Genomic DNA, 72089 nt, shown 5'->3' with positions numbered 1-72089 from the left:
ACAAATTTGCGCTAAGCGGCGAAATTTTGCAAAAACTAAAACTTGATTTACGGACGATAGACTAATTCTAAAAATTAATGTAACATAATAAATAAGATGTACTTTTTATCGTGGTTCCGATGGTGTACTTAGTTCCGTCGAGGGATGTGTGTATCAAAATTTGTAACCTTAGCTGGTGAGATTGGTTGACGTCCGAGCCTATATAAGCGAGCGGCCATTTTGGCCAGGAGGCAGCCGTTGGTCAGTCGTTTTGGAGGGTGGGTGGCGAGCAAGCCCCACTTGGGGGTGGCCCATGTGGTGGTTTGAGAATTCTTTTTCGCGCCGATTTATTTAGACAAAGTGTATTGTTTAATAGTGCAAGTGTGCAAGCATATATTTGGTGAACTGTAAGTGCTACGATTATTTGTGTGATTACGATTTGCGAGGTATACATCGTCATAAGTGAACATGTGGCGAACTTTGATTTCGGCCAAAACTGTTAGAACAAAGAGGACAGTGGGACTTGTGGTTCCGCTCGAATTGAATGAGTAATTTTCGTTAATAGCAACCTACATTACTGCTATTGGGGGCTCGGAGTAAATTATTATTAAAGTAAAACTGTAAAACCGTCTCACCAGTGCTAATTTCATTGTCAAAGAAAAGGACAACGCCAATACATAGTGATTGAACTGTGTCGTGAAAAACTGATTTTGTTGCCTGGCATAAACTGTACTCATGTTTGAGTGAATAATTAATTCAAAAACTGTATCAAATGCGCGGGTGTGGAACAGTGTACTAATGCACCAAGTGTGGAAATCATCCCCTGAGACTTACGTGAGAGCCAAAATTTGCAATAACATTTTAACCAACATTTGTAAATGCACATTCGTGTGAACTCTGTGTGGTGTCACCGCCAGACACCACACTTGCTAGGTGGTAGCTTTTAAATCGGCCGCGGTCCGCTAGTATACGACGGACCCGCGTGTCGCCACTGTCAGTAATTTCAGACCGAGCGCCACCACACGGCAAGTCTAGAGAGACGTACTAGCACTCGCCCCAGTTGTACAGCCGACGTCGCTAGCCGTGGTTCACTGAGAATTACGCTCTCATTTGCCGAGACGATATTTAGCATAGCCTTCAGCTACATTTGCTACGACCTAGCAAGGCGCCATAGCATTTGATAATTATTATTGTGAAGCCAGTTGTACAGTAACGAGAGATGTTCTACAAATGTGGATTAAAGTTAAGTATTCCAGAAGCTACGTACTTTTCTTTATAGCATTCATTACGTATCCTGTTTCAGACGTCACGCCAGTCAGCGTGTAATTAAACGCGTGCAAATCGGCCTTCTCTAGCTATACAACACTCTGCAACCGCACGTCTTCTTTACTATTTACCGCTCCGTCGCAACCACCTGCTCTGTTTTACCAGTGTGGCCAGCCTACGACGTGCGACATCTGTGACGAGGGGTAGCCGCCAAACCCAACGACGTCTGGACATGGTTTCACCTTGGTTTCGCCACGTGTTGAAGACACTCACCACAGCACTGCTCGGACGACTGACAAGTAGTGCAGTTTCCGAAATGCTCTTGGCGAGCCTCCGGGCCATCACAATCTGCCGTAGGTCACATTCAGACGGACCGCACACCTTCCCCAGTCTACACACGGACAGCACGCTCGCTGATACTACAGGCACCGTGTGTGTGTCCGACTAGCAGTCATTCCTCGCCAGGTGACGTTGCTGTCGCCTGTACGGGTTTCTATCGACAGTAGGTCAGTTGTCATAACGTTCTAGCTGATCAGTATATTTATCTTCTGTACTCAGCCCCGGACCAGTAAAGACAAGAGACAAGCAAGACAGCAAACATTTCTACAATGCTTAGGTTCTAGCATTCTTTTTCCTCTCTAATCTTGCTACAGCTTTACATCGCGTGCTTTCCTTTCCGCGAAAGAATGTATTAAATGGTTCAAATGGCTCTGAGCTCTATGGGACTTAACATTTGAGATCACCAGTCCCCTAGAACTTAGAACTACTTAAACCTAACTAACCTAAGGACATCACACACACCCATGCCCGAGGCAGGTTTCGAACCTGCGACCGTAGCAGTAGCGCGGTTTCGGACTGAAGCGCCTAGAACCGCTCGGGCACAGCGGACGCCAAAGAATCTATTACCTCATCAAAGTTCGTCAAATGTTTTGCTACATGAAAGATCAAAATGTCGTTGTATAATATTGATAAAGCTGTTAATACGTATACTGCTGTGGATTCTGGATTTTATTACGTGTATTTTGTCACTGTCTGCTAGATAAAACGAAGTAGGCCTTTCTGATATTGCAGCTATTGTAACACACGCCAAATAAGCGAGATTGTTTTGATACAAATGTACTTCATTTATATAAACAACACGAGACAACATAATTCATGAAGTACCAATATGAAATGCCTTATAGGCATACCACAAGGAAAAAGTTTTACGTTAGGAAGTACTTTCACATTTCATTCACATACTCCAGTTTCTCAAGCAAGGGAAAGTAGTAGTACGAAACTTTGATATAAATTTGGAATCGTCCTATACGTCCATATGATTTGTGTTATGTCCCCGTTTCTCCTCCTTGCTCGATCTAACAAACAATCTTGTCATTGCGAATTCTGCAATTATTCCTGCCATTGTCGAAACTTATTCTCCGGTTAACTATAATAACCCTGCCAGAATCACCCTCCTTTATTCTCCGGTTAGGTATTATTACGTTTTCGTACAACGCGTTTTCCGCACTATTCCGAGAATAGAACTTAAAGCGGCTGCTAACGGGGGACTTTACAACTGGTAGTTTAGCGATGTGACAAGAATTTTCTGTCAAAATTTCATTTTCTAGGATACGCCGAGAATATGTAATCTTTTTTATCTGTTATTCGTGTTAGTCGTTTATTGGTAGTCCGAATCTAAGGATTTCGCTAGCAATTATACCAACGCTGATCACTTGCACACCCAGTCAACCACAGCGATTGGCATTGACCCGTTATTCGGCTCAGCTCGTATAGTCCGTCCCCTTTTGTCTGTGGGAAAGTTTTTTATTTGTAGATTGGACAGGGTTCTCCTGGCAGAGACATCACGTACAATATGCACACATTCAAAAATCAACTTATGATTAGTTCAAATTGCCTCCCGCAGCATATACCCCGGTCTCGCCCCCCCCCCCCCCCCCCCAATCCGGGCCTGACTATATTATCTAGATTCGGCTTTTTATGACATTAATAAGCAAAGCAGTATATTCACATTGACTCTACACATATTCAAATCGTTTTTGTATCTTTTATTAAATCCCTACATGTCGTCCCATCGTCTGTCATCTGCAACTTATAAGTTTAGCTGTGAGAATTACGACGCATAAATGATGCGACCTACCACTATAGACTATCTGTTTTGCGTCCACGCGTCTACACTGGAATACCTGACCAGTCGCCCAGGGGAAAGTAAGCGTTAATTGCTCTCTCTTCCCACATGTACTTGGAGCTTCTACACAACCTAAAAACAGGCGACTGCTAATAGCTTCAATTATTAGTCGGAAAAAGACCTAAACACTAATTCAATGTTGTTCGATGCACTGTCCTCAGTCACTAACTCAAATATCTGCATTACACCTGTTATAACCTGTATAATGACTTGTGAATTAAAGCCCACTTTTATCGCAGTTTCTATCTGATACAATATACACTGCTGTACTGATACATATTCACCTTTTTCGAGACGTTGTCTAACAAGTCTGAGCAAGAACGTACTCTTTCTCGCCGCTATCTTTATCTGGAAAGTTCTATCGATTTTACTAAGAATTTAAATCGCAGTTTTTGTGAATCATTACCATCGTTTATAATGTTGTGTTATTGTTATGGTCGTCTGTCCGACGACTGGTCTGTTGGAGCTCTCGGCGCTAGTCGGTCTTGGCGGAACTACGACGAACTACAACCATTTGCATCTCCTTACTGTAGTCAATCCTTGACCTCAATGGATTTTCAGGATTTGATGCTCCACAGTTCCTAGATATTTCAAAACGTCATGATTACCACATGCAGCTGCTGATAAAATCTTTACTTAAACAACCAGTTTCGGTCGACTGAACTTCGTAAGATCCTTAAACGTATTTACAGCACCAAATGGCTGTACCACACATATTTACACATTGACAATGTAATTTATATTACACGAAGTTTTAAACATGGCTGCCAGGTTCGGTGACCGTTTATAAATTAACGTTGAAACAAATCAGCCCTCTGTCACAATTTTTAATCTTATTAACCAGGTTTCAACACTTCTAAGAGTGCCTTCATCAGAATTTAAATGTTTAAAGTGGCCTATAACAAACTTACAAATTTATGTGGAGAAGAAAATTTTTCATATAAAATTGTAAGTACTGACTAACAATACAAGACCGAGACAGTAATTACATGTCACGTATAAAATAAATAACAGGCCGTGACTAAAGCCCTTCTGGCCTGTTATTTATTTTATACGTGACATGTAAGTACTGTTTCTGTCTTGCATTGTTAGTCAGTACTTACACTTTTGTATAAAAATTTTCTTTTCCCCATAAATTTGTAATTATGTTATAGGCAACTTTAAACACTTAAATTCTGATGAAATCACTCTTAGAAGTGTTGAAAGATGATTAAGAAGACTAAAAATTGTGACCGAGGGCTCATTTATTTCAACTTTAATTTATATTACGATATGACATCAGAAACAAATTCATGGTTTTATTATTTGACAAGAATGATTTTATATTTTTCTAATATGGTGCTGTATATGCTTTTAAGAGTCTGTCGATAGTCAATCTATCGAACCTGGCTCTTTAAATAAGGATTTTATCAGCAGCTCAAGACGGTAATAATCACATTTCTCAAACCCTTGGTCTCTCGCTACAGTTGCTACCCCAACACTTCCTGACCATCCCTTTGTACCTTAGGAGGTATGCTATCAACTAATACCTTCTTTTAGTCAAGTTGTACCGTAAATTTTTCTCCCGGGTTCGATTCAGTGCCGCTTCACAAAATTAACAGGTATTCCAATTCAATCTTTATCTTTTTTCTGTTGTAGCACACTGAGAGCCTATTATTTTCTTGCCGTATTGCGTAACGGCAATGTCCACTTCCACTTTAAGCTGCAGAAACGAGAGCGGGTAGGGGTGGGGGGGACGGAAGGGGGTAAGGGAGGTGGCAGTACCATCACGGAAATACACCCTCCTTCCTCTAAAAACAGGGGAAACAGAGAGAGATTCTTTCCATCATAGCTTTCATACGTAAGCCTCGAAAATTTTCTCGCCGTTTTAGTTAGTATTTTAATAGATTAAGAAAACATCTTCGTTTACTCTAGAGAATTTGAAGTCGGTACGGTGACACAAAATTTCCATGACCTCAACCCTCCCCAGACCAAAGTCCTGGTCGTGACTCTGGCTATAGTTGTAACTTTTTTGTTTGGTATAAATGTCTCCTATTCTTAATTTCCGTGTGTGTACGTTCAACTGAACAATGCAAGTGGTATGCTACCAAAAACGTTATCTGATGAAATGAGTCGTCAAATCCATCTGAAGTTGTATAACTGTATTCCAATTAATTCTTACTAAAAATAATTAGAAAACCTAAAACTGTATGCTAGAGAAGCAATCCTGTGAAACTGTGTATTGTGTAGTGTAGTGAACATTGGTATAGTACGTGACGTCGCAGTACGTATCTTGGAGTTCCAACACACAAAACTAACAGAGTAAAAATCCTGCATTAATTCACAAACATAACTTTGAAAGACTAAACGCTCGGAACGCTTTTGTTAAAATGCCCTAGAAATTTACGTACCCCGAAAAAGTAAAATTCCGAGCATTAAATGAGACACACGCGAACATGTAGCACTACACGATAAGAGTAAAAATGTCTAACAAGGAAATGAGATTTGAATTCAACTGTAACTGGAATGACGCAGACGATAATTTTGAAATGCAGTGCTTGACTATAAATCATCTTGCTGTGACCTAACAGTGGTGTTAAATTGGCCCTAAGAAACTCGTAAATTACCTTGTGGCAACGGAAACTGGGTACTACTCGAAAGTCGTGAATGTTAAAATGCAGTGCAGCAGCAAACCAGATAAGGAAAACCTTGTCCAAGTGCAACGCAAAGAAAAGCAACTGTGCTAAGAACAACATATTATAAGCTTTAAGTAAATGTCTTCCTCTGAGTGCAGTGTGGAGGCCCACGATTACAAAATAAAACTTTACTACGTAGGGGACGGTGAAAGAAACTGAACCTGGCTGATATAGGCAGACTATCATTTAAAAACTGTATTACGAAATAGATTTTTGACGATTTCAACAATCCTTATAAAATTCACTTCTTATTAAAAATATAACTTTGCGCCCAAGCCATGTGAGTAGATAATGTTGCTTAATTTCGTCTTGACAGTCAAAATAACTGACCCGAATCAATAAAGAAAAATCATACTGAAAATTTAGCTTTCTAAAACTCATAAATTATATGCGAGTAAGCAAAGTAGTGACAACATTGCGCGAATATCTCCACACTTCTAAAATCAATATTTACAAAACCATGTTACCAAAAATCAAGGTGCTCTGCGTTTGCACCTCTGTGTTCTGTTGCTTATTCCAAGGCCGCTCAGCAGTGTGACCAATACCAGACACACTATAGACTTACTAAATAAAAACTAGACCGCGCATTGGCGCTGGCGTCGCGTCCTCACATTGAACGTGATAGAAGCCGCCATTTGCAGGGAAACAGTGCGTAAACATGGTTCGTTCGTGTGCTGCTTTTAATCGTAACAGTAAGAATGGAAGCAAAGACGAAGACAGAAACAATGTTACATTTCACAGGTCAGTCATTTCTGGTTGTTTGTTACTTTCTATTACTTGTATATAGTATTTTCATGGAGAAATAATACATCATGAGCGTTTGTTTTTGTTTAGATTTCCCCTTACAAACGATTTTCTAAATCGGAAATGGATTGTTGCTACTCGGAGAGAGAACTTCCAACCGACAGCAAATCATTTGCTGTGCTCTCTTCATTTTGAAGAGAATTGTTACATGGAAAATTATGTACATAGACGTCAACTGAAGGACGATGCTATACCGACAGTATTTGGATTTACAACTCATTTGAATAAGGTGTAGTGTTTGAAAAGCCAATTAATGCAAATGCTAAATGTAGGTGACAGCAGATTGTTCTATAGCCTAACCTGATGTCTATATTTACACCTTATACTGTATCTAATAAACTTTCTGCTACAAAAATTGCAAGCTACATAGGGAAAAAGTTGCAGTGTTAGATTGCAGATAAAGATACTTTGTTGCATGTCAAGTACTTATATTGTATTTGCATATAAATTACTAAAAATACTAACAGGGTTAATGTACTAAGTTGAACTGAATGAAGAACTAGGCACATGATAGGTATTTAAATTTTTAATCAAATATATATTAAGTATGAATCAGAGGTAGGTCGAATAATTGCGTTTAGATACTTGACATGTGTTGTCAGATGGTGATTATACTTCGTAAATGGTCAAATATTTGATCAAATGTTGCAAACTCAACCACTTTCAGAGGTGCTATCAGTGTTAAAAACTAATGTGCAAATGAAATTCCTACGGTATTTAAAGTGATATGGGTTATTAAAATTAATCATACCAATATTCGAGTGTAGACAATACTGTGCTAAACAAAAGCAAGCGTGCAAAATGTACACAGTAGTCAGCAAAAAGCAAACAGGACCTTACACGAAAATTATGTGAATTAAATAATAATCGTACTGTCTGCTACTTTAAAAGTTTCATGTAATTATCTAATGCAAATAGCTCGATGTAAACTCGCTCCACCTTGTCAAGAATGAGCCTTACATTCTTAAATTTCGCGTCTCTATGCAGACGTATTTCTGAAATTAGGAAACTTCTATCATTTAAGCATATTTTTAAAATAGACTCGAATACTCAGTATGTTTTTTAAACAAACATGTGTTTAATTTGTGCTTCAAATTGCTCTTGCTGCGTCTCATATACTTCAAATCACAACCCCAGTACTAGGATTCAAACCTGCAAATGGCGGCGATCGGCTGCTTCAGTTGGGGGACAGTTGCCTCGCTTCTCCGCTACGGCGTGGTAGGGGCTTGAGATACACACACTGAATGCTATCGAATGTTACAATGGTAACGACAATACTGTTGACAACCAGAGATAACACTGCTTGTACTCAGAACCTTTGTGGCGTAACATATCGACTACAGTATCACATTACAGTCGCAACAATCCGTCTCATCTTTGTTACCCCCCCCCCCCCCCCAGCAATAGCAGCCCACCAAGCGGCCAGCAAGCGAAACTTCTTAATGCGATATGGGATCAGTGGGAATACTGGCGCTTATATTGATTTGTAGCATATTTCTTACAACAGGGAATGTATGCAGGGCCATAAAAATCTACAATGACTAAAAATTACACCACATTTCAGACTATTTAGTGTCCTAAGGAATCTAGGAGATACGAAACCGTGCATTAAGGACATTTTATTTACGATTCTCTTATAACATACAGAAATTTACTGAGTAATGTCGTTTTTCTTTCATTACAAAAAATTGATAATAAGCGCCAGAAGTCGTTGTCTGATTTAATATAGCAATTAAGCCACCACACCTCTGCTTTAAAGGAAATCACGTAGCTGTAATGACAAATCGTTGAAAGCAATAAAACTCTTTCGCAACACAAAAAAATCAATTCCACACTACATCTGAACTACAAGCCGAAGAATCTTCAACACATCCGCTTTTGAAGCAAAGGCCATGACATTTACAAAAATATCTGTATATTAGAAAGTCGATTGAAATGTAAAAATGGCGAATCATAAGATTCCACAAAAATTTTAAGTGTCAAGTAAAGTGCCCATAATAATAATAACAAACAAAAATAGAAATATATACTTTTAATGCATGAGATACGTGTTTATATTCTCTTGCTTTCAGCGCCGTAAGCTGCAAGTATGCACATATCCGAAAATATATCGTCATGAATAAGTTGTAGCTTTTCTCATTGAATCAGTGTGACTCGGCTGTTTATATATATATTTCGTGACAACTGACATCTCTTGATAATTTACTAACGCACAGAACTGAAAAATATGTAAACTATTTCGTTACTCAAGTAGAAAATAATTGAAAAGAAGCATTATGCTTATTACGAATATGACTGTCTGCTTTCTCACCGTTTGGAGCGCTAGTGTCGCTCCAGCTCTCAAACGGTAACAACTTTCGCACCAGAGAGTGTCGTGACTGTATGCAACAGACTGTGATATCGACTAGTAAAGACTTCAGTCTCAAAAATATCCAGTGTGTAAGTATGAAGTATGACTCATCGAATAGAAGGAGAGCTTACATCGTTCTCATCGATTACCAAAAATAAGCTAGAAATCTTGCATAGTCAAGTCAAACACTTTCAGGTAATATTGTGTAACCCTTCAGTTTTTTTCCCATGTTAACATATTTGTCATTTTTTTAGAAAATCGTTTCATGCTCTTCATTCTCTCTCCTCCTACTGCCGCTTTACTTCGCCATCATCAGTTATTTTTCTCTCCAAACAACAAAACTCGTCTACCACTTTCAGTGTTTCATTTTCTATTACAATTTCCTCAGCATCACCTGCTTTTATTCGAGTAAACCCCATTACACTTGTATTATTTTTGTTATTATTCCTTTGTTTCCATTATTGCTTGATCAATGTACAGATTGAATAACTTCGGCAAAAGGCTACACCTCTGTCTCACTCCGATCTCAACTACCGCTTCCGTTCCATATCTTTCGACTCTTATGACAGTAGTTTGGTTTCTGTACAAATTGTAGATAATCTTATCTACCGGCATTTTATGCCTACAGAAAACGAATGAGTGAATTTCTGTTAATAATGCCGACAACTATTTCTAAATCTTAATTTCCTGCAACAATAAAGAAACTGGGCTAGATTACGTACAAGCGCGTTTTCCATGTACAGGTTTATTAAATTCGTTGTTACTTTGTGAGTAGTTTAACTTCTCGTATCAGCTTAGTTCAGCAGGACATCGGCAGTCCCAATTTGTGCTTGATTTATTGAGAAATTTAAATGTTAACCCTACCGGGAACACACATTGATAAGCCAGAACATTACGACGACTGCCCACTGCGAGGTTGCGGGCACGTGACGCAGTTAGGAAAGAATGTAAGCGGAAGGGAGACACTGGACTCGCATTCGGGAGGACGACGGTTCAATCCCGTCTCCAGCCATCCTGATTTAGGTTTTCCGTGATTTCCCTAAATCGTTTCAGGCAAATGCCGGGATGGTTCCTTTGAAAGGGCACGGCCGATTTCCTTCCCAATCCTTCCCTAACCCGAGCTTGCGCTCCGTCTCTAATGACCCCGTTGTCGACGGGACGTTAAACACTACCCACCACCACCACGAATGGGCAGTCATTATAGCGAAGATACGGACCGCAATGCGGAAATCCACTGATATAGGCAGTTTTGACAAGGGGTACATTGTTGTGGCGTTGTGGCTGGAAACGAGAATCTCTGAAACGGGAAGCTGGTCGCCTGTTGGCGTACTACTGTCGTTAGCACCTATGGAAAGTGCTTGAAGGTTGGTGAAATAATGGGTAGGCCGTATGGTATAGTGGATGATCACGTCTCATCACGAAACGTAGAAGTCGGAGGATCCCCCACTGTGCAGTCCAGGACAGGTAGCGATGTGTGGCAGATCTGACGACCCGAGTGCAATGCTGGTGCAGGCACGAGTGTTTCGGAGTACACCATTGAAAAGCCATTGTTGGACGCGGAGAGCCACATCACACGACTCCTACGTGTTGCTGTGTTGACACAACGACATCGACACTTATATTTGCAGCAGGCATTGCATCACTGAGTTTTCACCGTGGATCAACAGAAACGTGTCGCCTGTTGAATAGATCGCATTTATTGTTACAACAGGTTGGTGGTTGCACGATACACGCTCTGCGCCACACATGCAAGTCAGCGAGGGCAGAATTATGCTGTGGGATACATTGACTACGACTTCCATGGGATCTGTGACGCTAATCGAAGGCATCATGACAGCAATAAATTACGTGAACATTATTGCGGACCATTTGCATCGCTTCATGCTTGAAGTCTCCCCCTACGGCGATGACATCTTCCAGCAGGATAACTGTCTGTGTTGCAAGGTCAGAATCGTGCTACAGTGGTTCGGGGGGCACTATAGTGAACTCTTACTGATGTCTCAGTCAGAAAATGTGCCTAATCTGTATCCGTTGGAACACATATCGGACAACAGCTACGTGCACATAAAAAAGCGTACACATCTGGCGCCACATACTTCCGGAATCGTGTCAGTGACTTGTAGAATCACAGCAAAGCAGAATCTCTGTTGTACTGTCTCCCAAAAGTGGAACAACACGCTACAAAACAGGAGGTCATTGGCGTATTGGTGTAAGAAGGATTAGTAGACCGACAGACCTGTTACAGCACGAGATTTTCTCATAAACTTACTCTTTAAGCTACGAGAAGTTTCTCGACTTTTAAAAACATCACATGCTCACAAAATGATGATGATCATGATGATATGTCGGTATGGGCGCACAACAGCAGTGTCTTTAAGTTCGGTACTAAAATTTTATACGAGAGTGGATAAAAGTCGTAGAATAATAAAAATTCAGCTATAAGGAAACGTAAAACGTAAACGCCGAAAACATGCGCACACTCATACAGAAGTACGAAGACCATGGGTTTTGTCAGATATAAAATTTGTAATAAAACCGGAATAGGCAGTGGGAAAATTTAATACTTTATGTATAGCAGATATCTGTGAACAGTTGCTCGCTGGGATATAAAGGATTAGCCAGACACTCTGCAACACACTAAAATCTCCAGCCTAAAAGTTAAAGCTATTGTTGAGACACTACACAAAATTTTAGAAGCTTTACCACACTCGTCATCGCCTAAAACAGAGGACAAATCACCACCTTAATTTATTTCTGTCCTAAGTGCACTCAAAAAATGGTTCAAATGGCTCTGAGCACTATGGGACAACATCTGAGGTCATCAGTCCCCTAGAACTTAGAACTACTTAAACCTAACTAACCTAAGGACATCACACACATCCATGCTCGAGGCAGGATTCGAACCTGACCGTAGCGGTCGCGCGGTTCCAGACTGAAGCGCCTAGAACAGCTCGGCCACACCAGCTGGCCTAAGTGCAATTAATTAAGATGTGGCACATAATGATTTGCACGTTGAGCGTGGTAAAATTTGCTGTTTTGAAGAGCGCGCCGCAGCGCGTTGTGTGAGGCAGTCGCCCTCCGTTTCTGGCAGTGGCGCCGCTGTGGCAGTCGCAGCTTTGGTGTCTCCCACTAGTGCAAAAGGGGAAAAGTTGCCTGTTCACGTGTATTTAAGGGGCGCTATGAGCTCGGCAGTGGCACGACTGCATTACCTACCGCCACCTCAAACACTGCCCTCCCTCCTTCCTTTCAGTCCTTGCCAACCTCTACAATGCCATCCTTGCCACTGGCTTCTATCCCGACCTGTGGAAAACCTCCCGTATCCTGATGTTCTCCAAACCCAACAAGCCTCCATCTGATACCTCCTCCTATCGTCCTATCTGCCTCACATCGGTGTTCAGCAAGCTCTTGGAATCCATCCTTTCCTGGCGCATCCATCACCACCTCCGCCAAAACCACCTCCTCCCCGACACACAATGTGGCTTTCGACCTTCCTTCTCTGCCAATGACCAACTCCTCCGCCTCACTCATCTCCTCTCCCTCCAGCTTAACTCCCGTCGCTCTGCCATTTTCGTCTCCCTCGACCTCGAAAAGGCCTACGACCATGTCTGGCATCCCGGTCTCCTGTTTAAACTCCAAACCTACGCCCTTCCTGCCAACTACATCTATGATAGCCTCCTTCCTCTCCCGCCGCCCCTCCTATGTTACCATCCACAATGCCAATTCCCACACCTTCTACCCCTCTGCAGGTGTTCCCCAGGGCTCTGTCCTCTCCCCTCTCCTCTACCTCCTGTACACGGCCGACATGCCCCAACCCCAACCCCTCCCCTCCAGCACACCTCTTGCAATATGCCAATGACACTGCATTCCTCGCCCTCGCTCCTACCTTCCAACGGTCCCAACGCCTTCTCCAGAATCACCTTGACCTTTTTGCCGCTTGGTGTAACCAGTGACTCCTGAAAATCAATCCTTCCAAGACCCAGGCAATCATCGTAGGTCGTACCACTCGCTCCTTCCGGCTCCTGGATTTCTCCCTTACCGTCTGTGCCCGTCCTGTCTGCCTCACACCCACCCTCACCTACCTTGGCCCCACCATTGCCCGTCACCTCACCTGGATCCCTTAACTCCACTCCATCCAATCCAAAGCCCACAACCGCCTCTGACTCCTCAAACTCCTCTCTGGCCAGACATGGGGGTTGCACCCTTCTACCATCCTCCACACCTAAAAATCCTTAATCCGTCCCATCCTCTGTTAGGCCAGTCCCGTCTGGTTATCTGCCCCCCCCCCCCCCAAATTCTGTAAGTCCCTCCAGATCCTTGAGCATCATGCACTCCGCATTGCCTTCCGTATATGCCTCCCGTCCCCCATGCGGATCCTCTATGACCTCATTCCTTTCCCCCTTCTGCTCTTACTCCTCGAACATGTCCGCATCCTCTACACCTCCCGCCGCCTTGATCCCCCTCACCCCCTGGTTGCTCGTCTCCTCTCCCATCCCCGCCGCCTGCCATGTCTTCACTGTTGTGTCCCCTCTACCCTCCATCTCTACACCCTTCAACTCCTTTCCCAAAGTGGCTTCCATCAACTCCCCCTCCCAGATGATGCCCTCTCTCCCTCCATTTATCCCACCTATCAACTCTGATCCTCACTCCCTCTCCTTTCCTCTGTCCTTTTCCCGGGCTCCCTCTCCCCCCCCTTCCATCCTCTTTTTTCCCCACCTCCCCTCTCTCTGCTCCCTTCTCTCCCCCGAGTCCTTTTGCATTTCCCTCCTCTGTCTTTTCCCATTCCCTCTCGTGTCTGCTCTGCCCCTCTCCCCTTTTATGAGTCCTCTCCCTCCTTGGTTCCCCCCCACTTTTCGTTTTTTGTTCTTCCCCTCCTCCCTCGTTGTTTTCCCCCTCCTCCAGGTCCCCCCCCCCCATCTGCCCTTGGCTAGGGAGTGTCATCTTTGTGCCGACATTTTCGTGCAGTGTTTTACAGTGAGTGTTTTCAGTTAGTGTTCCGTGTTGTGTGCCTTTTGGGAAGTGTTGCGAACGGCCATCATCCTGTCGCTGGGTGTGATTTTTTATCTCTTGCGAACACAAACCAGACTTTCGCCATGTTTTTTAATTGTGTGTGTACTACGTTACTTGTCTGATTCCTGCGTATTTTATTAACGTTGCCAACCCCTTTGCTTTCTGTTTTAACTTTCCGCTAAATTTCCGCCATTTTACACTTTAAGTCACCGTTTTATCGCCTGTTTTTCTTGTTTCCTTTCTTCTTCCTTTTTTTACAAAAGTCTGTAGGCTGTAGAGCAGCGTACTAAGCTGCTGCCAGCCCGCCCCCTTCGGGGGGAATTGAAATTCAATAAAGGAAAAAAAAACTCGGCAGTGGGTCAGTCCGAGTCGGGTAGTCTGAGCAGTCTGTCAGTCTCGGCGAGTCTAGTCAGTTGGTCAGGCGGAGTGAGTCTGGGTCAGTCACTTGTCACCGGTTGGTGGCCTGTCTCTCGTTCGCATTTGTGCGGCAGTCAGTGTCTGTTTGTTGTCCGGAGTGCTAGTATGTGTTAGGCCGCCACTCTGCTCGAGTTTGTTCAGGCAATGGGCATTGGCGGTTGGATCGATCGATTGGTGGGTCGCACACTGGGACACAAGATGACTTGCCCGTCTTGGGCGTCGGCGCATGTGAGGTCGCCACGTCAGTCCAGTGGGCCGCGCCGTATAGCGAGGGGTAGTGGCTTCGCGGCCGACACGAGAGCATCAGGAGTGAACCCACGACATCGGTCTGTCTGGCGCGAGCTGCGACGCCGTGAGACGGGAGATCGGCGCGCCTTCCTGCGTCCGTTGAAACGACTGGCAGCGGACGGTTCGGGAGAGCGTTTTGGGGGTGCTGCGCCAGGTCTTCGCCAGACATCGCAGTTTATTAGACGTTAAGTGGTTCGTGATGTGTTGTATCGTTTACTTGTTAAATTCTACTTGTGTTCTTGGTCAGTCTCTCGTCTCCAGTTTGCTCGTCTGTCTCTCGTCCGCATTTGTTAGGCAGTTAGTGTCTGTCTGTCGGTCTGCCGTACGTTCATAGCTGCCTCTGTCATGTTTGCCGGATTTGGTGTTAACGAATTTATTGCTTAAAGGCTGAATTCTTGAAATATGATTTTATCTTGCCTGTCATCTTGCGAGGTGGTAGATGTGTAATGTAGAGCATGTTGTACATTTTATGTAAGTCTGCATTTTATGGGTTTTATTTAAATAGTCATTTTAGGTTATAAGCTTGCCACCCTTCCACGGTAAGAGTCCTTAAAAAATGCAGTTTCGGTGCCAAATAATTTGAGAGTTGTACCATTTCCATTCCTCTTACGGGCTGCACAGTTACATGTTTGTATGAGTTGTTAAATTTTTTTTGTTTAAAGTAATTTGGTGTGTTTCAGAGGTTGTTGTGAACGGTCATGACTACGGCCGTGTTGAAATGGAGCAGGCAAGCTTCTCAGCCCGAAGGCTCCTACTGTTAATATTGTTCTTGCCTCTAAATAAAACTGTAATTTGATATTTCGAGGGTGCTTATAATTTTAAATCTGATTTGAAAAGGCTTTTAGAAATAAAATTCACATTTGTTAAATTGTGACTTGATATTTCGAGTGTGCTTTTCTGCTTAAGATTTTAAATCTGTTTTGAAAAGGCTTTTAGGAATAAATTCACATTTGTCAAAGCTAATTTTCCATCAGTTACTTCCACGCTCACCTAGTGTGATTAAATGTGTTAATGTTCTTGGTGCATCGCTATAGTAAATTCTTTAAGAAAAGATTTTGAAAGTCTAAATTCACGGTTCACACGTGACAAGCATTAGTGTAGGGAGTCGTGAGGAAGCATCTTCTCTCGCCAAAGTGTGTATCCATAGATTAAGGGACAGTGCCCCACACAGAGGCAGATCAGGGTCCCATCATCCCACTGGAGTGACTGGTATGAGGTACGCCAAGACCAAATAGTTTGTTTCACAGACCTCAGTCTACTATCCCTCAGTGCCAGCCACTCGAAATCACGTATCCGGACGGCTCTGTGACTCACCGCAGATACGTGTATGACAGCCTACAGGGGAGTGGCACACTGTGTCACATGTTCCCTGCTGTTCTCTTTCATACCTTGATCTTCTTGCTCGTTTCCCCAGATTCCCACGTGCCGTGGTACTCAGTAGAATAATGCATGCTTCCCTTTTTACGGAAGAATGGGTCAGTTTTCCTGCCTTGTTTGTATAATTTTCTCTGCTGTGTACACCGATTGCAATACTTGTACGCCACTACGGAAATCAGTGCAGACGAGAAATTTTTTTGTTCTGAGGATGCCGCTGCTCCAGTTCCTTCACGATCACATGGAGCTCTGCACTAAATACATTTATCTCATGCTGAAGACACGGTTGTGGAACACTACTGAGCAGCCATCGAAGTCCTGTTACCCTGAACTATCAATACACACTATTTTAAAACCGTGGTGCCTATGTAAAATGTTATAAAACAAAGTACGAAATGTTAAATACGGAGTGCAATCTTTCTTAAAATTAGTTTCCTCTTTGTTGTACCGGGCGAAAGTAGAATCGTAGATGCAACTGTGAGTTCTTTACTTTTCTCTAGGGGGAGACAGAGTAGATACTATAACTCATAAAATATTAGTTCACTTTATTATAACACAGATAAGCAGAATTACTTAACTTTGTATAACCCATTTCCACAGGAATGTCATGAGTATTTACGTCTAAATGGATACTCTGTAAACCACACTTATGTGCCTGGCAGAGGGCTCATCGAACCACCTTCACAATAATTCTCCAATGCTCCACTCTCCAAGAGCACTCGGAAAAAACGAACACCTATATCTTTCCGTGCGAGCTCTGATTTCCCTTATTTTATTGTGATGATCGTTTCTCCCTACTTAGGTCGGCGTCAACTAAATACTTTTCTCATTCGGAGGGGAAAGTTGGTGATAGAAATTTCGTAAGAACCTGCCGCTGGAATGAGAAACGCCTTTGTTTTAATAATGCCCATCCCAAATACTGTATCATGTCCGTGACATTCTCTGCCCTATTTCTCGGCAATACAAACCGCGGTGCTCTTCTTTGAACGTTCTCGATATACTCCGTTAATCCTATCTTGTAAAGATCCCAGACTACCCAGCAGTACTCCAATATGCGTAGTGTAGGAAGTGTCTTTAGTAGACGTGTTGCATGTTCTAAGTGTTCTGCCAATAAAACGCAGTCTTTGGTTTCCTTTCCCCACCTAATTTTTCATGGTTTTTTTTTTTCAATTTCAGTTGTTTGTAATTCCTGCGTATGTAGTTGAATTTACGGCCTTTAGATTTGATCGATTTATCGTCTCACAGATTCCTTTTAGCACTGATGTAGATGACCTCATACTTTTCATTATTTAGGGTCAACTGCCAATTTTCGCACCATACAAATATCTTTTCTAAATCGTTTTGCAAATTGGTTTTGAACTTCTGATTACTTTACTAGACGATAAACGACAGCATCATCTGCAGACAACCTAAGACAGCTGCTCTGATTGTATTCCAAATCGTTAGTGTAGATAAGGAACACCATAGGGCCCACAACACTACCTTAGGAAACGCCAGAAATCACTTCTGTTCTACTCGATGACTTTACGACAGTTACAACGAACTGTGACGCCTCTGACAGGAAATCACGAATCCAGTCGTATAACTTATATTCGATAAGCACACAATTTACTACCGTCTCACTTGATACAGACAAAATATAAGTCTTTCACTCAGAGTAGACCTTATAAAAAACATTAGCGTAGAGTTCTGCCTAATATATTGATCACACTCCTGGACTACAAGAAGAGAAAGATATCGTCTTACTCGGTGATCGCGGTCTGGACGGAGCGCTCCTGGGCTAGGTCGCAAGTTGAAGATCGGTTGATGCGGCATAGTGAAACGTCTTTGGGTGGGGTTACGCCGGTGTCGCTGATTCGTCGATGCGGCTTGCTGCCATTATCTTCTCTTGTGGTCACGCTGCGAAATACCAACCTTGGTTTGGCACATCGCTCTTCGAACATCATCACATTCAACGTAAAACACAGAGCGTCCGTACTAGCCCCTTTGCGATGGTGGCTACAAAGTTGAATGTTAGGTTATGTGGTATCAACGTTCGATACCACACTTGTTAGGGGTTGCAGTTATCGACCGCGATCCGTATTAGTATCGTTGGACCCGCGAGTCGCGACCAGCGCCGCTCCGCGGCTTGCATGAAGTTTCTAGCGAGCTCTCGTCCACTCTTGCTCAGGACATCAAGTAGTAAAGTAGAATAGCCTTCAGCTGATAGGAAGCAACCTCTAACAAGGCGCTTAGTAACGTATGGCCTAAGTGAGGCCTCAATAGCTATCTGTTTATAATTATATGTATGGAGCCAAGAAGAATCCTGTACAACCAGTGAAGTACAATGTATATTATTTTTTACCAACGACTTGTAATTATTTTAGTAGTTGCAGATCCAGACCATGCAGCCAGCACCTTATCGACGTTACTGACAAACCTGCTGTGATTTACATGTTTCTATTTATCATTGGCCACTAGTCAACATTGCCGACGACTCGTTCGTCGTCATCATAACAGGTTACAATTCTACAGATTCAGTGTTCAGTCCCTCCTTGCATTCATTCTCATTCTCGCATAGTACTTTCAGCGAAAAAAGCCGAGGTATTCTGTGCTTCGGACGCCACGTTAAAATCTTAAGCCACAGTGCAATCGGCTCGTTGAGGTCGTTCGTGGTTTTAAGGAAACAGAACTGTGCCTATTAGAACACTTCAGTCTTACCAGTGCCTTGGGCTTGATGACTGTTTTGCTTCAGGTAATATCTCGTTTACCTGGAACAAAAACGAAACTTTACTCCCTTCTGCGAAGAAGAGTGGCTCGCCGTCATCTGAAAAGAAGTTGCAAGGCTGCTAAAACAGCGGAATCATAAGTCCTGAATCATATGACATTGAAAGTCATAGAGCTGCTACTGAACAGACATTTAGTGAAGGTGAAGACAAATGACGTGTTCAAAAATGGTTCAAATGACTCTGAGCATTATGGGACTTAACATTTGAGGTCATCAGTCGCCTAGAACTTAGAACTACTTAAACCTAACTAACCTAAGGACACCACACACCTCCATGCCCGAGGCAGGATTCCAACCTGCGACCGTAGTAGCAGCGCGGTTCCGTACTGAAGCGCCTAGAACTGCTCGGTTACAGCGGCCGGCACAAATGACATGTCTCTTGTCAGCTGTATTCACTTCTGTCGAATTCCCGTGTCGACCATTCGACGCTGATTCGTAGCTATAAGAATATTGCTTATCAAATGCCTGTAGCTTGGTTCAAATGCCTCTGAGCACCATGGGACTTAACATCTGAGGTCATCAGTCCCCTAGAACTTAGAACTACTTAAACCTAACCAATCTAAGAACATCACACATATCCATGCCCGAGGCAGGATACGTACCTGCGACCGTAACGGTCGCACGGTTCCACACTGATGCGCCTAGAACCGCTCGGCCAATGCGGCCGGCCCTGTAGCTTGTTGTGGTACGTTGTGATGTACTGCAGAAATGCAAATTTTGAATAAATATTCATTTAACATTAAAAGAAAGGAGCAACAAAAATAATGAACATAGTTACCAACCAATGGAGGATCATGAAGGAACATTTTTAAACGATTTAAAATTTTGAGTCTTCCATGATTGTATATATTTGAAAGTTTGTGTCACCTTAAATCACATCGGGAATTTTCAGCATCAGACAGCAGAGATTCACAATTATGGAACTCGATATTTTTCATGACGATTTTCATGGAGAAACATATAGTAAGGCCATACATCAGAGAAATTTTATATATGAATGTAAAGCAATCTTCACCCTTGCACTGCCCGTAGAAACAATTTAGTACCGTCAAGTATATTTAAGACAGAGTTAAAAGAGATGATAGTAAGCAATTGTTCTTATAGCATTGAGGAATACATAAATTATTCACATTGGCAAAGGTTTTGCTCAAGAATACGTGTGATGTGTTTTGCTTTGTAATTCAGATAATGAATATTTCTGCAGTTCGTTCTCTGTTTTGGTTGTTTCAAGCAGCCTGGCACCCAGAAAGCGCCTGAAATTAACCTGGCGGTGAACGGTTGTAACTGCGTGAGTGAAATTATGTGTGTGCCATGTTGTGAGCGGGCGATGTCAATCTACGAAATCAGGAAGAGTTTTTCCTTCTTCTATGCTGCAATATTATTATTATTAGCGTAAAGCATATCCTAATCACTGGCTGCAGGCAAAACGTCGTATCGCATCCAGGAGACGTGACGGTGTTTTATACTGGGCTACGCTGAGTGACCGCGCATTTTGAGGCGCCAAGTCACGGACTTCGAGGCCGACTCCTCCCTCCGCCATGGGTGTATGTGCTGTTCTTAGCATAAGTTAGATTAAGTTAGTTTAACCAGTGCGTAAGTCTCGGCACCGATGACCTCACCATTTTGGTCCCTTAGAAATTCACACACATCTAAACATCTTTTATACTGGTTCTGTCCCTTACTGTTACTTGTGCATTGTCTGATTTAATCTTTCATAGTAGCTTGGTCATAAATGAGTCTGTGATATCAGTATCTTGAATGTCACCTGGGGTTATGACACCTCTATCCTGGAATTTGGTTAGTGTCCTAGAACTAGCTACGGCCGGCCGCCGTGGCTGAGCGGTTCTAGGCGCTTCAGTCCGGAACCGCACTGCTGCTACGGTCACAGGTTCGAATCCTGCCTCGGGCATGAATGTGTGTGATGTCCTTAGGTTAGTTAGGTTTAAGTAGTTCTAAGTTCTAGGGGACTGATGACCTCAGATGTTAAGTCCCATAGTGCTCAGAGCCATTTGATCTGAAGTAGCTATGAACTACGGGAAATACTTCCCAGAGAAGCAGTGTCGCTGCTTATTCATAACTCTAACAGTAATTCATTATCACCAAACAATATGAAATTCTTAGAGAATGTATCATTTAAAGTACATATAAGGTACCACAGTTCAAATAAAGATGAGGTAAGTTAACTTAAGACTGATTTCCTTACAAATTTTAATAAGAATTTTAACAGTGAAATCTATGTTTCGTCGCTTTCTTTGCATTTGCTGTTTTTTTTTTGTTTTTTTTTTTAAGAATTTCAAGAAAACCCCTGCCGAAGAATGACAATAATATATTGTGCAGCTGATAATTAGACCATGAAATTTCGTTGTTTCTCATTTCTCACCTAATAGGATACAAAAAATAGAAAACATACAGAAAGACACATTTTCAAGTTCAGCTCTTGATAAAAATGAAGAACAGCAGACTTCCTTAGAATATCAGAGAATTTATAGTGAATTATTTCGCTGATAGCGTAAACAACAATTTTGGTCAGATTTTTACATAAATATTCCGCCTTCTGTTCTAAAGCATAATTTTTAATTTCAGCTACAAAAAGAACATTGTTTTATTTAATTACATTTGTGTGCTCCACGTGCTGTTTTGAAGAATTCTGTGAATAGTGACTACAAACTATAATACCGATTACGAGCAATGACATCCACTTTTACTGAACGGGAACTTCAGAAAGTACGAGATAAAGTACTCGTCCGCAAGTTACACCATTCTACGCAAGTACTTTAGTAGTTGATCGCTGCATTACGTCCTGCCACAGCGTGAACTGCTATCTCAATCGAAGACAGGTATGCGGCGAGACGTGCTAAGTGTCGAAGTCAGATATGTGGGAGTGTTCGTTCGTTTCAACAGCAGGCAAGCGACAACTTTACTCCGGTACAGTGCCGCCGAAAGAATGCGAATCACTCGTTTTGACCGTACGTGCTGCTAAAGGAGACCGCATTGTTTCACTGCTGGAGAAATGTATCTGTTCTCTGAAGGGAGCGGCAGAAAATCCCAGGTGATAGTAATGCGGTTCTTCGCCTAGACACGAGACTATGCTCGTTCCAGTTGAGTGTGAGATTTCCCCTTCAGATAACTGCACTTGCAGCCAGTCAGCGTGGAGCCGTATCTTAACTGCGCTGTCCGCCACGAACGCCAATAGCAAATACGAGACACAGGCTCTTCTAGTGCTGTGGACATCGTATTGGAGAACTACAAGTATACGTCAGGCATTTTCTCTGAGTGATTTGTCAGTTCTTGGAGGTCAAACACTGATTCACCGATAATTCCAGTTCTTTTTCTCATACTGCTTCTAACGATTCCAAGAACAACCTTTTTCATCTGTGGAGTCTCTACATGTGCGTGTTCGCACCTACACACACACACACACACACACACACACACACACACACACACACACACAGAGAGAGAGAGAGAGAGAGAGAGAGAGAGAGAGAGGGAGAGAGAGAGAGAGAGAAATTGTTCAAATGGCTCTAAGAACTATGGGACTTAAAATCTGAGGTCATCAGTCCCCTAGACTTAGAACTACTTAAACCTAACTAACCTACGAATATCACACACATCCATGCCCGAGGCAGGATTCGAATCTACGACCGTAGCAGCAGCGCCGTTCCGGACTGAAGTGCCTAGAACCTCTCGGTCACAGAGGCCGGCATACAGAGAGAGAGAGAGAGGGAGAGAGAGGGCGGGAGGGAGTGAGACAGAGAGACAGCTGTGGTGTGCATAAAAGTGTGTTGTGTAAGACATAAGAAATGTATAGTGCTGCAGAACATCTAAAAATTAGACCAAAATTATCAGTGACTAACAGAGAAAAACGACGATGTGCTAGCAGATGGCATTTACCGATGTAAGTGAGAAATCAACCGAAAAGTCACCACCAGTGAAGATGCTTTACCTCAATAAATAGAAACGACTCTGGTGAAAAAATCACGCATTTTTGTAGTTGAAACGACAGAACAAAAATACACTCAAGAATTACAAAGCAGCTACGGACGCCATGGCCACAAAAATGAAGAATTATCTACTCAGTCCCCTCTAAAAGTCCTAAAAGTTTGTAACAGCAATTGCCGAACACCCCCCCCCCCCCCCCCACAAGGCGCACATTGTGCCAATATATTCCCTTTAAACTAATCGTTCGTAAGTGTTTTCTGATAATAAGATAGGTTTGATGGTGATGCCCTTTTCTTCAATATCTTTGGACGTCGGAGACGAACAACTTTCACTTATTGAAAATTAGAAATTTGTGGTAAGTTCCTATGGGACCAAACTGCTGAGGTCATCGATCCCTACGCTTACGAACTACTTAATCTAACTTAAACTAATTTACGCAAAGGATAACACACACACCCATGCCCGAGGGAGGACTCGAACCTCCGACGGGGAGAGGCCCTAGACCACGCTGCCACCCCGCGTGGCTGCAGTTATTGATATTGCTGATAAGCAGAGATTCTTAGGTTGTTAAACAATAATGTGCAGCTGATATTTCCAAAGGTAACAGAACCCGTAAAATATTGTTCGTTATGTTGTGACATAGTGAAAATAGGAGCTCAGAGTTCGCAATCCAGACAGGTGTTACTACCAAATGATTTCTCCCCTGTTGTTGCACATTTGCATAAACTTGCTCGCACTGTGCCTTCAAATAGCGTTATTCTCAAATTGTTTCTTCTATTTCGTGGCATACACGCATTTATGAATACGTTAGTTCGTAAGAGACGGGGAAGTTTACAATCGTAATACGTCTACTGGACACTGCACTCCGAGAATTAATGCATGTTGTTAGTTTTGAACAACATGATCATATATTTTTGTCATTTCTGTCTCCATTCTATTAATAAAATATTTAATTGATCTAATTTTAATAAAAAATATAAAAACGATATAATACAATATACACTCCTGGAAATGGAAAAAAGAACACATTGACACCGGTATGTCAGACCCACCATACTTGCTCCGGACACTGCGAGAGGGCTGTACAAGCAATGATCACACGCACGGCACAGCGGACACACCAGGAACCGCGGTGTTGGCCGTCGAATGGCGCTAGCTGCGCAGCATTTGTGCACCGCCGCCGTCAGTGTCAGCCAGTTTGCCGTGGCATACGGAGCTCCATCGCAGTCTTTAACACTGGTAGCATGCCGCGACAGCGTGGACGTGAACCGTATGTGCAGTTGACGGACTTTGAGCGAGGGCGTATAGTGGGCATGCGGGAGGCCGGGTGGACGTACCGCCGAATTGCTCAACACGTGGGGCGTGAGGTCTCCACAGTACATCGATGTTGTCGCCAGTGGTCGGCGGAAGGTGCACGTGCCCGTCGACCTGGGACCGGACCGCAGCGACGCACGGATGCACGCCAAGACCGTAGGATCCTACGCAGTGCCGTAGGGGACCGCACCGCCACTTCCCAGCAAATTAGGGACACTGTTGCTCCTGGGGTATCGGCGAGGACCATTCGCAGCCGTCTCCATGAAGCTGGGCTACGGTCCTGCACACCGTTAGGCCGTCTTCCGCTCACGCCCCAACATCGTGCAGCCCGCCTCCAGTGGTGTCGCGACAGGCGTGAATGGAGGGACGAATGGAGACGTGTCGTCTTCAGCGATGAGAGTCGCTTCTGCCTTGGTGCCAATGATGGTCGTATGCGTGTTTGGCGCCGTGCAGGTGAGCGCCACAATCAGGACTGCATACGACCGAGGCACACAGGGCCAACACCCGGCATCATGGTGTGGGGAGCGATCTCCTACACTGGCCGTACACCACTGGTGATCGTCAAGGGGACACTGAATAGTGCACGGTACATCCAAACCGTCATCGAACCCATCGTTCTACCATTCCTAGACCGGCAAGGGAACTTGCTGTTCCAACAGGACAATGCACGTCCGCATGTATCCCGTGCCACCCAACGTGCTCTAGAAGGTGTAAGTCAACTACCCTGGCCAGCAAGATCTCCGGATCTGTCCCCCATTGAGCATGTTTGGGACTGGATGAAGCGTCGTCTCACGCGGTCTGCACGTCCAGCACGAACGCTGGTCCAACTGAGGCGCCAGATGGAAATGGCATGGCAAGCCGTTCCACAGGACTACATCCAGCATCTCTACGATCGTCTCCATGGGAGAATAGCAGCCTGCATTGCTGCGAAAGGTGGATATACACTGTACTAGTGCCGACATTGTGCATGTTCTGTTGCCTGTGTCTATGTGCCTGTGGTTCTGTCAGTGTGATCATGTGATGTATCTGACCCCAGGAATGTGTCAATAAAGTTTCCCCTTCCTGGGACAATGAATTCACGGTGTTCTTATTTCAATTTCCAGGAGTGTATATAGTGTATTATATATTATACATCATGATAAATTAATAATCCTAACAAAAGTTTATATTTAATGAAGATAATAAAGAAGTATTTATTAAATTCAATAAAGTTCTGAGCAGTTTCTCAATTCCTTCACATGAAACGTTAAGACAAGAGTGTCTGAATATGTCATGGTCAGTTAACTATTCATGCCAGTCCGGGACTCGATCCCTAGATTTCGTGCTTTGCACCAATAGCTTTTGCCCTAATCATTACACTACTGAACGCGCCTCTATAGCTGAATGAAACTTTCGTTGTCACTGATATTTCTACTACTATTTACGAACACTACATTCCCACTCGTCACGTCCTACTCATTACACTGCAGGTTCAGCATACCTGATCGGTTTGCATTGACACCAATTCATGTCATTTTATCTTCATTGATGTCACTCTCATTGACTACATTTCATTTCAGTGCCTTTCATTCATTTGTGAAAAATCACGAAAAGTTTTATTTGGGGTATACCTCTGCATGATTATAAATGAAGACATAAATGAAACAACTATAACTCAATATACTGTAGAAAATAAGATAGATTCGTGAAATAGGGCCTGAAGTCGTGCAACGAGTCAACCAAAAAAAATTTATGATCAAAGTGAATTGAAGAGATAGAATTGCTGAGCACACATTACAACATGTGTCGTTGCTAAAAACTGTAGCTGAAGGGATGATGGAAGGAAAGAATGGCAAATCTTTTTGACTGGTGATCTTAAAAAGATTGTGTAGCCACAAGACTTAAAGCGCCTGTATTATTTCCAGGTCTGGGCACTTCTACTCCTTTCGCTGTGGACGGCGCCCGTTTTGTTACGATAGCCTTTTCCCGTTTCATAGGTCTGCAACACGCACAGTGTTAGTCACTTGACGGCAGCAGAAAAGTCGATCTGCGCGTCGACTTGTACGCTCACGCGACGCACTTTTCTATGCAGGGATCTCTTAATGTGAAGCCTAAGACTGACAGAAGTCGATCAGTGGGAATGCAAGGTGCGAGTATGTTCGGTTGGGTCCAGAATTCTGTTCGAATCACAAAGGATTCGACACATCTCGTCTTCTCTTCCACCGGAGTTGCACGCTGGTAACCAGCATTAATTAAAACATTTGTTTTGTATAAAAGATGGAAGCTTCCGACCAGCACACGTCGATGTAAATGGTGAAATGCATACAGCTGTTCGCAATGCAGTTGGTTACATACGGATGAGCTTCATAATACTACAGGGTTCTGACAAAGTTGTCACTCTTTCGTGTTGTTATTTATGTGAAAATTATCGAACTATCAGTTTCATAAGTCATGGCTGCAGAATACTAACACGATTTTTTACAGAAGATTGGAAAAGCTGGTAAAAGCCGACTTCGGGAAAGATCACTTTGGATTTCGCAGGGCCTGTATTCGCTAGGCAATACAGGCCCTATGATTTATCTTAGAAGATGGTTCAAGAAAAGGCAAACCAACATTTATACCATTTTTAAACTTAGAGAAATCTTTTGACAATATTAACTAGGAAACTCTCTTTGAAATTGTCAAGGTAGCAGGGATGAAATACAGGTAGGCAATGGCTGTTTACATCTTGTAATGAAACCAGACAGCTGTTATAACAATCGAAGGTTAGGAGTGGTTGAGAAAGGAGTGAGGCAGGATTGCAGCCTGTCCCCGATGTTATTCGGTCTGTACACTGAGCAAGCAATAAAGGAAGTCAAAGAGATATTTGAGGTAGGAATTACAGTTCAGAGTGCAGGAACTTCGAAGTTTGGCAAGGACATTCTGTCAGAGGCAGCATAAGACTTGTAAGAGCAGTTGAACGGAATGAAGATTGCCTTGAAAGGGTGATATAAGATGAACATCAACAAAAGCAGGGCAAGGATAATGGAATATACTGAAAAGCAATCAGACGAGGCTGACGGAATTAGATTCGGAAACGGGAACTTACAGTACAACTGGAGTTTTGCTACTTGGGCAGCAAAATAACTGATGAAGGCGAAGTAGAGAGCATATAAAATGTAGACTGACAATAGCAAGAAAAGCGTTTCTGAAGAAGAGAAATTTGTTAAGTGGAATATAGCGGTAAGTGTTAGGAAACCTTTTCTGAAGGTATTTATCTGGATGTGGCCATGTGAGGAAGGAAACATGGACGACAAGCAGTTTAAACAAGAAGAGAATAGAAAGTTTTGAAATGTGATGCTACAGAAGAATGCTAAAGATTAGATGAGTCGATCACGTAACGAATGATGAAGCCCTAAATAGAATTGAGAAGAGAAGAAATTTGTGCCATAATTTGACCAAAAGAAGGGATCGGTTGATAAGATACATCCTGAGACACCAAGGGATCATCAGTTTGGAACTGAAGGGAAGTATAAAGTGTAAGAATCGTAGAGGGAGACCAAGAGATTCATGCAGTAAACAGACTGAGGAGGATTCAGGTAGCAGAGGTTATTCGGAGATGAAGAGGCTTGCACAGGATGGAGAGCTGCAGCAAAATATTCTCTGGACTGAATACCACAACAACATTCGTACGGAAATAAGGTGTGCTAAATGTGGGTTTTTGTTCACCATCATATTTGCTTTATAACGCGTGATAATCCGAATGTATTTCAGTGATAGGGCCTTTAATCACAAGTGACCTACAGGCAGCTCTTTCAACTTTAAATGACATTTCTTGCGCTGGAGAGAGCTAATTTTGTGCCACGGTTCTAAGATACTACACCGAAGGGATTTATGGATAGCCCCTTTCGGCAGTGTGCTCAAAGCCAACCAAGACTGAATTGCAAACTTAACTTCTTTGTCAAATGGTACTTAACTGCAATGTTTCAATGGAAATTCATTATAAATGATTTTCAGTAGTTAAGATAAACTTTATGCTGATGCAGCCCTTCGAGATCATCCGACGGTGGAGAGGAGAAATTAGCAATTAACAACTTTAGTCACTAGGAATTACACTCTCAACTTATTGGGCGGAGACAGGTGATCACAGGTGACTGTTGGTAAGGTACACTGGAGCTAGTTGTACGAACATTGGAGCGGGAAATTAGCTGGTGTAGTCATATGTATTCAAATACAGAGATATGTAAACAGACAGAATACGGTGCTGCGGTCGGCAACGCCTATATAAGACAACAAGTGTTTGGCGCACTAGTTAGGTCGGTTACTGCTGCTACAACGGCAGATGATCCAGATTTAAATGAGTTTGAACGTTGTGTTGCAGCCGGCTTACTAGCTTTGGGACACGGCACCCAATGCAGCGCTGAATTGGGGATTTTCCTGTACGACCATTTCACAGGTGCACCGTGAATATCAGGGATCCGGTAAAACATCAAATCTCCGACATCGCTTCAGCCGGACCAACAACGACTGACGAGAATCATTCAGCGTCACGGAGATGCAACCCTTCCACAAAATGCTGCAGATTTCAGTGCTGGGCCAACAACAAGTGTCAGGTGCGAACCATTCAACGAAACATCAATTTCGGCTTTAGGAATCGAAGGCCCACTCTTGTACCCTTGATGACTGCGCGACACAAAGCCTTACAACTCGCCTGGGCCCGTCAACATCGACATTGGACTGCTGATGATAAACATGTTACCTGATCGGACGAGTCTCGTTTCAAATTGCATCGAGCGGATGGGCGCGTACGGCTGTGGAGGCAACCTCATGAAGCCATGGACCCTGGATTCAGCATGGGACTGTTCAAGCTGCTGGAGACTCTGTAATGGTATGGAGCATGTGGAGGGATATGGGACCCCTGATGCGTGTAGATACGACTCTGACAGGTGCCACATACGTATCCCCTCTGATCACTTGCACCCATCATATCTATTATGCATTCCGACAGACGTCGCCAATTCCAGCAGGCCAATGTGATAACCCGCATGTCCAAAATTCCTACAGAGTGGCTCCAGGAACACTCTTCTGAGTTTAAACACTTCTGCTGGCCACCAAACTCCCCAGACATTAACATTATTGAGAATATCTGGGCTGCCTTGCAACGAGCTGTTCAGAAGAGATCTCCAGATCTCCATCCCCTCGTACTCCTGCGTATTTATGGACAGCCCTGCAGGCCTCATGGCGTCAATTCCCTCCAGCACTACTTCAGTCGAGTCCATGCCACGTCGTGTAGCGGCACTTCTGCGTGCTCACGTTGGACCTACACACTATTAGACAGATGTAACAGTTTCTTTGGCTCTTTAGTGTATAAGGTGCACCTTATCACGTTTCTGTATTGTGTCAACAATAGAGAAGAAGAACCGGTCAGTCAGGAGAGGTAAGTAACTTCGAACGTGGACCACTCTAAAGCCGCCCAAGTCGCCTTTTGTGATGGGAGTGTGAAGTGGATACGCGACGGAATACCTAAAGTTATAGTAAGACCAGATAGACGTCATGCAATGACGGACAGGGGGCACTGCGAAGGATGGTTTTAAAAAATCTGCGGTCAATCACTCCCGAGTTCCAAAGTGCTACCAAGAGTCCAACTAGCACAATGGCTGTGCGTAGGGGCTTAAAACGAATGGGATGGTCGAGCAGCTTCTCGATTGCCACACATTTCTGCAGTCAATGCTAAGCGACGCTTGAGGTTGGTGCAGAGAGCGGCGTCACTGTACAGTGGATGATGGAAACGAGTGATCTGGAATGCTGAAAGAGTTTGGATAGAGCCTGGAAAGCGTTACCGTCCATCCTGTGTAGGGCCAACAGTAAAGAACGGAGGAGGTGATGTTACGGTATGGCATTGGTTTTCGCTGTTAGGTTGTGGTTCCCTTATTGCGCTTAAAAGCGGAAGAATACGAATGAATTTTACAGAATTGTGTACTGCACACAATAGAGGAACATTTCGGACGAAGGCTGTATCAGCATGACGATGTACCCCGTCCTAAAGTACCATCTATGAGGCGATAGTTTCTGGACGACATTGTCGTGCGGTAGCGTTCTCGCTTCCCACGCCTGGGTTCCCGGGTTCGATTCCCGGCGGGGTCAGGGATTTTCTCTGCCCCGTGATGACTGGGTGTTGTGTGATGTCCTTAGGTTAGTTAGGTTTAAGTAGTTCTAAGTTCTAGGGGACTGATGACCATAGATGTTAAGTCCCATAGTGCTCAGAGCCATTTGAACCATTTTTTTTCTGAACGACAACATTCTTGAAATAAACAGAGTCCCGACCTGAACCCCATGGAACACATCTGGGATGGGTTAGAACGTCAAACCCATCATTAACTTCCCTGACTTCGGCTCTTGAATAAGAATGGACAGACATTCAGATACGTCATTGAAATATCCCCAGAAGAGCTCATGTCTTCATAAAGGCGAAGGTTGAACGTACCACATTTTATTGTCCACTAATAATTGTCCAAATACTTCCGATCAGACAGTTTATAACGCTCACTGTGATGGTTAGCAACTTGGTATAGGCCCAGGATCACTCTAGGTATGTGCTCAGTCTGAAGTAGCAGTAGCAGCGACCACTTTTGCATTAATTCCGGATGGAAGAACGACTGCACTTTTAACACTTTGAACAAGAGAATGATGCGATGTGAGCGGAAATTAGCTTTACTCATACTATAGAGAAAACAAAATTTTTGTATGTGGCGAACTGACAAAATTTCCCTTTCTCATCAAGAACTTAACATATTTTTCAGAAGCTGATGTAAGTTCATTCTCTGACAATATTTAGTTTCACGGCTGTCGATCGGCATTTATATCGCCAGTCACGTGACTAGAAAGCACAGTTGGTGATAGCAGATTCTGCATAGCAGTTAGTTAATAGAGTATAGAGCTGTTCATTTTTTAAGTTTAATTATGAAAACATCGAGTAAGGAGGAGAAAAGAAGGTGTAATGAAGAGCGTATGTAGACTTCGAACTGAAAACTTTGGTGTGCAAACATCTTTTTTTGCCCTTACCCAAGCCGGTAAGTATTTCCACGTGTTTTACTGGCTATAATGTCTCAGTCAGAGGATGAGGCAGCTACTAGTGGGCAGGTCAAGGGCCTGTAAGAGCCACACTGCCAAGTAGTTTAACCTTTCTGTTTTACTGGCTATAATACTGAAACAAGAAGCTACGAAGAAATTAAACCTCCTGGATTTTCCGCGTACTTGGTTCTGAGTAGCTGCACATGAGACAAGTTTGAAAGTTTTTGTCATTTATGTGTGGTTTACTGTGAGTGTATTGGCCGTAACATGTTAGGAATAAAGCCTTAAACGCTATAGACTTCACATGAACAGAGATGAAGGAATTTGTGGTACAAGTAAGCGTTTAGCATACACCATGACAGTGTGTAGTTTATCTGCTGTAGGCATACATAGCTCCATCACACTTCAGTATTCTGTAAACAATTAAAACGCTAAAGAAATTAATATTCGGTTGTGAAAAGGTGCAGTAAGTGTTGTTTCAGTGATTGCAATGTCTAACAAATTTACAAAGAACTTGGCAATATGATGGCATTTTATCAGTATGACGTTGCACCTCCTCAAACCTCGGTGCATAAACTGATTCGGTTGGGAAGGATGTACATTGGTTGATTTGTGACACAATATATCTTGAAATACGTCATATGTAATTGCTGGCCATGTGATGGACCAGTGCTTTACAAATACTAGCAGAATGCTATCGAGTAGGCCACATAGATATGTGATCCAGAATCGTAGTAATTGTAATAAAAAACCTAGAACCAGCAGAGGATTTCTTTGTAGGGAGGAAGCAGCACGTTATCTACGATTAAGAGTCATCGAAAGATGCACAAGTAACTTCAGTCGTGCCTCTGAGATGCATGGAGGCACAGTTGATTTGTAGATTGTATATTAACGATCTAGCCGACAGTATTAATAGTTACCGGAAACGTTTCCCCATATGATGTAGTTGTCTACAACGCAGTACTGTCTGAAAAGTCTGCACAAATAGTAAGATCTTGGTGAGATATCAAAGTGGCAATTTGCTTTAACGTACAAGATTGTAAAATTGTGCGCATTCCAAAACAACAGAATGTAGTTTAACCTACGCCTACAGTATCAATGAATCATAACTTTAATCAGTCTTTCTTTTGCTTGTGCGTTTTGTCCCGTCGAGATGCAGGGTTGGCATGGTTAATCGGATGTGGCAATGTTAGTTTAAGGGGTGGCCGGATGCCTTCCTGCCGCCACCCCGTACTCCCCAGGAAGGAATTAGTGTACCCCAACTCTCTGTGATAAGTGGAATCCATGGAATAGTGCGAAGGTGTTCAGATGTCTGCGAGCCGTGTAATTGAGATGGAACGTAGGGACCAGCCCTGTATTCACCTAGGGGGATGTGAAAAACCGCCTAAAAACCACATCCAGGCTGATCGGCACACCGGCCCTCGTTGTTAATCCGCCGGGCGGATTCGATCCGGGGCCGGCGCGCCTACCCACGTCCAGGAAGCAGCGCGTTTGCTCTCTCGGCTAACCTGGCAGGTCATAACTTCAGTCTACTCATACAAATACCTGAGTGTAAATGCTTTTTCCGTATGTTAAAGAGAGTGACCAAATAGGCTCCGTCGTAGACAAATCGGGTGGCAATTCGATTTCTTGGTAATATGCTGAGAAAATTCGATCTGTTTGCAAGGAAGATCCGTGCAACCTATCCTATAAAATTGCTCACGTTTGTGGGTCACGTACCAGGCAGGACTGTCAGGGTGATGTTAGACGTATAAAAAGAAGAGTTGCATGTATGATCGCAGGTTTGATCAATGGGAAAACGTCATAGAGGCACTGAAAAACCTAAACCGGCAGATCACTGAAGACTGACGCAGGATATGACTACCTCGCGAAAATAAAATTACACTGGTACAGCGACCACAGAGACATTAAGCAAACGTTTTTTCTACGTCACATTTACTAAGTGAACGAGAAGAAGCCCTAATAAGTGATACAATATGACGAATCCTCTACCATGGAATTCTCATTTGTGTATGTAGATGAATATGTAGATGTAGAAGTGGGTAAGTGGCATTTCACCAGATACTTGGCAACTCGAGACGCCATCACTGCTTGTTAAATAGCAATCTCCGCCCGATCCAAAAAAGATACTGCTAGCCTCACTTGAGCAAGTCACTTGCAGAAACCCCGAAAATAACTCTTCACATGCCACCGAGTGGTTCCCGTCTAGTCCGCCGCTCGTGGTCTCGCGGTAGCGTTCTCACTTCCCGAGCCCGGGGTCCCGGGTTCGATTCCCGGCGGGGTCAGGGATTTTCACCTGCCTCGAGATGACTGGGTGTTTGTGTTGTCCTCATCATTTTCATCATCATCCAGGAAAGTGGCGAAATTGGACTGAGCAAAGGTTGGGAAATTGTACGGGCGCTGATAACCACGCAGTTGAGCGCCCCACAAACCAAACATCATCATCGGTTTCCGTCTAGCCAAAGATTTTGGTACGTCTACAGTCGGTGTGAGCTTACAAGCTATGCCTCACAGAGAGAGAGAGAGAGGGAACAACCTTACTAAGTTAAATCTAGACAATGAAGAGAATGGAACAGATTTATTTAAACACAAGGAATATTCTAGATCACGAGAGTATCCATTATTTTACAGCAGTTGCATGAACCACAGTCTACTTGTTGAAAACGTGTACGAAAGAGGAAAGTGTACGACGCGTGTTTTTTAAGTAAGTACCGTTTTGAAATTAAAAAAGACGAGCTAAGATAACTCAATTATTTTATTTTTACATGAAAGCCTGTACATTAATATACTTTTCTACATAATTTCCGTCAATATTGAAACACTTGTCATAACGTTGTACCAGTTTTTGAATACCCTCCTCATAGAAGTCTGCCGCCTGACTTGTTAACCACTGCACCTCTACTGTTTTGACTTCGTCATGAGGACGCTGACCGCCCAGGTGCTTCTTCAAGTGCACGAACAGATGGTAGTCACTGGGCGCACGATCGGGGCTGTATGGAGGATGATCTAGAGTTTCCCATCGAAAAGATGTGATGAGATCTTTGGTCTGATTCGCCACATGCGGACGGGCATTGTCTTGCAGAAAAACGACGCCCTTGCTCAACTTCCATGGCTGTTACTTTGATTCTGGTGTGACGTAGGCCACCCATGTTTCGTCGCCCGAACGAATTTGGCTTAAGAAATCATCACCGTCGTTGTGGTACTGCTCAAGGAAAGTCAAGGCACTGTCTAAACGTTTGGTTTTGTGCACATCCGTCAATATTTTCGGTACCCAACGTGCACAGAATTTTCGGTAATTACAGTACTCGGTCACAATGCCATACAAAACACTACGAGAAACATTAGGAAAGTCATCCCGCAAGGAGGAAATCGTAAGGCGTCTGTTTTCTCTCACCTTATTGTCCACTTCCTGCACCAGACCGAAGGACGCCCACTCCGTTGTTCATCATGCACATTTGTACGGCCATCTTTAAATGCTCTCACCCACTTTCTTACCATTCCATCACTCATAATGTTTTCTCCGTAAATTTCACAGATCTCACGATGAATATCGATCGCTTTTAGGCCTTTTAACACTAAGAAATCTTATAACAGCCAGTACTTCACAGTCGGCGGGAGTCACGATTTTTGGAGGCATCTTAAACGATCTGAACACGCCTCGTACAATAATGAAATGTAACATACTGAGGTACACAGCGACCCACTTTTTAAATTTCGTATAATTTTCATGATAAGTTTCAATCTACGTGATCAACACATACGTTTGTCTACCTAAACTAGTACACATAACATGAACAACTTGTGGCCAAGACGTTTTTTATGTTTTGTGCACCGTCCGCGATCTGTACATTGAGTAAGCAGTAAAGAAAACAACGGAGAAAACTGGAGATGGTACTAAGGTTCAAGAACAAGAAATAAAACCTTTGAGGTTTCTCGATGACACTGTAGTTCTGTCAGAGACAGAAAAGAGGTTATGAGATGAACATCAACAAAAGCAGAACTAGAGCAATGGAATATAGTCTAGTTACACCAGGTGGCGCTGAAGAAATTACACTAAAGTAACGGATGAGTTTTACTATTCGGGCAGCAAAATACTCACGATGGCCGAAGTAGAGAGGATATGAAATGCGGACTGGCTATAAAGCATAAAAATAATTTCTGAAAGAGAGGAATTTATTAACATGTAATATAAATTTAAGTATCAGGAAGTCTTCTCTGAAGGTATTTCTATGGAGTATGGCTTTTCACAGAAATGGAACGTGATCGATAAGCAGTTCAGACAAGAGGATGTAATAGCCCCCTCCTTCCTTCTTTCATCTATGGTCTACATTAAACAATGTCATGTCCAAATAATTAATAAGCAAAGTCTTTTATGAAGATATGGGAGGAGCAAAGATTACAATAAAGTTTCAAGTGTACTTAGCTTGTCAATGGCTCCAGTTCTTCTTGTCTAGGGGTCTGATTCTTGAAGCTGAAAATCTGACATCAGGTCCTAACGGGTGGTTTGACTAAATAAACTGGATGATTGTTGTTGCAGAATTTTTTACGTAAATATATTTTCCACTGTTATTCTCACATTTTAGTATATCACACAATATTTTGATTTTTCACATTAACAAAGCCGAAAGTACTTTGCTCGTATCAAATGGCTCTCAGCACTATGGGACTTAACATCTGAGGTCATCAGTCCCCTAGACTTAGAACTACGTAAACCTAACTCACCTAAGGACATCAGATACACCCGTGCCCGAGGCAGGATTCGAACCTGCGACCGTAGCAACCACGTGGTTCCGGACTGAAGCGCCTAGAACCGCTCTGTCACAATAGCCGCCTTGTTCGCATCTATTATACAAAAATACGTCCGATCACATCAGAGGGAAGCTTACGACTCTCACACTCTGCAGAAATAACAATATTCCAAAGGGTTTGCAATCTTTTGGCAAATGTATTAGTACTAGTTTTCGTTAAATTATTAATTTCTATTATTATTTAATAAATGAATCCAGAAATAATCACATTAAACAGTACAGGATTGCGTAATTAATAATAGAGTTTTAAGTGTGCAAATAATTCTTAATTTCAAATGTTTCCAAAAATAATTTTTAACTGTACACTCGGAACTAGTACTTATCGATTATAGCATCGAAACTAAAATTTTTTGTAAAGTAATTCCTTTTCATAAATTTTAGCTTGAAATATGACATACTGTGTATAATATTATATGAGAGTTTTCAGAAAAGCATCTGAGATAATAGTGACCTGTTCAAATTTCGAAAAATAATACTGGTATCGGCAAGTACTGTTGAGGAAAAGTAATGCTAGAGGAAGATGTCCCGTTACAAGGAGGGCAGAAGCATTTGAAGTGTGATGCTACAGATGAATACTGAAGATTAGATTGAGATATTGCGTAGCTAATGACGTAGTGAATCGAATTGGGGAGTGTGACATATTCGGACTGAAGCAACGGATTCTGATGCATAAAGGAATAGAAAATTGGTTACGGAGGGAATTGTGAGGGGAGGCGTGGGGGCGAAGAAGATTGCAGAGGGAGAGTAGTGGATGAAAGCAGTAAGCAGATTCAAATGGAAGTAGGTTTCAGTAGTGATTCAGAGATGAAGAGGCTTGTACAGTACATAGTAAAGTGGAGAGCAGCATCAAACTAAAGACCATAAGTGCATAAAAACTACGACACTACACTTGTTTAGAAAAATAGACGTCTCTGAGCGTCTTAGCTCGAAAGCAGTAATAAAATAGAGAAAAAATATACGCTATCAATGACTGTATTTCTACAAAAAATGTGTTGCAATGGAACACTGCTTCACTTTTAATTCTTCGCATCACGTGTAACAGAGAGAGAAAAGAAATCGGAACAAAAGAGAAGACTGTCTCATAAAGACCTCGGCTGCCAGTAAAGGCGCAGGTGTTTCGTAAGAGGTCGGGCAGGCAGGCAGGCAGGCAGTCGGACGCGGTTAATCGGCATTAGCGATTCGAGGCCTGGGTTGCGCAGCCGGCGCGGCTCAGCCGGCGACTTTTAATTACGACGTGAAAGGCGCGGATAAATTCTCGCCGGCAATTATCACGGGCCACCTCGGCCGCTCTGTAATTCGTAGCCACCCACGCCGGGCTGGTACGCGGCTGCGTGGCGTGCCATGTGGGTTACGCCTCGACCGGTGTGCCGTCCGGAGCACAATGGCGGCCCGCCGTCCCCGGCCGCCAGCTAATAAGGATTAGCTCAGCGGGCGGCGCGCGCCGCTCACAATAGCCTCGCAAACGATGTCCTTTAATCTGAAACCGGACTCGCCGCTGCCGCTGCTGCTGCGACTGTGCCTGCCTTCCCTTTTCCAGCAGATGCTGCGGTGGCGCGCAGTTGTTTCGACAGGCGACGACGTCACTGCCGCGCACTGGCCGGGATCGTTTGCGTCACACTGGGAGGAGCAATCGTGCAACACTTGCTGTAGTCACCAGGAAAGTCGACGCGCCAAAGCGAGCTCCACCCAACTCTTTTCTGTTGCTTTCGCCAGTGACTAGATTACACGTTGAGTTCCTCACTACATCTACATTTACATCTATGTTCCACAATAGGGATATGCGATGGTTGAAAATCATACACGCTGTTTTCGTTTTCGTCATCGTCGTAAGAATATCGATGAGCGACAACAATCGAATCCAAAACGATGTTTTTAAAATCGATATTACGAGGGTGAGTCAAATGAAAACAGCCGGCCGTGGTGGCCGAGCGGTTCTAGGCGCTTCAGTCTGGAACCGCGCGACCGCTACGGTCGCAGGTTCGAATCCTACCTCGGGCATGGGTGTGTGTGATGTCCTTAGGTTAGTTAGGTTTAAGTAGTTCTAAGTTCTAGGGGACTGACGACCTTAGAAATTAAATCCTATAGTGCTCAGAGCCATTTTGAACCATTTTTCGAAATGAGAACCTTAATTTTTTTAAATACTATTTATTGTGCAGAAGTGGTACAAAGCTGTATCACTTTTCAACATAATCTCCCCCACGCTCAATGCAAGTCCTCCAGAGGTATCAAAGTGCATAAATTCCTTTAGAAAAAAATTCTTTTGGTAGTCCGCGCAACCACTCATGCAGCGCGTGGCGTACCTCTTCATCAGAACGGAACTTCTTTCCTCCCATTGCGTCTTTGAGTGGTCCAAACATATGGAAATCACTTGGGGCAAGGTCTGGTGAGTATGGTGGGTGAGGAAGACACTCACAATGCAGGTCTGTGATTGTTGCAACTGTTGTACGGGCAGTGTGGAGCCTTGCATTGTCATGTCGCAAAAGGACACCTGCTGACAGCAATCCACGTCGCTTTGATTTGATTGCAGGCCACAGATGATTTTTTTAGGAGATTTGTGTGGTGACAGTGGTCCTTCTAGGCATGTAATGTTCCAAAATGACGCATTTTTCGTCCCAAAAGAGAGTCAGGATAACCTTCCGTGCTGATGGTTCTATTCGAAACTTCTATGGTTTTGGTGATGAGGAATGGCGCCATTCCTTGCTCGCTCTCTTCGTTTCCGGTTCGTGGAAGTGAACCCAGGTTTCGTCCCCAGTAACGATTCTTGCAAGGAAGCCATCACCGACTCGTTCAAAGCGCCGAAGAAGCTCTTCACTGGCATCAACACGTCGTTTTCTCATTTCAGGAGTCAGCTGCCGTAACACCCATCTTGCAGACACTTTGTGAAACTGCAGCTCATCGTGCACAATGTAGTGTGCTGACCCATGACTAATCAGTAAACATGCTGCAGTGTCATTCAGTATCACTCGGCGGTTTTCCTTCACTGTGGCTTCAACTGCTGCAATGTTCTGAGCAGTCACAACTCGTTGTGGCTGACCTGGACGACGAGCGTCTTAGACTGAAGTCACATCATTTGCGAAATTCCTACTACATTCGTAGACTTGCTGCTGTGACAAACATGTATCACAGTACTGAACCTTCATTCTTCGATTAATTTCAGTAGGTTTCACACCTTCACTACGCAAAAACCGAATAACAGAACGCTGTTCTTCCGTGGTGCAAGTCACAAGTGGGACGGCCATCTTTATCCCGTACTGCAACGGTATCTGTGCATCTGCACTATGCTGCCACCTACAGGCCATTCTGCACACTGTTTGTAGCACGCTTACCAACTTACGGGATAACGACATGAAATTTCGATTTGTTATTACAAATTTAAGGTTTTCATTTGACTCACCCTCGTAAATGATAAATTTATTTTTCTCTTCTCTTTCTTCTTCCGTCCGAACAGGCTTTTGAAGGCCCAACGATACCGTCAGACCGCCGTGTCATCCTCAACCACAGGCGTCAATGGATGTGGATATGGAGGGGCATGTGGTCAGCAAACCGTTCTCCCGGCCGTGTGTCACTTTACGAGACCGGAGTCGCTACTTCTCAGTCAAATAGCTCCTCAGTTTGGCTCACAAGGGTTGAGTGCACCCCGCTTGCCAACAGCGCTCGGCAGACCGGATGGTCGTCCATTCAGGAGCTAGCCCAGCCAAGCACCGCTTAACTTCGGTGATCGGGTGGGAACAGGTGTTACCACTGCGGCAAGGCCGTTGGCGATGAATTAATGTGTTGTTGTTGTTGTTGTTGTTGTAGTCTTCCGTCCACAGACTGGTTTGATGCGGCTCTCCATGCTACTCTATCCTGTGCTAGCTTCTTCATCTCCCAGTACCTACTGCAACCTACATCCTTTTGAATCTGTTTAGTGTATTCATCTCTTGGTCTCTCTCTACGATTTTTACCCTCCACGCTGCGCTCCAATACTAAATTAGTGTTCCCTTGATGCCTCAGAATATGCCCTACCAACCGATCCCTTCTTCTAGTCAAGTAGTGTCACAAATTCCTCTTCTCTCCAATTCTATTCAATACCTCCTCATTAGTTATGTGATCTACTCATCTAATCTTCAGCATTCTTCTGTAGCATCACAACTCGAAAGCTGCTATTCTCTTCTTGTCCAAACTATTTATCGTCCACGTTTCACTTACATATATTTGGCTACACTCCATACAAATGCTTTCAGAAACGACTTTCTGGCACTTAAATCTATACACGATGTTAACAAATTTATGTTCATCAGAAACGTTTTCCTTGCCTTTGCCAGTCTACATTTTATATCCTCTCTACTTTGACCATCATCAGTTATTTTCCTCCCCAAATAGCAAAACTCCTTTACTACTTTAAGTGTCTCATTTCCTAATCTAATTTCCGCAGCACCACCCCATTTAATTCGACTACATTGCATTATCCTCGTTTTGCTTTTGTTGATGTTCATCTCATATCCTCCTTTCAAGACACTTTCCATTCCGTTCAGCTGCTCTTCCAGGTCCTTTGCTGTCTCTGACAGAATTGCAATGTCATCAGCGAACCTCAAAGTTTTTCTTTCTTCTCCATGGATTTTAATTCCTACTCCGAATTTTTCTTTTGTTTCCTTTACTACTTGTTCAATATACAGATTGAATAACATCGGGGATAGGCTACAACCCTGTCTCACTCCCTTCCCAACTACTACCTCCCTTTCATGCCCCTCAACTCTTATAACTGCCATCTGGCTTCTGTACAAATTGTAAATAGCCTTTCGCTCCCTGTATTTTACCCCCGCCACCTTCAGAATTTGAAAGAGAGTATTTCTGTACAAATTGTAAATAGCCTTTCGCTCACTGTATTTTACCCCTGCCACCTTCAGAACTTGAAAGAGAGTATTCCAGTCAACATTGTCAAAAGCCTTCTCTAAGTCTACAAATGCTAGAAACGTAGGTTTGCCTTTCCTTAATCTGTTTTCTAAGCCGCGTGGGATTAGCCGATCGGTCTGGGGCGCTGCAGTCACGGACTGTGCGGCTGGTCCCGGAGGAGGTTCGAGTCCTCCCTCGGGCATGGGTGTGTGTGTTTGTCCTTAGGATAATTTAGGTTAGTATTGCCTCACGTGTTCCAACATTTCTACAGAATCCAAACTGATCTTCCCCGAGGTCGGCTTCTAGCAGATTTTCCATTGTTCTGTAAAGATTATTTTATATAATGGCGCAAAAAGCAGCATAGAAATTCAACTATCATCAAATTTATCACTTAAAAAGGCAGCAATAGTTAACGTTATATATCTCAAACATTTTTTCGAGAAATTTCCCGTTCGGCCTATTCAGTTGTTGATAAATAGCATATCTACATCTACATCTACAGTGTGTTTACGAAAGAGAGTGCAAAAATGTAACAGGAAATAGAGAGTACTCCGGAGCAATTTGAGGTAGGGAACCTGGGATTGGAAAGCCAGCTTAAGGAGATATAGAAGTAAACTTCTCCACCGATTTTTCTTGCATCATCATTTTTCAGCTTAGTTACAAGTAACATAGTACAAGTATACACGTACTGTGCTGTTTATTTACATGTGCAGTCCTTATCTCCTGCAAGAAAACCAGGAGGACGAGCCTGATTACTAGGAAGTATTTCCTGGTCGCTATATAGGAAGGGGAGTTCCTGGGAGGTCACCGAACCTGAATCCCCTTGATCATTTCCTATGGGGGTATCTAAAGTCGTATGTTTATGAGACCTCAGGGGATACAGAGATGGAATTAGTTGTCAGAATTGTAACTGCATGTGATGTGATTCGAAACACACCAGGGACATTTGTCAGGGCGCGTCAGATTTCTGTTCGCCAATTTCATGCTTGCATTGAGGTTGGTGGCCGTCAGGTTTAACACGTTTTGTAACATAGAGTACAAATGGTACGTTCATTGTGTAAATGATGGTACGTGCAGTTAACTGTAACTAAAGCAAATAAAAAGGTACACAGTACTGTGATTTTATTCCTATTATCTCCTTAAGCAGGCTGGCTTCTCTGATCCCAGGTTCCCTACCTTAAATTGTTCAGTGGAGCATCCTCTACTTCCTGTTAAATTTTTGCACGCTCTTACGGAAACGCCCTGTATACACCGCAAGACACTTTACGGTTAGTGGCTGCCGGTATCTGGTACCACCATCTCTTTTTCAGGTTTTCTCGCAGTCTATGATTAACATCCGTACAACGTCCTCCAGACGTACGTTCTAGATAATTTCTTTCGCGAGTTAAGGCCTGTTGGACATAAGTAGATTTCTTTTGACCAGAAACGCCGCTCTCTTTATATGTGCTTCACTGCTTCTTATGTTCTCATTTTATCAGTAAAGCGTTCTTTTTTTGCTAAGGTAGCAAAATCTCTTCATTTTGCATAGTTCATGGTCCCCAGTTTCGATGTTCAGTTTGTCTGTAATCTTATTTCTGTTGCACCTCTATGATTTCGACTTTCTTTGGTTAACTCTCAATTAATATACTGTAATCATTACACCTCTGATTCCATTCAATCGGTCCTGTAATTATTCTTCACTACACAGAGTCCACGTCCTTAGCTAAATGTTCAGTGCTTCAGACTGCCAAGCATTGGGCCCGCATTCTATTCCAGGGCGGGTTGGGAATGAAACCGCTCGGGACTCACTGTTGTATTTCCTCAGCATAGTTTCAACAGCTCAACTGAAAAGACTTGCAACTCTGCAGCCGAACTTCCTCGGATAAGGATACGATCATTTCATTTTCTTTCAGTTCAACAGAGGACAGTAATTTCATTAGTGAATCTAGTTACTGGTATCCTTTAACCCTAAATTTCAGTTCCACCCCTGAAGCTTTTATTTATTTGTGTTATTACTTCATCGATGTACTGGTTCGAGAGAAAGACAACATCCCTGCCTCACGCCCTTTTTCATCTGAGCACTCCTCTCTTGTTCTTCCATTCTTATTGCTCCCGCTTGGTTCTTGTACATATTGTGTGTTACTTACCTTTCATTCTACCACTTACACATCTGTTTTATGAGTATTACAAACATCTTGCACCACTTCACTTTGTTCAATGCTTTTTCTGCGTTGAGAGGCCCTATGAGTTCTTTTCTTTATCCTCGTAAGTCTGGCTTCCACCGTCAAGAATTACGTCAAGAGTGCCCGTCTGCTACCTCTACTTTTCCTAAAGCCAAACTGATCGTCATCTAACACAACCTCAAGTTATTAACCAGAACTGAAGATATTCATATGAAAAAATAACAAAACAAAAAAAAATGCTTCCACAGTAACAAACCGTTTAGTAGCTGCCACACTTGTCTGGGCTCCGCCACTGGAGCTGAATGGTCAGTGTGGCTCACTGCCACATGGGCGACCCCGGTTCGATCCCCGGTACTGCCAGGGAATTTTCCTTGGTGGGAGGACTGGAACGAGGTGCACTCAGCCTCTAGAGGTAAGGCCAACTAAGGACCTACTCGGCCGATTTGTAGCGGACCCAAGGTGAAGTAACCCTACAACGATCGGGAGGCGTGATGTGCTCTCCACATAACCCCTCCATACCGCATCGGATGACGTCATTGAAAGGGCTCAGTCAGGCTGGATTGGGCCGTCTGTAGCCAGAACACGAAACTTAGCACATGTCTGGCAACTCTCTATGAGTCGATTCAACAGCTCTCTCGGCTGTGAACCTTATTTCTCTGAAAGGGCTGTGCAAATATCACAAAAAATTCTTTGATCTTTGTTGATCCATTATGGATCGTGGGACGACAGCTGGCATGAACTTCTTGATGCAATAACTTACCAACAGCCGTATGTATTGTAGAAATTTATTTTATTTTATGAACTTCTATGTGCTACCAGTTTCGGCTTTACATTGATGCCGTCTTCAGGCCCCACTCGTCATAGCCGTAAAATCGCTATACACGGAAGGAGCCATATAACTGGATCCGTGAATCAAATCGTCCTGCAACAGCTCTTGGTGGCCAAGCGACACAAGTGTTGGAACGGACAACGTCAAACGCCTTTGGTTGCTATAGTGTCGCTATTTCAACTCCACACACATGCGGTAATGAACCGGCAATCATATGAATTGACAACTTTTACAGGCGCCTAGGTAAACTTTAAAATTTACTTCAAGTTTCTTTCTCCACTCATATAGAAAATATAGTCTTGTGAGAATGAAACATTTTTAACATGTTGATCTTGAAGTTCGGCGCGATCACAAGCACGCTAGAAGACTGTCATTTATGTATAACATCTGCGACGTGTGTCTCAATTCGTGCGATCTTCGCTGCTCTTGAATGTTTAATCAGACTGCGCAGAGCTGAGACATCTGCGTTTGAATACTAATAGTTTCTGACCCATGCGCTCTTTAGATATGTAATCGTATCCGTGATATACCTATTTGCCTGTAAATAAGCAACGGTTTTCACATCTCGCCAGGGAACATCCGGGCGCTCTGCCCCACCGACTTAACGGCGGCCAGCATCGGCTTGCTCTCAGTTGTTGGACCACCTGTAACTCGTGGATGGCCATCCGACGCCAAGTGGGACATGGACGCTATAAGTAAATGCTGGATTTGAATATCACTTTGAGGGAGAGTGCGTTGCTGATTAGTCAGTTTACATGCCTAGTAATCACACGTTCCTCGGACTTGGTGGAAGACCCCCTTGGTATTGCGTCTGCTGTATGGTACACTACGTGATGAAAAGTATCCGGACATCAACAAAAACATACGTTTTTCATATTAGGTGCATTGTGCTGCCACTTACTGCCACGTAACCCATATCAGTGACTTCAGTAATCGCTAGACGTCGTGAGAGAGCAGAATGGGGCGCTCCGCGGAACTCACGGACTTCGAACACGGTCAGGTGATTCGGTGTCACTTGTGTCATACGTCTGTACGCGAAATTTCCACACTCCTAAACATCTCTAAGACCACTGTTTCCGATGTGATAGTGAAGTGGAAACGTGATGGTACACGCACAGCACAAAAGCGTACAGGTTGACCTCGTCTGTTGACTGACAGAGACCGTCGAAAGTTGATGAGGGTCGTAATGTGTAATAGGCAGACATCTATCCAGACCATCACACAGGAATTCCAAACTGCATCAGAATCCACTGCAAGTATTAAGACAGTTAGGCGGGAGGTGAGAAAACTTGTTTTTCATGGCTGCTCAAAAGCCACACATCACACCGGTAAATGCCAAACGACGCCTCGCTTGGTGTAAGGAGCGTAAACATTGGACGATTGAACAGTGGAAAAACGTTGTCACGGTACACAACGTGACGATCCGATGGCAGAGTGTGGGTATGGCGAATGCCCGGGGAACGTCATCTGCTAGCGTGTGTAGTGCCAGCAGTAAAATTCGGAGGCGGTGGTGTTATGGTGTGGTCGTGCTTTTTATGGTGGGGGCTTGCACCCCTTGCTGTTTTGCGTGGCACTTACACAGCACAGGCCCACATTCATGTTTTAAGCACCTTCTTGCTTCTCACTGTTGAAGAGCAATTCGAGGATCGCGACTTCATATTTCAACGCAATCGAGCATCTGTGCATAATGTACGGCCTGTGGCGGAGTGACTACACGACAATAACATCCATGCAATGGACTGGCCCGCACAGTCATGACCTGAATCCTATAGAACATCTTTGGGATGTTCTGGAATGCCGACTTCGTGCCAGGACTCACCGATCGACATCGATACCTCTCCTCAGTGCAGCACTCCGTGAAGAATGGGCTGCCATTCCCCAACAAAAATTCCAGCACCTTATTGAACGTATGCCTGCAAGAGTAGACGCTGTCATCAAGACTAAGGATGGACCAACACAAAATTGCATTCCAGCATTGCCGATGGAGGGCCCCACGAACTTGTAATTCATTTTCAGCCACATGTCCGGATACTTCTGATCACATAGTGTATCTACAGAAATCATGGGCAATGTTGATTGTCTCAGCCACACGGACTTGTTTGGGTAGGATTCTTTTTGCTATGTGTTTTGGACTTAACACCAGTGTTACTTCGGAAGAGTTTATCGGTCGCCCAAGGCTACATTAATAAACAGTTTTATGACAACGTTATTTCTAACTATTGGTTATGAGCTGTGTTGATAATGTCTATTACTAAGCGACTATCCGAAAACGATGAATCCGCTAGCAATTGCATGCGACCTATCAACAGCTTCTGGGAACAAAAGACCTTTGATATTCAATACTAAGCGTAATTATTGACCGAATTTAAAAATTCACAATGCTGTCATAATCTACTCCATAAGAGGTAAAATCTTATGTTTAAAGTGTTACGTAATAATGAGTAGTGTTACAGTTATGAACTGGGTATTTGTCTTGAGGAATCGCAACTGACGGTGCGCAAATACTCAAAATTTATTAATGCATTATTTGAGAATTTGAGCACTTAGAGACTTCCAATAAATTTTATACATAATTATATTGCTTTTAAAAGCCTTCTTCCCTGACGTACCCAGAAAGTGGTAAAAGAAAAAGAGTTTATCTTTTACTACATTTGCCCTCTTCATACAGTACAACTTCAGCATCAGTCATGACGTTTTAATTTATTACTTCTTGGCTATCTACTCTATAATTTGTTAACATCGAGTATAGATTTGTCAGGAAGTCCTTTCTGAAAGTATTTGTATGGAGTGTAGCCATGTATGGAAGTGAAACGTGGACGATAAATAGTTTAGACAAGAAGAGTATAGAAGCTTTCGAAATGTGGTGCTACAGAAGAATGCCGAAGATTAGATGGGTCGATCACATAACTAATGAGGAGGTATTGAATAGAATTGGAGAGGAGAGAAATTCGTGGCACAACTTGACTAGAAGAAGGCATCGGCTGGTAGGGCATTTTCTGAGGCATCAAGGGATCACCAATTTAGTATTGGAGGGCGGCGTGGAGGGTAAAAATCGTAGAGGGAGACCAAGAGATGAATACACTAAACAGATTCAGAAGGATGTAGGTTGCAGTACATACTGGGAGATGAAGAAGCTTGCACAGGATAGAGTAGCATGGAGAGCTGCATCAAACCAGTCTCTGGACTGTACACTACAACAACAACAACCTACTCTATACGCAACGAAGTTTCCAGACACTATACACATATACCACTGACTGTACCTGCAAAGTTGTATAAACGTACGAGACGTAGTTCAGGAGATATGAAGTCGTAAACATTGAGATGCGTGAAAAATATGATTTTGCATAAAATGTTGCACAAATTAACTAGGCTATACGCTAATTACCAGAACATTATGACCATCGACCTACTATCGTTATAAATGCGTCCATCCGATGGTAGCGTCACCTAACGAGGAATTACTGCTAGTCAGGCACTCACACGGTGCTTGTATAGTGAGTGTGTGTCCACGTGTAGAATGGAGAACGAGCGATCTATCTTCGAGCGAGCGCGGGATTGTGATGGGCTGGAGGTTCGGCACGAGCATTTCGGAAACTGCACGACGTATCGGGTGTTCGACGACTGCTGTGCCGAATGTCTCGAACACGTGGCGAAACCGAGGTGAAACCACGTCCAGACGTCGTGGGGTTGGGCGGCCACCCCTCATTACACATGTCGGACGTCGGAGGCTGGGCACTGGTAAAACAGGACAGGCGGCGAACTGTGGCGGAACTAACATCGGACTGAGTAGAGTACAAGTGTGTCTGGACACTCAGTACACCGAACACTCCCAAGGATGGGCCTCCGCAGCTGACGACCCATGTTAACACCACGACATCGGTAACTACGGCTAAAATGGGCACGTGACCATCGGCACTGAACGTTGGGGCAGTGGCAGAGCGTTGTATGGTCTCGTGAATATCGATATCTTCTTCCTCATGCCGATGGGAGCCTGCGAATCCGTCTTCTTCCAGGGGAACCGCTCCTTGATACCTGTGTTACGGGACAGAGAAAGCTGGCGGCGACTCCATTATGCTCTGGGGAACTTCCACGTGGGCATCCATGGTTCCAGGTAAGCTCGTACAAGGAGCAATGACGGCAACACTGGTTGCAGAACACGTACCCTCCTTCATGACGATCATGTTTCTTGACGGCACTAGCATTTTTCAACAAGACAATGTTCCATCTCACGAGGTCAGGAGTGTGATGGAGTGGTTCGAGGAACAGAGGCGAGTGCCAATTGATGTGCTCGACGCCTATCTCTCCAGATCTGACACCGATCGTACACATCTGGGATATGATCGAACGTGACGTCGGAGTTCATCGCCCCCGTCCCCCGAATTGACGGGAATTAAGTGACTGGTGTGTGCAGATGTGGTGCCAAAACCCTTCAGTGACCTTCCGGGGTCTCACTGCTTCAACGTCACGACGCTTCGGTTATCCGTGCCAAAGGTGAACATACCGGCTATTAGTTATGTGGTCACAATGTTCTGTCTGATCAATATATTCATTCATCATTCACGCGATCAGGCCCAGTGGACCGCGTGCCACCACAGTTAGAGCTTACCACCCGTCTCTGTCTTCTGCTATCTGTCTCCAGTTTTCCATGACACCCAACTGCAACAAGTCTTCTCTCACTCCATCGATCCACCTCTTTCTAGGTCTTGCCACTGGCCTGCTCCCTGACGGGATCCAGTCCATTGCGATTTTGGGCCACCTTGTTGCCTCCATTCTAACGACATGACCAGCCCATTGTAGTCTTTTGCTTCTCATCACTCTCAAGATGTTAGGCTCCTTGTACAGCTCTTCTAATTCAGTGTTATGGTGTCTTCTCCATTCTCCAATTGCCTGATCTCGGACTGGTCCAGATGTTTTCCTGAGGACCTTCCTTTCAAATGTAAGGAGTCAGTTAAGGTCTTGTTCTCGAGTGTTCCAGGGTTGAGAAACATAAAGTACTACTGGCATTATTAATGTCTTCTACAACCGTAGCTTTAGTTGTTGAGAGACACTTCTACATTTTTAAACAGGATCTTGAGACTGATAGCATCTGTTTCCCGGCTGCAGTCGTGCTGTTATCTCTGCTTCAGTTGATGTTACTTCTGTAAAAATTATCCAAGATATTTGAATTCTTTCACATGTTTGTACCTGGTGTTGTTCACAATTAAATCATGAGAGTTTTGGATCTTTCTTCCTATGGTCATGTACTTAGTCTTTTCAGAGCTAATTTGTAGACCGATCCTAGCTGCCAATAACTTCAAGGTCTGGATACTTCTTTTAAGATCTTCTTGTGTGCATGCTAATAGTGCAATGTCGTCTGCATAGGCCAAATATGTAATGTATTCATTGCCAATTTGAATGCCTTGGAAGTTTCTTTGTTGACATTCCACATTACCTTCTCAAGTGCCAGGTTGGTGTAATCTTGTTACAACTTGGAAGTTTTCTGTCATTTTATTGCCTACCTTAACCTTAAGTTTTGTGTCATTTAGGCATACCTCTACCAGTCTGACCAATTTCTTTGGTATACCAAACTCTATCAAAGTTCTAGTCAGGCTAGGTCTATGTATATCATCGTAAGCCTTCTAGAAGTCTACAAACAGGAGATGTATCTCTCGTCTGTATTCGTACTTTTTTCCACATACTTATTTTAGGACAAAAATCTGGTCCGTGGTTCATGGTCCTGCTTGAAAACCTCCTTGGTATTCTCTAATTTGTTGCTAGAGGTTTTATTAGTTCTAATTGGCAGTTAGAGAAGTTCTTATAACAGATATTGTGTAGCGCTGTGCCCCTATAGTTGTCATTTACTGATTTGTCTTTCTTTTTATATATGGGGCATATCACAGCTACCTTCCATTCTTCTGGTATTTCATGTTTTGCCTAAATTTGCTCAATTAGCTATGGATTTTGAAACAGAGGATTTCATCTCCAGCCTTGAGAATTTCAGCAGGAATTCCGCCCTCTCCTCCACTTTTACCATTCTTAAGGTTTTTTATCTGGTTCCTTATCTCTTCAATGGTGGATGGAGGATATTCTGGGTCTACTGTTACTGGGTCATCAAACTCGAGAAGTTCGGTTGGTTCATCAGGGTTAAGTAATTCTCTGAAGTATTCCACCCATTTCCTCCCAATTTGTTGATCTTCTGTTAACATTCTTCCACTGGCATTTTTTTATGAATTTGTGTTGATGGTATGTCCCTCCTTTAAAACTTTTCTCTTTTCTATAAAGTTCTTTACACCTATTTCCATGAAAGCCTTGTTGAGCTTTCTGCAGGATGCTTTTTACATATTTTCTCTATGCTTTCTCAATGTGGCGAACTTTGATTTTTCTTCTTCCTGCGAATTACTTTGTATCCACAGTAGTTTGGCCCGTTGTCGCTCCCTGATAGCTTTCTCACACTTCTCATCGAACCACACTCTTTTTGCCTTAGTTTTCTTTGGGATTACTTCTTGGGCTGTTTCTTTAATGGTCTCTGCAATCGCCTTCCAGTTCTGATCTACCACAGTATCTCCTTCCTCTTCATTCAAAGCCTCAAAACGTTTTATCAGTGCTGTCCTGATAGTTCATCTTATATTATCTTCAATCGGACTCTAATGGTCGTATCGAGTGACTCTTTGGATTCTTTTGTACTTCCTGGCTTTCCATATTGTTTTCATCCTTCCCCTGACGAGAAAATGGTCTGATCCACATTCCGCAGCTCTTGCCGTTTTGACATTTTGTATCCACTTCTTTATTCTCGTCCCTACAATTAGGTGGTCAATTTGGCTCACTGTCTTCCCATTCGGAGACACACAGGTTCCTTTATATATTCTCTTTCTGTCGAAATCAGTACCACTTATGAACAGTATATTAAACCATTGTTTCATAATAAGATTACTTAGCGAATTCCAAGAAACTTCCCGCATAATTTCTAACCTTTTCTAAACTTTTTTCACTTATGTGCTTAATGTCAAATATGTAACACATATAAAGCGATCAGTTGTTTCAAGCTGATTTGTACCTGAGTGTTAGATTCTTCAAAATATCGGGACTTTACTGGTTTATGAATATTATGTGAGTTGCTTCTGCAGTTTGTCGTATACTGAGCATAAAAACAAGTTCAGTTTTCCTGTCGTAACTGAAGCCATGTAGGCGTTCTCATTGAAGTTGTATTTATACACTCTTTTATGGAAGTAGCCTTAATAACCTAAGATTAAAATCAGCCTATGTTTATTGTTCAGGTTTTCTGTCTGACTGTGCGACAGATATGCCTGCTGTTGGATTTGAGTTCGGTTTGTAATTTAGAAGCGTTATTTATGCCGGCTTTGGTACTCAGCATTAATGTTACTGCCTGTTGTGTTGTTCTTTCAATTTTATTTATGCATCTTTTACCGTTGGCCTCTTGTTTTATGGCGTTCTTCTTTTCATTCTCGTTCATTGCCTGTTCTGATCTAGTAGCTAAATCTATTACCATGTTCGATTTATTATTGCGAGACACCTGTAAATTGAAATGTTTTTCTCTCTGCTTCAGTTTATACTCTACTTTATTTAATCTATACTAAAACAGAGCCCCAGGAGTTCGCTATCTCAGAGTAAATTGTTCAATTTAAAATTCTAAAATCGTATTGTTCGTTTGCTTGCAACATTTTTCCTCAGACTTTAAGTGTTAAAGACACTCTTTAAATTTTTTCCCTCTTCTGGTTCAAATATTATGTTTTTGTTACCTGGCACCTTACCACTCCCCGCCGATCGCTTGCTATAGTATTTCAGATTCTGTGGGCTCGGAAGTGTAAGGACAAAATGCGACAGATCACGTCTACGTTTCAGAATCTCCTCCTCGTGTCAGCACAACCGTGGCAGTCGCCATAGTTGCGGCTCCACTGCAACGCAAGTGTCTCCCCGCGAGGCACGCAACGCTTATTTTTTATTGGCAACGCGTTATTACGCTTTGACGCATTCGACTGCGTCGAGCAATCATTTAGCTCAGGCGAGACGCCAGTGTAGCCCTCGCACTCAAGTTAATGAAACAGAAACAAAAATGACCCCAAAGGGGAAACATATAGAAAAAAAGACCATTATACCGATTTTTCGTGACTGTGCGCCAAATAACGAGGTACATAATTCTTTTCTCGGCCGTAATAGTGTAGCCCTTCCCTGTTTGTTTGACAGAGGATGAAAAATTTAGCACTGCCTTAATTTCGTAAACACCGTCTCGCTGCCGTCATTCCGCAATGGTAAGAGAAATTTCTTTTACAGAGATATTTAATGCAGAAGTTACGACGACTTCCGCGTACACATTAATACTGTCGATATGCGGAAACTTTTACAAAATGGAATTTCATATAATCGACGTAAAACGAAATTATTCTTTTTTTTTCCGCTTTTCAATTTTCTGGCTCCTGTACAATGTCAGAAATGAAAGTAGCATATTATGCAAACAGCTCTCCAATTATAACTCATGACTGTTTTATTAGCAATGCTTTCTTGACACTTCGGCGTAAAATACGGGAAAAATAATGTGACGATGCTATTTCAAATTATATAATGGGTATTTATCAATCCACGCAATTTTCAGCCTACAGCTGCATGAGATGCTAAACAATACATACGAAGATATGGTAATACAGCAGATTCTATTTCTTAGCTTGCCGTAAAACACTTAATGCTACATGAAAAGCAATTTCATTTGTATACATAGCGATTTAACAAATTAAGTTACATATGTTTTCCCACGCTAAGACCATTCCACAACATGAAAGTCGTATTGTCAGGAAAGAACACATGCTCCGGATTTCATGCAGACATACACTGAAGCGCCGAAGAAACTAGTGTAGGCATGTGTATTCAAATACAGAGATATGTAAACAGGCAGAACGCGGCGCTGCTGTCGGTAACGCCTACATGACAACAAGTGTCTGGCGCAGTTGTTACATCGGTTACTGCAGCTACAATGGCAGGTTATCAACATGTTAGTGAGTTTGAATGTGTTGTTACAGTCCGCGCACGTGCGGTGGGACCAAGCACCTCCGAGGTAGCGATGAAGTGGAGATTTTCCCGTGCGACCATTTCACGAATGTTGGGGTTGGGTTGGGTTGTTTGGGGAAGGAGACCAGACAGCGAGGTCATCGGTCTCATCGGATTAGGAAAGGATAGGGAAGGATGTCGGCCGTGCCCTTTCAAAGGAACCATTCCGGCATTTGCCTGGAGCGATTTAGGGAAGTCACGGAAAACCTAAATCAGGATGGCCGGACGCGGGATTGAACCGTCGTTCTCCCGAATGCGAGTCCAGTGTGCTAACCTCCCTCGGTTCCCGAGTGTATCGTGAATATCAGGAACTCGGTAAAACATCAAATCTCCGACATCTTTGCGGCCGGGAAGAGATCCTGCAAGAACGGAACCAACTACGACTGAAGAGAATCGTTCAACGTGACAGAAGTGTAACCCTTCCGCAAATTGCTGCATATTTCAATGGTAGGCCATCAACAAGTGTTGGCGAGCGAACCATTTAATGAAACATCGATATGGGCTTTCGGAGCCGAAGGCCCACTCGTGTACCCTTGGTGACTGCACGACGTGAAGCTTTACGCCTCGCCTGGGCCCGTCAACAGCGACAATGGACAGTTGATGATCGGAAACTTGTTGCCTGGTCGGGCGAGTCTCATTTCAAATTGTATCGAGTGGATGGACGTATACGAGTATGGAGACAATCTCATGAATCCATGGACCCTGCATGTCGACAGGGGCTGTTCAAGCTGGTGAAGGCTCTGTAACGGTATGGGGCGTGTGAATTTGGAGAGATATGTGACCCCTAAAGGTGTACCAGCTTCGTTTGGCTCTTCAGTGTAGTTTGGCTGCGGTACGGGTAACAGATGCGTCACAGTGTGGGAGTGAAATGGCGCGGTAACTGGAAATGTACTCCAAACTTGAAGGACGCGACAATGCACGATTCTTGCGGGCAAAACATGTAAATTGTACACAGATTCCCCGCGAAATTCTGGCGGTATGTGGACCAAATGAAATGTCGCATCTAGCCACAATTAAATGGTACCAGCTATTCGAAGACGGCAGTGTGTAAGTGGCGATGCAGATAAGGAAGGAAAGCCATCGATGTAGATCACAGAGGACAATATCCAAGACAGTCAAGGATGAATATCTGGGGAGGGAGGGGCGGGGGTAGGAGAGGTTCTCCAACTATGAGGACGTTAACAGACCGTTGTGCTCGAAGGTTCCGTGGCCAACGAGCAGATATCTACACTGACTGGCAGAAAATTATGACCGACTACCTAATAGCCGGTTTGTCCACCTTTGACACTGATAACAACGACTACGCATTGTGGCATGGAAGCAACTAGGCACCACGTCTGCACACACCAGTCACTTAATTCCCGTAAATTTCTGGGAGGGGGACGATGAGCTCTGACAGCCCAGATATGTTCGATTGGATACAGATATGGCGAATTGAGGGGCCACGACGTCGATTGTAGCTTTTCACTGTGTTCCTTGAACCACTCTATTACACACCTGGCCTTGTGACATGGCGCGTTATCTTGCTGAAAAGTGTCACTGTCATAGGAAAACATGATCGTCATGGTCATGATCTGCAACCAGTGTACTTTACTCCTTGGCCGTAAAATAGTTATACGTGATCGAGTGATAATTAATTAATACCGTAAGTGTTTAAATACAGGCGTCAGAACTATTAAAATATAAAACTGAATGAAAAGTCAAATAGTCTACTGCAGCTAAATTTATTTAAGTCGATTAGAGGCCCCCACAACCGGTTTCGCAACTTTTAAGTTGCATTTTGTGTTGTATATCTGTACAGCAAATTTCATAACTTAATGCTTTGATAATGGAGAAATGAAATTGTCTCAGATTTCTTAAAGTAATGAGTGAATAAAGAAGGAAGAAAATACTACGCATTTAGTGAAGAAAGTAGGTGGGGATCACATAAGCCCTACAGTGAACGGGACTGTACGCATTTGATAAAAATGTTAGTATTTTATTTATCCTCAGCAACTACAGTTCTATGTATGTCGAAATAATCAACAACCAGTTGTATAAAAGAAATTTAATTTCTTAACCGGTTTCGGGCACTTATTGCTCTTCTTCAGAAGGCTGCACAGGAAAATACACCACAAGTAAACAGAAGTCAGATAAGAGTGCTAAAACTGACGAAAAGATTCAAAATTCTGAAAATTTAAAGATAAAAAACTGTACATACTTATATGTATCGTGCAATTTGCGAGTGTCAACAAAAAGATGCATACAGCAAGAGGCCATTGTCATGAAAAATTCATTATTGTGTTACGTATTTTTTTTTTAGTAAAACGTCGTTTTGCTATAAGCACCTTATTGAGAGTCGCAAATAATGCGATCAGTATAACTGTACAGAATTTTTTTCCTTTATATTTTCAAAATTTTTAAATTTTTCGTCCTTAATTTTAATATTTTTATCTGATTTTATGTATTTGTATTGTATTTTCCTGTACAGTAACCGATTAAGAAATTAAATTTCTTTTATACAACTGGTTTGCTGATTATTTCGATATGTTTAATAAAACACTAAGATTTGTAATTTCATAACAAAAGATGGATACCTACAAAAGCTATAGGGAGTTATTACAAAATGCTACTGAATAAAAAAGTTGGTGTGGCTAGGCGAAGTTCTGAGTCCTTCTCAGTTGATAAAAACCATCATCAGTGATGAAAGTCCAGTCTAAAAAACGAAGGAATAAAATTAGGAATCAAACTGGTTCTTGATTAAAAAACAGTGAAGCAGTAAGTCAAATAAATAAGAGACAGAGAAAGTCCCCATTGTAACGTGGAACAACTGTCACAAACGAGACTGCCCTGTTTAAAATCACGAACTGCCATCACTTTCCCGATTAAAATTTGTTCCTGTGGGCTTATGTCAAGCAACAGACGGTGACCCTCGTGTTATCCATGAAAATATTAGGTCCTGGGGTGATTGCAAAATCAGATAAAGTTAGTGATGAAAGCCAATAAAATTGGTGTATTGAAGTGTACTAAAATATTATTTTTTACACGTTTTGGGGGCCAGCAATGTAAAAAAAGGAGGAGCTTATTGCGACGGTCATACTTCCCGAAATCCGACACGCTTATGTGTGTTTGTCAGCAGCATATTACTAATCATAGCAGAAAATACAAGCTACGATGCGTCCTGTGTGTTATCGGAGCGTGTGCGGAGGCTGTCGTACGGACACTGAGATGGCTAACAAAAACGAATTAACGCGGCCAACACGGAGGACAAGAAAGCGCGCTGCTAGCGCTCTGCTGAGGAATTTCGGTCGCCACACATCTACTCAGACAACTTCATTTCCCCATTATAAAAGCATTAATTTATAAGAATTTCTTTACCGATGTACACCAGACATTGCAACTTAAAATTTGTGAAACCGTTTGTGTGCGCCTCTAACCGACATCAATTCACTGAAGCGCCAAAGAAAGTGGTATAGGCATGCATATTCAAATATAAAGATACACTCCTGGAAATGGAAAAAAGAACACATTGACACCGGTGTGTCAGACCCACCATACTTGCTCCGGACACTGCGAGAGGGCTGTACAAGCAATGATCACACGCACGGCACAGCGGACACACCAGGAACCGCGGTCTTGGCCGTCGAATGGCGCTAGCTGCGCAGCATTTGTGCACCGCCGCCGTCAGTGTCAGCCAGTTTGCCGTGGCATACGGAGCTCCATCGCAGTCTTTGACACTAGTAGCATGCCGCGACAACGTGGACGTGAACCGTATGTGCAGTTGACGGACTTTGAGCGAGGGCGTATAGTGGGCATGCGGGAGGCCGGGTGGACGTACCGCCGAATTGCTCAACACGTGGGGCGTGAGGTCTCCACAGTACATCGATGTTGTCGCCAGTGGTCGGCGGAAGGTGCACGTGCCCGTCGAACTGGGACCGGACCGCAGCGACGCACGGATGCACGACAAGACCGTAGGATCCTACGCAGTGCCGTAGGGGACCGCACCGCCACTTCCCAGCAAATTAGGGACACTGTTGCTCCTGGGGTATCGGCGAGGACCATTCGCAACCGTCTCCATGAAGCTGGGCTACGGTCCCGCACACCGTTAGGCCGTCTTCCGCTCACGCCCCAACATCGTGCAGCCCGCCTCCAGTGGTGTCGCGACAGGCGTGAATGGAGGGACGAATGGAGACGTGTCGTCTTCAGCGATGAGAGTCGCTTCTGCCTTGGTGCCAATGATGGTCGTATGCGTGTTTGGCGCCGTGCAGGTGAGCGCCACAATCAGGACTGCATACGACCGAGGCACACAGGGCCAACACCCGGCATCATGGTGTGGGGAGCGATCTGCTACACTGGCCGTACACCACTGGTGATCGTCGAGGGGACACTGAATAGTGCACGGTACATCCAAACTGTCATCGAACCCATCGTTCTACCATTCCTAGACCGGCAAGGGAACTTGCTGTTCCAACAGGACAATGCACGTCCGCATGTATCCCGTGCCACCCAACGTGCTCTAGAAGGTGTAAGTCAACTACCCTGGCCAGCAAGATCTCCGGATCTGTCCCCCATTGAGCATGTTTGGGACTGGATGAAGCGTCGTCTCACGCGGTCTGCACGTCCAGCACGAACGCTGGTCCAACTGAGGCGCCAGGTGGAAATGGCATGGCAAGCCGTTCCACAGGACTACATCCAGCATCTCTACGATCGTCTCCATGGGAGAACAGCAGCCTGCATTGCTGCGAAAGGTGGATATACACTGTACTAGTGCCGACATTGTGCATGCTCTGTTGCCTGTGTCTATGTGCCTGTGGTTCTGTCAGTGTGATCATGTGATGTATCTGACCCCAGGAATGTGTCAATAAAGTTTCCCCTTCCTGGGACAATGAATTCACGGTGTTCTTATTTCAATTTCCAGGAGTGTATGTAAAAATGCAAAATACGGCGCTGTGGTCGACAACGCCTATGTAAGATAACAGTGTCTGGAGCAGTTTTTAGAGCGGTTACTGCTACTACAATGGCACGTAATCAACATTTAAGTGAGTTTGAACGTGGTGTTATAGTCGGCACATGAGCGATGGGACACAGCATCTCCGAGGTAGCGATGAACTGGGAATTTCCCCACACGACCATTTCACGAGTGTACCGCGAATATAAAGAAACCGATAAAACATCAAATCTCAGCCATCGCTGCGTCCGGAAAAATATCCTGTAAGAACGGGACCAACGACGAATGAGGAGAATCGTTCAACGTGACAGAAGTGTAACCCTTCCGCAAATTGCTGCAGATTTCAATGCTGCGCCATCAACAAGTATCAGCGTGCGATACATTCAACGAAACATCATCGATATGAGCGTTCGGAGCCGAAGGCCCACTCGTGTACCCTTGATGACTACACGACACAAAACTTTACTCGTCGCTTGGGCCCGTCAACACCGACGTTGGACTGTTGATGACTGGAAACATGATGCCTGATCGGACGAGTCTCGTTTCAAATTGTATCTAGCGGATGGACGTGTACGGGTATGGAGACAACCTCTTGAATCCATGGACCCTGTATGTCAGTGGCGGACTGTTCATGCTGGTGGAGGCTCTGTAAATGTGTGTGGCGTGTGAAGTAAAATGGGACCTCTGATACGTCTAGATACGACTCTGTCAAGTGACATATACGTAAGCATCCTGTCTAATTACCTGCTTCCATTCATGTCCATTCTGCATTCCGACAGACTTGGGTAATTCCAGCAGGACAATGCGACACCCCACACGTCAGGATTGCTACAGAGTGGCTCCAGGAACATTCTTCTGAGTTTGAACACTTCCGCTGGCCACCAAACTGCACAGACGTGAACATTATTGAGCATATGTGGGATGCCGTTCGGAAGAGATCTCCACCCCCTCGTACTCTTACTGATTTATAGACAGCCCTGCAAGACTGTGTCAGTTGCCTCCAGCATTACTTCAGACATTAGCCGAGTCCATGCCAGGTCGTGCTGCGGGCCTACTGCGTGGTCGCGACGACTGTACACGATATTAGTCAGGTGATCAGTTTCTTTGGCTCTGAAGTGTAAATACAGCTCCAGCTGACTATTAGAGATCTTGTTCAGTGTTATATTTTAATGGTTTTAACACCCGTATTTAAATACCTATTGTACTTATGTCCGCAGCTCGTGGTCTCGCGGTAACGTTCTCCCCTGCCGAGTATGGAGTCCCTGGTTCGATTCCCGGAGGGGTCAGGTATTTTCTCCTGCCCCGAGATGACTGGGTGTTTGTGTCGTCTTCATTATCATCATTTATTCCCATTCCGGTCGGAGAAAGGCAACGGTAAACCACCTGCATTAGGACCTTGCCTAGCACGGCGGTGCGGGTCTCCCACATCGTTCCCCTACGCTCTGTCAAGAAGCTTTTTGGTCAATCAATGAGGTGTAGCATCTGGATATTCATATCCATCCCTACAACCTTCTAATGGTGCACCAGTTGTTGCTCATAGATCAAAAAGCGCGTCACAAGTTCTGTACACAGCTTCCGGTGATGATAAACACTCAACACGATCGAATGAGCTATTGCATGATGACTATGACAGTTATTTTAATTTATCGCTTTATGTGCACAAACAAAACTTACGGTGCTGGGCTCCCGTCAGTCCTCGCCAAATGCGCGAAAGACACTTCATAGCGAAAAGATTACTGTGTGTTGCGACATGTCTTCCCAGGGTGCTACTGGTCCGTATTTTTTTGATATCGATGTTTTGTTGCAATAGTTCGTAATACAGGAAATCCCATGAAACAATGTCCACATACAGTCGTTGTGGTTCCAACAGGACAGAGCAATCGCTCAGACGGCGAGAACGTCCATGACAGCATTAGGCGGAATATTTCCAGTGCTCGTTTCCCGCTTTGTTGATGTCATGTGGGAGCACCATTTGCCAAATTGATTGGTTTGTGACGTTTCTGTATGGAGATTTCTGAAATCCAGAATGTATGCTAACAGGTGAACAGTTATCGAGGACTTGAAAAGGACGTTCCCACGGAAGTCGAAATCATAACAAGAGACATTCCTCTCACGTTTGTTGCGAATGTGCGCTTTCGTGCAGAAAACTTGAACAGCGGTGGATCCTAAAGGACAAACAGTGATGAGCCAAAACATTATGAGCACTGCCCACCGCGAAACTGAATGATTCCTAGTGGTGCTGCGGGCATGTGGCGCAGTAAGGAAAGAATGTAAGCGAAAGACAGACGAATTGGCAGTCATAATAGCGAAGATACGGGCCGCAAATGCACAAATCCAGTGATATAAGCGGGTTTGACAAAGGGCGCATTGTTGTGGTGCTGCCTCTGGAAACGAGTATCTCTGAAATGGCGAAGCTGGTCGCCTGCTGGCGTACTACTGTCATGAGTACGTATGGAAAGTGGTTGAAGACAGATGAAATGACGAGTAGTCCGTGTGATATTGCACGGCCATGGCTGATCGCAAAACTTCAGAGGCCGGTGGATCCCCCTGTATATACTTCAGGATAGGCAGCGATCTGTGGCAGATCTGGCGACAGAGTGCAATGCTGGTGCACACACAAGTGTTTCGGAATACGCCGTTCAAAGGCCATAGTTGAACATGGAGATTGTAATGGTCGCCTGGTCGTAGATATTGCTAATTGCTATCCTCGCACTATTTCACTCCCATTTACGGAGCTTGTTAGCACTTGATGTTAGGTTGCGCCATTAAAATGCATTGTGTTGTGGTAATCGCTGCTACTTGCTGGATCGCTGCTGTCTCTCGATGCTGATGCTGGCTCTACATCTGGTTGTCTAGGGTTAAGAACATGAGGTCCCGTGTTTTTTATGTGCTTTTGATGATAAAGAACGAGCGAAACCAACTAATATGTAAACTTCAAATATTTATTACTCTGGTGGCCATCTTAATTCCACTGTCCACCAAAGACCATGACACAACACAAGGTAGTATTTCCGTTACATGTTCTTTGCATTGTTTATCCACCTCAAACAATAACACACAAACACACTTTACCAAAGTGACATTCCGACTGCCTTTTCGACCGATCTTGCTGCTTGTATTTATAACATTGTCAAAGAACTACTAAAAAGAGATATAGTTTACAAGTCACATGTACATCTGTTATCATAATTTGTGCAGAAAAGTTATTAATTTGCATCGAGTGACATAATTTAACATGTTATTAAAATGACAGACAGATTTGTTGACTTGACAGAATAATTCTTTGTTACAAAAAGGCCGTTTTTTAGAAGTTTGTCAATTGACTTCTCTAATTTGCATAAATAAGTAAATAACATGAATTATTAAGAATTACATTGGTTTTCGTCTAAAATAGGATTGATTACGTGAATACTGAGTGAAAACGCTCCTAGTGAACAAATAGGTTTCACTGGGTGATTTTTATTTAAGGAGATCCAAAATACCTAAGTTGGCCACTATTTTTCGTACTTCATATTAATTATTTAAGATGAACTTAGTGCTTTTACATGATGACACTTGCTGTATCAGTGATCAAGTGATATAAACTTTTGTGTGGGTCAGTTACTCAGTATAATTTAATGGTTTGACTGTTTATGTAGACATGTTATGCAATCATTGTTAACATACACAATAACTTTTCTATAATCATAAATACTCGTTAAACTGGTTGAATTTGGAGGGTATCACATACTTCGGTACAGTAAAGCCTTTAATATGTTCCGTTACAAGATCCACGTGACACGACCCCTACTTGTTCCTGTATTGACCCAACGACATTGACAGTTACGTTTGTAGTGGATACAGCGTCACTGAATTTTCCGTGAATCAATAGAAACCTGTCGCGTGTTGAATGAATGGTATTACTTGTTATACCAGGTCGATGGTTGGGTCCTTAGACGCCGCCGTCCTGGCGAATGCACTGCACCACAGATGCAGGCCTGTGAGAGCAGCATTATGGTATGGGGTACCTTGGGTTGGGTGCCATGGAGTTCGTCGTGGTAATCGAAGGCTTCATGACAGCAGTGAACTACATGACCACCTCCATCGCTTCATGCTTCAAAGTCTCACCCTCCGGAGATGACATCTTCCAGCAGGATAACTGTCTGTGTTGCAAGGTCAGAATCGTGCTACAGTGGTTTGAGGAGCACATTGACGTCTTGGCTAGCAAATGTGTCTGATCTGCACCCACTGGGATACACATCGGGCGCCAGCTGCGTGCCCTTTAACCACCATCCCGTAATTTGCGGGAACTGCTTGACCTCTGCGCAGACATCTGGTGCCTCATGCTTCTGGAACCCTGTCAGTAACTCGCAGGATCCATGACAAGCAGAATCTGTGTGTAGCCCATTACGCAAGAATACCCATACTTTAGTCAGCCAGTATTTGACAATTGGAGCACTTAGAGACCTGCAACCATCTTTACACGTAATTTCAAGCCTTTAAGAAACTTTTTCTCGCTGATGAAGTCCACAAAACGATGAAAGGTAAAAAGTTTATCGCTTACTACATTTTCGCTGTTCACGCAGTATAACTGAGGCATGAAGCATGATATTTTAATTTATTGCTACTTTACTACTAGTTATATTCGCGACTCACTTTGCAGACAGTATTTACATGTATCATTGAATGTACCAGAAAAATTACAATATTGTACGAAACTTAGATAAGGAGGTGACAGATAATAAACGCTAAGATGCGTGAAAACTACTTCATCGTGCGAGACGTTTGAACTTATTACTTTGTTCCTACTAAAACTATTCGCAAAACGTTTCGCAAACAGTATCCAGATCTGCCGCTGAATGTATCTACAAAATTATATCATTGTACGAATCACAGTTCAGGAGATATGACGTCAAATACATGCCTCATCATGAATAACGTTTTACTTTATTACTCCTTTCCTACTAATTCTTTCATAGCACATTCCGCAAACGTGTAACACCGGATTTACCTGCAAAATTACGTTACTGTATAGCGCATAGTTCAGGAGATACGACTTCATAAATATTGGGCTGCCTGTAAATGAAACTGCAGGGCGAAATTCGCTGTAGATACAGGAGAAATATGTGTGTAAATACATGTGAAATGTGTTACATATACGTGAACTGCATCTCACAAGTGCGTACGTGGACAAATCCACGGGTAAAAAGCTCTTCTTCGACCGATGGAAAAATTTAAATCAAATTTGGTACACATATTAGTTACAATCTGTGAAAAGAATTTTGTAGCAATAAGAACCATCAGTCTCCTATTGGGGTGAGCGTAGTAAGACGGAGGAAGGAGGGGGGAGGGTGAGATGGACAGATAGCGAGGGGAAGGAGGAAATATGCACAGATAGGAGGAGGAGACGACGGACAGAGATAGGGGAAAGGGAAATGGACTGATAAAGGGGAGAGGAGATGGATACAGAAAGGAAATGGGAAAAGATGAACAAAGGGAGGAAGAGATAGGCAAGAAAGAGTGGGGGGGGAGGAGAAGAGAAGATGAACGAACTGGGGACGGGGGGAGACGAAATGGACAGAGAAAGGGAACAGGAGGAAATGGACAGAGAGAGAGGGGTGAGGAGGAGATGGAAGGAGATGGACAGGGGGAGGGGGAAGGAGAGGATCGACAGAAGGGGGAGGAGCATATAGCCAGAGGAGGGACTATCTGATTGATAGAGATAAGGACGAAGAGGAGATGGACAAGATTGGGGGATGGAGGACATTCACTAACAGAAGACTGGAATGAATACAGACCCAGATAGCCGTCAAATACGAGCTCTGAAACAACGAAGTCGAGTATGGTGCCTCCCACTTCTTGACACTCGATACCTCGATATGACCACGAAAGTCGATAGACAACCCCAATCGTAGAAGCAGGGAGCATAAACGTCATAGGAATGCCACGGGGAGATACTGTTGCGGTGAGCCTAACGTCTCCCAGCAGTCAGTCGGAAGGCCAATGTGTTCTTTGTGGCAAGGGGGCTGCATCAAATTGTTTTGTCTTCTCTAGCACCGTGGGACGGAACAGTCGTGCGGGGAAATCAGTTTGTACTAGGACTGGGGAAATAGACTTCTGAAAGGATAGCGTAGGCGGAAACGCCTTTCACGTTCTATGCCTGAATGAGGACGATAGTATTATCATTCTCCCCGCTGACAAGATTAATACAGCGGTCGTTATGGATGTGGCTGACTATCATAGTAAGATTGACGACATATTAGATCTGGAGACACATAGGAAGCTTAGTAGGGACACTACTGACAAAGTTCTTACACCCGTTACAAAGTTGATAAAAAGTGTTCAGTCGAACACAGCAATCAAAAAGATCTGACCAAATGAGATACATTACCACCAAGATCTTACAGCCTGCTGAAATTTGTCGGCTGTTGTGACCGAGCGGTTCATGACGCTTCAGTCCGGAACTGCGCTGCTGCTACGGTCGCAGGTTCCAATCCTGCTTGGGGCAGGGATGTGTGTGATGTCCTTAGGTTAGTTAAGTTTAAGTAGTTCTAACTCTAGGGGACTGATGACCTCAGATGTTAGGTCTCATAGTGCTTAGAGCCATTTTAACCATCTGAGCTGCTGAAAATTCATAAAGGAAGCATTCTGCTGAGACTTATAGTAAGTGACATTTGGTCGCCCACTTACTCGATTACCAAGTTCTTGCAAATACTATTACGATAGCATGTGGTCTGATCAGACTCTTAGATCAAGAACTCACAACATTACATCAGTAAATTACATGACTTAGTGGTTCAGCCGAAGTACGTAGTAATAGTTTTTGGTGAGTTGTCAACATTTACTATGGTTAGTAGGTGTTGAAACAGCTGAATCGTAATTTTCCTGACGAGATTGCAGAGCTGTTTAAATTTTGTTTCACTACCATGTACTTCAAATAGAACAACGAGCCTTCAAGAAAGATTATGGTAGGTTTAGCAAGAAAGTATACTGATAGCCTGTCCACAAAAGCCATTACCTATACTGGGATTCAGGTCACAACCCATGACAGAAGTGTGGTGTCACAGAAACATTAACGGATAGAGCGAGGAATACTGTGTGAACTGGCGCAGCTCGACGCCAGATTGAAATATCTCACCAGAGCATATCTCAAGAATGGATATTTGTCCGCTGAAATAAAAGGAAGTTAAGACAACCACGAAAAGATCACAGTAATGCACACTGACATAGCAAATGTTGTGGGATAGTGGGGCACAGATGATGCAGGTGTTTTGTTTGTGCACCACACTCCCCCTTTTCCAATTGTAGTTGTATAGGAGACTTTATAAGAATTGGTTGCGCAAGTGATTTGTGTCACATGCAACGTCATCATGACCTGACGCCCTTCGAGCTGGATATGGTGGTTGGAGCCCGAGGGATGGAAATTTCGATTTCGGCAGCGGTGCAGGAATTCGGCTTCACACATTCAGCCTTGCTGAGGATGTATTGTGAATGATTGAACGCGGGTGTCACAGTCCACAACAGATAAAGTACCGGCCGTCCAGCCGCCCTCGCGACCGTGACCGGTGAGTTCTGAGACGGATCGCCAGTAGTAACATAAGGCAACAGTGGGACAAATCAAGGCTCAGTTCAACACAAGACGGGCTGGACACATCTCCTACTGGACAATCCGCATGAGCATAGGTTCCATAGAGTATGGGAGCCGGCGCCACACGCAGGTGCAATTGGTAACCCAATGTCATCCGGTGCAACAGTTGGTATTTATCGCCAATCACCAGGGTTATACCCTGTAACTGGACAATAACATGATATGGTTGGACGAATCCAACTACACCATGCCAATGGGAGGCACAGTTTGTGGCGCAGACCACATGAATTAATGTGGTCCAAGGTGGTTTGTTTGTGCACCACACTCCCCCTTTTCCAATTGTAGTTGTATAGGAGACCTTATAAGAATTGGTTGCGCAAGTGATTTGTGTCACATGCAACGTCATCATGACCTGACGCCCTTCGAGCTGGATGGACTGGAGTGAATTTTCCTGGTATGGAATGGGTCCTCTAGTAGCTCTGGAAGGGACTTTGAATGGTCCGAGGTGTGGTGAGCTGGTAGGGAAACATGTCCACTCATTTTTGGCTTTCCAGTACCCTGACGGTTCTACGGCCTTTCAAGATAACGCGCAGCCACATCGCGCCCACGTCGCCCGACGAAGGTTCCAGGAACAGGAATGGGAGGCCCAAAGACTGAGATGGCCATCTCAGACACCAGATTTGAACTCCATCGAGCATTTTTGGGATGTCATGGAACGGAGCCTCCATGGCATGGATCCTTCACCCACGAAAAGACCAGAATTGGTTGCCTTTCTTTAAACAATTTGGTCTCAGCTGTATCCAGAGTACGAGGTATTCATAGACTCATTTTCAAAAACGCCTCACTTCAACCCACAGGGACAGAGGAGGCCGCAGGCGATATTACGTGCCTGTCCTATGACATTTGCTAAGTCAGTGTACGGACATCTATGGAATCCAAGGTTTTCCTACCCTACAGGAAAAATCTTGACGAAGCGGAATATCGTTGTAATCTACAAATCACCCTGAAGATGCAGGAACACCTAAAGTCGGTAACGAAAACACTCAAACCCCTGAAAGAAAACAGGAATATATAGGATCCGTGTGGTTTGCCTGTAGCGAAGCAGAGTGTGTATGAGACCTTTAAATAAATTAAAAAACACCCTTTAAAGACGACCCTGAGAGTAACGAAACATTTGGTTTCAATAAGAAGTTCATCCGACCACGGGATAATAGACCGGCATATTTTAAGTGTAAACGTGGAGCTCGCGAAATCGAGAGTCGGTCGACAACCCTTTTGTGTTTAGAATACAAGCAGAGGGCCCAGTGGCGCGAAGCTGGTGTCTAAGAGCACTGAATGTATCAAATCTGGAGTGAGTGATCCTCAGTGATCAACAAAGTTGTTCAGCCAGTGTGTAGACGGATGACCAGTCGTGGTAACAGGGATTTTCCTGAAAAGCTATGGTTTCGACTTCGAGTCCCAGTCCAGGGGACGTTTCATTATAGTGTACATTCTATTGCACAGTGATTCCTCCCTTCTCAGGCACACCGCTGAAGCGCGTAGAGAACGTTTTCTGTGAATAAAATGACGAGGTTCACTCCAAGCGGCGATTAAGTGAATTTACGTTGATTATACGGGAGTCTAAGTCATAAGCTAGTGAAGCAGCCAACACGATATTCTCGTATCAGCAATTTCTGCAAGAAATTACGGCACTGGTCCAATGAAAACATAGAATTAATTTTTAATAAACTTGCATAAACAAATAATTACAACATTATCCATTGCTTGTAAGTACCTGTAATTTGGCATCTCTTCAAGGATAAGGATAAGCTTCCAGATCTTTAAACATCAACAGTCATAAACGCTCTCTGGCATATACTCCATGATTAAGATCTCAGGAGATAATACGCTACTGACATCCGACGCTAGGTGTTTTAGAAATTATGTCTGGTAATTAAGTTTTTACGCCTCACGTTTTATTTTTGTAGTAGCAGTTGCTTGGTTTCCTCCTCTGCCAAGGCCAGGCGAGTTCTCGTAATGGCTGCTTAGTAGAATGCTGTTTCGCGATGCTTAATTGTCGTCAACCTTCTTCACAACGACACTTGCAAAACTGAATCTCTCTGCGGTTATGCTGGCTGTGCCAAAAAGACGGGCACAGATACCTAGGTGATCGTCTTGCGCCTCGCCATTGTCCACTGCCCCACTTCCTCTCTACCACGCTCTATTTACGCGCCTACTCTATCCCTTTCTTTCCTTCTGTTCCTTCTAAAACTTTATTTTTGATCACATTTTGATACCCACACTTGGGTAGCGACATTAACGCTACCCCTTAAAGTATACTGTCAAGGAACCCCTTGTGTGCGAGGCCAATAATGTTTACGGTGTTCGACGCCCCACACATTGTCTACCTTCCAATAACAATATTGGCCGCTAATGGCGACAGTGTTTGGGACTAGAGGTATCCAATGGTGAGCACAGCATGGGGCGTTCTTTCAGAGTGGATACCTAGTTGACTGTAACTCCCGAGGAGTTCGCCTTTGATCTTGAAGGTGCGAACCTATGATCACTGTGATGCCCCAATTTTCATTCGATGTTAATAGTGTAAGTTAATGGTTTGTTTTCAACATCTTCTATGGGATGTATGTATTACAGTTCACAACCGACATCGCCAGATGTCGGTTGTGAACTGTAGTACATACATCCCATAGAAGACTGATCTCTGCACCTCCCAGCCACTCACTTTCTGTCGGCCTCTGATGCACATGGTGAGTCAATTAGTAGCTAATATTTTTTCCTTTCACAATTTTAAACACCTTCAAATGAGTCTAACTAAATACTGAATTTGCAACGTTGCACTCAAGAAGATCCTTGTGAGTTTGACTTAACATTTCGTTAGCGAACTAGCTTGATTAGCAGCAGTTCTCTTAGGTTGTTCGCAGATGATGCTGTAATTTGCCGTCTTGTAAGGTCATCCGAAGACCAGTATCAGTTTCAAAGCGATTTAGAAAAGATTGCTGTATAGTGTGGCAGGTGGCAGTTGACGCTAAATAACGAAAAGTGTGAGGTGATCCACATGAGTTCGAAAAGAAATCCGTTGGAATTCGATTACTCGATAAATAGTACAATTCTCAAGGCTGTCAATTCAACTAAGTACCTGGGTGTTAAAATTACGAACAACTTCAGTTGGAAAGACCACATAGATAATATTGTGGGGAAGGCGAGCCAAAGGTTGCGTTTCATTGGCAGGACACTTAGAAGATGCAACAAGTCCACTAAAGAGACAGCTTACACTACACTCGTTCGTCCTCTGTTAGAATATTGCTGCGCGGTGTGGGATCCTTACCAGGTGGGATTGACGGAGGACATTGAAAGGGTGCAAAAAAGGGCAGCTCGTTTTGTATTATCACGTAATAGGGGAGAGAGTGTGGCAGATATGATACGCGAGTTGGGATGGAAGTCATTAAAGCAAAGACGTTTTTCGTCGGGGCGAGATCTGTTTACGAAATTTCAGTCACCAACTTTCTCATCCGAATGCGAAAATATTTTTTTGAGCCCAACCTACATAGGTAGGAATGATCATCAAAATAAAATATGAGAAATCAGAGCTCGATCAGGAAGGTTTAAGTGTTCGTTTTTCCCGCGCGCGGTTCGGGAGTGGAATGGTAGGGAGATAGTATGATTGCGGTTCGATGAACCATCTGCCAAGCACTTAAATGTGAATTGCGGAGTACTCATGTAGATGTAGATGTAGGTTAGAATAGAATACGTGTAAATGGAGTTGACTGCCTAACTTTCCAGATGTTTCATTTTGATTTTTACATTTTTCTGAAACACTTCCCAAAGATGAAATACGTGGGAGAGCTGTGGAGTACGGGTTGACTTGCTATATCGAAATCATACGTCCTGACACTTGCAAAAACAAACTGAATAGTGAAGTTATTATTCCGATTCCGTTTAGTTTAAGTATTTTAGTTCCAGGAAAGTAAGCTCCCGTTGCACACGTACACACGTAAAATATCGAATGGTAACAACTAAAGTGCAGCTATTGACAGGGGCCCAGTGTGAGCTATAATCATTGTATGGCAGCAAAACTTGATAGATATTCTAGTGCGATAATGAGGAACCGATTTACGCTGGAAAAAAATCAATTCCGATTATGGCCACCAGATGCAAATATGGCGCTATGAATGCAAGAAAGACGTATAGAAATGATGCCACATTTAATATGTTACGAACGGGAAGTGGTCTGAAAAGGTGAAACAAGTGAGAGAGGCATAATGTTGACTTTATTATTAACCGCCGCTTACACAGTTTGTTCAATTTGAGCACCAGAGACGTCGATGAGATGTTGTACAGCGCCATATTTGCGGCTGGTGGCCGAAATTGAAACTTTTTTTCAGTGTAAATCGGTTCACCTAATGCGTTGATGCGGAATTTTGGAAAATTTTCATTCGGAAATTCATGGAATTGAAAAAAGGTGTTGATACTACAGCAATGATATCATTGATAAGTCTTTACACTCGTTTTCTGTTTCTCGACGCATCTGATGGTGATCCCATCGATCGAAATCGGTCGTAAAATAAAAGTTAAAATTTTGTGATACACACTGTCTTGAATCCAAAAAATTTTTAACAACGATTCTCTGCATACTTAAATGTGATTATGTCACACTTTATCATTGTTTGAAAATTATGTTCCGCAACAATTTTTGCTTTCACAATCGCTTTAAAATTACAGAATACGATACCGTACTTATTCCGCTTTCCATTATGGTAACCTTGACAGAATGAGACCTCTGCTAAGGCTAAGTTCCCCATCAGGTGCATTCACACAATTAATATTAAAGATATCGGTAAACGGTCAGCGGTATTTCGATAAATCATCGTATTGTCAAATTTTAATCCAGATGCCCAGCCACAACCCAGAGGAGACGGTAGGCTATACAAAGATGCTATAAGGGAACCGTGTTTCTACACTCAGATCCCAGAGAAGACAAACAGAACAATAAGAAGTAGTGTGCTAATGATTTGTGACCTCTGTCACAAATTTGTTATGTGAGAATATTCTAAAGATTCTTTGATTTATTCTACATCCATCAGGACTGTTTCACTTAGGGTAGGTGGAAGGATCATTACTACAGCTTTTTGTAAGAATGTATTATGGGGTGACCAGCAACAGTGAAACATCCCCTTATAAAAATTTTATAAATGGCAGTGCTGGAAAACCTCTACGTTATTTGATTTTTAAACAGCTGAGCAAAACCGAACGTACTCAGACATTCACTAAACTGACACACAATATTTTTAGCGCAACGCAATCTGACTTTCATAATCCCCACAAAAGAATGGCCCTGACTAACAATAACATATACCTTTTCATGAATCGCTTACCTCACAAAAATCTTCGTTACTCAAACTACTGCAATACAGCGAGCGCCAACACTGCCAGCTAAATAAAAGATTCTAACTACTGAAGGCGCTATCTACTGATCGGCATAGTTAGCAAATGAAAGATTTTGATAGAGAACAAACAATGTATTTACCATAATAATACTCAAAAGTCATCATATATCAGTTCATGATATCCAGTATTACAAATTTATTCTTTCTGATGGACACACGCCCAGATCGTCCGCTCTTAAAATTCTGCTATCTCTCTCCGCACATCCACCACTGCTAGCGGCTCACCTCCAACTGCGCAACGCTACGCGCTGTTCACATCCAACTGCCCAACACTACAATAGCAAATATTCCAACAATGCAAACCAGTCACAGACTGCACATAGCACAGTCAGTTATTTTCATACAGAGCGCTACGTGGCGTTGCCAACATAAAAACCTAAACAGCCTACTTACAACAGTCCGAAACGCTTGTAAGCGTGTTGCACGGTAGGCTGAGCTGAGAAATAAACATTAAGAAAACAATTCGCTACGTTGCACTGTTTCCGAGTTAATTAGCATTGACGTTAGCCGATCAGGTCATGGTGAGAGCAAATTCAAGCGGCCCGCCATAGACCGTGTCGCCAAACGAGTACTTCGTTTGGTTTCCTAAAACCAAACAAAGCGGTACAAAGTTGGACGTGGGACGGTAGTAATAATAGCATTCTGAGCCAAAGGCTGAGCGGTCTTGTGTGCTGTCATCTCCACCACGAGAACAACTGACACTAATCGTATCTGTTGGGCTGTTTGAATTTGAGCTTGCAACGGCCTAATGGGCTATCTTCAATTCTAATTAACGCATAAACGGCTCTTCGTATCGAATTCTTTTTCCTAGCTCAGTGTAAAAATAAATCGTTGTTTGTTTCCATCAGTCAGGTCCACTGGGAACTGTTCACGCTGAGGTTTGTCCATCGGCTTTAGTGCTGACGTTGTAGACATCCAGATTTAAACTCTTATATAAGGCTTACCTGTCCTTCGCGAGCTTTCCAATAACAGTATGTTATTACCTCTTAAATGAAAATATGTTTAAGATCTGTTGTCACCTCACTATTCTGTGAGGACCATTTCACT

The sequence above is a fragment of the Schistocerca cancellata genome, chromosome 3 (genome assembly GCF_023864275.1).
Source record: "Schistocerca cancellata isolate TAMUIC-IGC-003103 chromosome 3, iqSchCanc2.1, whole genome shotgun sequence".
Classification (NCBI taxonomy): Eukaryota; Metazoa; Arthropoda; class Insecta; order Orthoptera; family Acrididae; genus Schistocerca; species Schistocerca cancellata.
The sequence above is the reverse complement of the archived record's forward strand: the minus strand, read 5'-3'. Positions refer to the sequence as shown.